General features: G+C 33.5%; 1 protein-coding gene and 1 non-coding gene across 3 annotated transcripts; one reads left to right on the top strand and one right to left on the bottom strand.

The window, feature by feature from the left end:
- Nucleotides 11,225-32,851, top strand: LOC105172200 (branched-chain-amino-acid aminotransferase-like protein 1). Of its 2 annotated transcripts, XM_011093562.2 has the most exons (20): nt 11,225-11,514; nt 13,022-13,120; nt 13,687-13,758; nt 15,689-15,781; nt 16,060-16,197; nt 18,452-18,510; nt 20,333-20,435; nt 21,232-21,408; nt 21,495-21,595; nt 22,995-23,049; nt 23,176-23,262; nt 23,987-24,038; nt 25,214-25,299; nt 25,890-25,943; nt 26,202-26,285; nt 26,906-26,977; nt 27,568-27,648; nt 27,976-28,011; nt 29,080-29,214; nt 32,484-32,851. In XM_011093562.2, exons 1-19 carry the CDS (start codon nt 11,425-11,427, stop codon nt 29,206-29,208), a joined length of 1,668 nt encoding a protein of 555 aa, XP_011091864.1. In that variant the 5' UTR covers nt 11,225-11,424; the 3' UTR covers nt 29,209-29,214; nt 32,484-32,851. The 2 variants fall into 2 exon arrangements, with proteins under 2 accessions (XP_011091864.1, XP_020553150.1); XM_020697491.1 differs by lacking the exon at nt 16,060-16,197.
- On the bottom strand, nt 63,111-63,194 carry TRNAL-CAA. The gene has a single exon. It is a non-coding gene; the product is annotated as a tRNA-Leu (tRNA).

Raw genomic sequence — 67,294 nt, 5'->3', positions numbered from 1 at the left:
TAGACAATATCCTTTCCACTTACACACACGTGACAATAAGTTCATTAATTGATTATTTATCCTTGTGTGTGTTGTAAGCGATCTTAAAAGGAGAATATTGAGGTGGCGAAGTATTCAAAATATAGTGCACACGAAAAGATTAAGACATATCAACTTCAAGAGACTTTAAGTGCACCACAATATCACTCATTTGCATAATATGCTCATGAAAACCATTTAAACTAGTGACTTTTTTAGAAGTAAATCTCAAATCAGGGTGTTGCCAAATACTTTATCTGAAGATACAAACTGTCATCTATAGCCTTCAGCAACTCACAGACATTATTATGTTGATCAACTGACCCCGAAATACTAGCCGATATTTTAGTCGTTATGACATCACACTGAGGCGATTAGATCACTCCCACTTTTCATAAAGATCAACCTCATCTGGATAGCAAGTTTTAGTAATGAGAGCTAGTTCATTTTTCCTTATAGCATAATCAATATCCATCCAGCCCAAGTGAAGAAGAATTTTCTCCGTCCATACTTTATAGTTATGATCTCTTAATTAGGGAATATCACACTTTATATCAGAGAAATTCATAGGTTTAAAGACTGCAACACAATATACATGCTTATATTACAAATAGAGACAACAAATTTGATCATGTCTTACCAATGTAAAACATGTGATAAGTGAATCAACAACAAGAATTGTCTGTGGGTGAAATTCCTAACTTAATGATTCATATGCATTTATGATGAAATTATCAAGTTACACTATCAAGAAACGTAACATAACACATCATCCTGATTAATAGTACAAGTGCAACAAAATTCCTCTACGATGATCTCATTGCACCGAAATAATCAATCACAATTAATGCCCTTTTACTATATATGTAATCTAGAATCCTCAAAGCATAAACATAAATTAAAGATGTTGTAGCTAGTCTTTAATCCATGAAAATGCAGATAAACTCCCTGAATCAATTTGATTGAAATATTCTTGACATTTATATGTACAACAAATTCCATCATACAAATATTTTGAAAGCACAATAAATACATGATAATTTCAATTGCAGAATTTATACATATAACTTTCAATTCCCAAGATACCAACATCAACTTAAAATTAAGACAGAGATAAACCATGCTCTAATACCAAATGTTAGCATAAACATATGTCCATTGAACAGAGAATGGTCATGTAATAAGCCATGACCATGGTTCATCTCATGTCCGCTCTGACTTCAAAACAACATGTCAGAACCATATGCCCAATACTTCCTACTCAAAGAACCCACATCCATCACCACTCATAAATTTTCACAATAATAGAATTTTCTATCTTAATTTTCTATTGTTCATGATGTTTTCAAACTAGCAACCTTTCCACAAAAGCAAGCAAATTTTAACCTTGTTGATGAAAACATTATTTTCACATTCTTAACACAATATAAGCAAAAAAAAAAAAAAAAAAATGGAAGAAGAATAGTGAAAATAGGTGGAAAAGTGCTTAGAGATAATTTTGGACCCTCCCATTTCCCACTGCAAACTACTGTTTTTTACAGCCCATGTTGCCCATTTGACAGCCGTGTGTGTTTTGTAATGGTGTGAACGCTGCAAATGGACCCCATCCCTATTTTTTAGGGCAATTTCAAGCTATTTGACAAAATATGATATTAATATTGTATTATATCATAAATTGTGGTACTAAGAATATAATTTTCTCTTTTGTTTTACTTGATGTAGTTTTATTTATTTATTTTTAGAGATATAAAGAAAATTAAACTTATGTGTGATTTTTAAAGTTTTGAATAGTAAATTACATCGAAACTTCTTAAAGTTAAATTTAAACATACAAATTATTTTATTTTTTTCTAAAATTATAAATATATACCTAAAAGAATGTGAATATTATTTAATTAGGGGATATACTTAAAATCAAATACGAGCACAAATAATTGAAAATGATGAACAACCCATCGTCAGAAAAAGGTGATGATCAGTGTGTGATAATGGATAGTAAAATAATCGTCGACAAGGAAGGGAACACGTTGCAAAAAATTGTCTAATATTCTTCTTTTTTAATCATAGTCAAATCTTTAGATAAAATGAAAATTTATTATGACACCAAAGCACAAAGTTCCATTTAAAAAAAAAAAAAGAAGAAGAAGAAGAAAGAGTTACGTGCACGTGTTACTCATCTACCAATTACTACAACATTTAATTCTGGATAAATTATCAATTAAAGTTGAAAATAAATTGATCACTACATATTTGATTAAAATTACTAGGGTTAAATACACGTTGCACCCTGAATTATACATTTTGTCTCATTTACACTCCTAATGTATGGAGATAACAAATACATCCCTGACAAAATAATTTGACATTGATAAGACAAAATGCCCTTCTCATTTACCCCTATACTTTTTTATTCTACTTCGTAAAATTGTTTTATTAAAATATCTCCCCCAAACTATTTTTAGTGATTTAAAATTTTACTCGTATTTTCTTTTAAAAATAAAATTTATAATCTATATTTTTTTATAAATTATGGAATAGAAAAAATATTTATAGGCTTTTAATATATGCAAATATATTTTACAAAGTAAATAAATTATGTTAAAAAGTACATGTAAATATGTGTCAATACATAATGCATATAATATTATAGAAAAAGTATATATTATATAACTTATAAATTTTTATTATTATATGTCCAAATAATAAAAATATATCATATCATTATTTAAAAAATATAGAATATTATATATTAATTATATTATAGATTAGCATATTTTACAGTATATATATGTTCGATGTAATATTTTAAATTTGTATTAATAATTTATTTTTAAAAAAATTCAATATATATAACATCACAGCAAAAAATTATGTAAATTTGTTAGCAGTTGTGTAAAAAATATAAGAATTGTAAATTTATGGAGTTTATATAGTTCTATACTTAGTATAAAAATTATAAATTTTTGGGTAGTGTTTATTTTAAATAAAAAATTTATAATAATTGAGATTATATTTAGGAGAACGATTGTAATAGAGATATTTAAGAGGTGTAAATAATAAGGGTATTTTCATCATAAAAAATTAGTGTATATCATGAGGGACCATTTTGTTACGTTTTATAGTTCAAAGGTATAAATGCACTTTATGCATAGTGCATGGGTACAAAGTGTATTGACCTAAATTAAAATGCACAGTAGGTCGGGTTAGACCTGTTGAAATAGGTGATCAAGAGCCAATTAGATTGGTTGTTTTCTATTCTCCAATCTTTATCGAATAATATTAGATTGATGAATACGGTAAGAATTCATCAAGTTGGCATTGTTTTTGTTGTGCTTACCACTAATGTTGAATAGGGTTTTAATATCACATCAAAATGCCCACAGACCAAAAGGTTACACCCATAGAGTTGGGTTGCACATAGATATGGCAGCTATGAAACCAACTCTTGAGAGTCGGTTTGAAATATTCTAAGTCGAGGATCTCAAGATAGGGCACCGAGAGTCCATAGAGACTTGCACTAAATATTGTAGTTGTGTTTTGTATGTTGGAGACATAGGTCGTCTGTGTAGTTTTAGTAAGTTAGTTGGCAAAGTAATCGACTGACTGAACTGACTGGCGAAAATCGTCATATGGAAGCCTTGAGGGTTTGGTCAGTATGGATTCCTAGTTTCAATAGTACAAGATAAGTCCTTGAACTTAACGAATCATGGTAGTCGCATGCATACGAACATTGTATACTGGATATGGGGAGAGGTGGTTGTGTCGTGAAGCATGGTCATCATAACCCTTATTCGGTGTAGTTGGAGTAACGGTGGATTCCTGAATCTATCCCTTATCAGTATGTAACAGCAGTCCCCTATCAGTATATGACAGCAATGTCTCCTATACACTCCAAGACCCTTTTACACCCTCAAATTCTATGGCCACAGTGACTGAATGAATGGATAGTATATATGCCTAGTCAAGGATGAAACTGGTACCCAATTTCATGCCCTAGACTAAATCCAGGAGACTATTGACTGTAGGACCGTACTCATATGAATTTGGAGCCTAAATGTTTACGCCACAAATCACCTAGTCACTAGTGCCGTTGACTATTGCTAGATGGCCACCCATGGTAACGGGCTATTTTCTATTGGAATGGGTGAAGAAAAGCCAATTGGATTGGTGGTTTTGAGAACCATTCAAGCAATCTTTATTTAAGCAATGTTGTCCTGATGCATGTGGTAAGAATTCATCGTCGGCACACGTATTTGTTGTTTTTACCAAATTACGTCAAGCACTGTTTAGACGTCACAACTGATGCCCACATACCACGTTAATAGCTATGCAACAATTGGATTGCGCATTGGATGACGGTCATGAAACCAACTATTTAAGGTTGGGTTTGAAATGTTCTAAGTCGAGGACCTCGAGACTAGGCATCAAGAGTCCTACTCAGACTTGCATTACTGCATTCATTTGATGAGTGTCGTGTTTCATCGGCGACAAACATGGGACATCTATGCAATCTTAATGGGTAGATTAGCTAGGTGTCGAATCGACTGAATTGACTCTCGAGGATCGTCATATGTAAGCCTTGGAGGTTTGGTCGGTATGACTTGAGTCTTCGGCCCAATAGTACGGGAATAGTCCTCGACTTGAGAAATCACGGCAGTCACGTACATGTGATGATTGTATCTTAGATTTGTGCGAGAGGTCATCGTGTCTCAGACATGGTCATCATAAGCCTTCTCTAGTGCAGTCAAAGTATGTAGCAAGGACAGTGAGTTCCAAGAAGAGGATCTGTTCCCTGTCAAAACGTGGCCGAGGTATCTCCTATGCACTTGGAGATGCATCTACGCTCTATAAAGTTGTGGCCACAGTCATTGGTCAAATAGGAAGAAGAGGTTCCTATGTCCAACAATTTGGCGTAACGCGATCTCAAGTGTTAAGCAAAGAAGCTTAGTCCAAGATGAGCCGACGCCCAATTCCATGCCCTAAATTAAGACTCGGAGATGGTAGACAGAAGGACCGTACCTATATGGACTCGGGAGCCTAAAAGTTCACATGAATTTTCGCCTACTCTCTAGTGCCATGGACCGTTGCTAGACGGCTACCAATAATGACGGGCTCTCTTGATCAAGGGGTTGATTAAGAATTATTAATTAAATTAGATTTAATTAATAATATTGTTAGACATTGGCCCAGTTCTAGCTGAAAGGTGAACCTAAAGAGTCACACAAAAATCACCGAAAAGGGACAAAGAATTAATTGAAATTAATTCCATAAGTAATTGAATTACTTATATATGAGAGGGATCCATTGGATGGATAAGCCCAAGGATAAACAAATTAGATTAATTTATATTGGGCTTGCTCTTGTTATTTAATAAGTTGGACTTATTATTTAATAAAGCGTTATTGAGCTCATATATTTAATTAAATTACATATATGATGGACTTAATAAGTGAGCTTTAATTAAATTAGATTTAATTAATTGGGCCTTGTATCTTAATTAATTAAAATCAGCCCAAGCCCATTAATTAAGTTGGTGAAAATTATTAGAAAAGAAAATTATTGACTAACAAATTCACTTTTAGAAAGTGCCATATTAGTCATCATTTATTTAGATTAAATAATTTTATTACCTTAGGGATGGTTAAATGAACTTAAACATATTTTCCTGCATCCATTCAAGGTATATATGTGTATTGGTTATTTAAAATAACTAATAAATGAATACACAATACACAAAGAAAATGATTTCGTCTCTACTAATTCCACCATTCGGCCACCCCCATCCTCTCATACACACTTGGTATGATTTCTCCCTAATTTTCTTCTAGCAAAGAGAATTGAGGGATCCCAATTCCGGTATGCTGTGAACGCAACTTTAGAGGGCTTCTACATTGAAGCCTTGCGTGAACGGATAAAAAACGAATGTGATCCGAAGTAAATCAAAGAAAGAGATAATTCTTGATTTACGTTTTAGTACCTCTCGTATTTCATTCAACCAACAGCCCCGTTAATTTTATTGTCGTTTATTATTGTTAACTACATCGAATGCCCGGGAACTCCAAGGGTGCACCCCCTGGAACTATGATTTTATTGCGATCTCATTTTGATTTATGGATTTTATATTATCGTCGCTTTCGCTTTCACGTTCCCAGGCCGGTCCATTTGCACCTCCCGGTGCCTTTCATTTTTTATTATCAATTAAATAAAAATAAATTGATTAATTAGATTAATTAATTATGCTGATCACACGAGTCCAAGTCTAGCTAAGGGTGAACATAAATAATCACACACTTATCACTGGGATGTGATGGAATTAATTTAGAATTACTTTTAGAAGAAATGGATTGAATTAATTGGGCTAAATTAATTTCTTGGGGAGTATAAATGATTGGATCATTTTTATAAAAAATCTATGGGTTGGATTTTTTCAAAAATTAATTAATTGGATTAATTAATTTTGATTTGGCCTTTTAAGTTAATTGTATTAATTTAATTGAGCTCAATTTAATTTATAAATTAAGATAGAGAGTGTGCTTGGGTCTTTTAATTGGACTAAGAGACATGGATTTATTAAATAGACTTAGAATTAAATTGAATTTAATTTAAGTCTATTGAACCTTAGATTGATTCATTTAAATTAAGGCCTAGTCTATTTAAACCAAGCCCACGACCTGGTTTGACCTAGTCTAGGTCAGAAGAAAAGATGACTTACTTTTGGGGGTGGCTTGGACAAATTTTGACTTAAAATAAATCTAAAAGTTTAGCCATGTGGTTGTAGGTTGAGGATAGGATGAAAAAAAGTGTATATACAAGAGACTAGATCTTTGATATACATGGATCTATCCTAACAGCCATGACACACATGTTTTTTCTCTTTGGTACAGATATTTTTCTGCCATCTTTCTCTCCTCTCGCAATCAAAAACCACTCCAAGAACCCTAGTTCTATTCTTGATCTTGAATCAAAGATTCAACAAGAAAGATTAATCCGTTAATTCAATAACGTGCTATTGATCTTTTGCTCTTCCTGTTTCCTTTCTTGTTAGCATGAGGAGGAGACGATCTCCAGGGGTGGTGTGGATGGTTTAGAGGGTCTCTTCATTGAGTCTAACCGTTGGAGCAGAGAATTGGAACAACACAAGAAGTTGATTAAAGAAAACTATGAGAGTGAGATTTTTATTTAAGTACATGTTCCTCTCAAGTTTCCTTGTGTTCTTGGCCTAATCTATTATTAGTGCGCCAAACGCCGGGAACAAAAATCAAGGGTACACCCCTTGTTCGGGTATAAGGGTGTAAACGAGTTGAGCTTGACCAAAAAAAGTCGAGTTCTCGAGGTTCAGTTGATTTTTTTATTATTATAATTATTATTAGATTAAATCATGGGAATCACCAAATTTTTACATAATTTTATAAGTAATAAAATAGATTGCATAATGTATACTATATTATAAATATACCAAAATATAGCATGAAATTTTAATTTATTGTTATAATATAAACTACTTATTAGTTTAGTAGTAATATAATTAGTAAAGTATACAAAAAAAAGTCATAGTGAACAATTTAAAATTATAGAAAAGTATCCATTTTCGAAAATAATGTAATTGAAATACATAAAAATATTTTATAGTTGAGATAAATATATGTTCACAATCTGTAATAAATTTATATATTTCTAAATGTTAGTATTACATTGATGTAATTATCATCGTATATTGTTGAACAACATGAGTTAATCGTACTCGGAACATATGAATAATCAAAATTCAAATCAAACTTACAGAAAAATAAATTTAGTAAAGTTTTAGACTTATTGAATATATGAATGTCAAAATATCGTACTTGGAACATAAGAATAATCATTCAAGTCGATGTATCGTTGAATCAGGCCATGTGATTTTAAATCAGACCATCTGATATGATCTAATAGACACAACCTTATATATATATATAAATTTGGTATAATTCGGGAGCCCGAATTTTAAGATATTGTAATTGTTGATTAAACTTTTTGATCACATTATATATAATAAAATTATTTAACCATCACTGTTATTATCATTATCATTATTTTTTGATTGATTCATAGGAATCACTAAATTTTGACATAAATTTATAAGTAATACAATAGATTGTATAATACATAGTATGTATCTTGATATAAATAAAAAATTCAGAAATAGATAAAAAAAATCATAAGTGAATTATTTATAAATTTAAAAAAAGTATAACACAATAGAAATATATATTAAAATATAACATAGAGTTTATATGTGTTATATTAAATAATAATTTTAATTATAAAAAAATATTATAACTTACTAAGTTGTTGAATAAATTTATTTTTGTACAAAGATTAAATGTATAAATAAAAGTACCACTAAGAACAAGGGAGAAAAACACACCAAGTGTGCTTAGAAAGGGGGCAACCGATTTGTAGCGTTCTAGGGTAGGAATAATTTTTGTGTTGTGTAATGTTTTTATTAGTTCTTCCAAATAACTAATATATATACCTTGTATGGATGTACTAGAATGTGTCTAGGTTCATTCCAATCAATAAGGTAATATATTCTTTATTCCAAATAAAGAATGACCAACATAGCACTTTCCAAAAGTGAGAATTGCTAGTCAATTATTTCCTTTCCTAAAATTATCCAATGAGTTGGTGCTTGGTCGATTTTATTGAGACAAAATACAAGGCCCAACTAATTTTAATTAAATTCAATTTAATTAAAATTCGCATAATTAAGTCCATTATACATTTAATCCAATTAAATACATGAGCCAAAAAAGCCTTTATTAATTAATAAGTCCACCTTATTAAATAATAAGGGCAAGCTCAATATCAATTAATCCTATTAATTTATCCTTGGGCTCCTCCATACAATGGATCTCTCATTTGTAAGTAATCCAATTACTTATGAAATTAATCCCCAATTAATTCTCCATCCCTTCTTGATGATTTGTGTGTGACTTTTTAGCTTCACCTTTCAGCTAGATTGGGGCTAGTGTCAAGCACTATTATTAATTAGATCTAATTTAATTAATAATTCTCGATCAACCCTTCATCAAGAAAGCCAGTCACCATGGGTGGCCGTCTAACAACGGTCCATGGCACTAGAGACTAAGCAAATATCCATGTGAACTTTTAAGCTCTCGAGTCCATATAGGTATGGTCCTTCCAATACTGTTTCCCAGCCTTAGTCTAGGACATGGAATTAGGTGTTGGCTCCCATCATGGACTAGGCGTCTATGCTTAATACTTGAGATCGTGTTACGTCAAATTGCTCGACGTAGGAACCTCTTTTTCTTATTTGACCAATGACTATGAGCACAGGTTTATATAGCGTGAACACATCTCCAAGCACATAGGAGATACTCTATTACGTATTGACATGGGACAGATCCTCTTCTTGAAACTCACCGTCCTCGCTACATGCTTTGACTGCACTGGACAAGGCTTATGATGACCATGTCTAAGGCACGATCACCTCCCACACAAATCTAAGATACATTCATTGCACGCACATGACTGTCGTGATTTCTCAAGTTTGAGGACTACTCCTATAATATCGGAGCCGGGAATTTGAGTCATACCGACCAAACCTCCAAGGTTTCCATATGACGATCCCCGCGAATTAGTTCAGTCGATTCGATACCTAGCCAATCGACCCACTAAGATCGTATAGACGTCTCATGTCTGTTGCCAATAAAATGTGGCACTCAACAGATGAATGAAACTCTTAATACAAGTCTCTATAGGACCCTCGATGCCCATTCTCGAGATCCTAGACTTGGAATATTTTAGACCCAATCCTTGGCAGTTGGTTTTATGACCGTCATTTAATGCGCAGTTCAACTGTTGCACGGTTGTTAAAGTGGTCTGTGGGCTTTGTTGTGATGTTTAAGGAATGCAAACATATATATAATGGGCACAACAAAGGAAATGCCAATAACGAATACTCATTTTATTCACTAAACATTATGCATAAAAGTGAGTTATTGTCAGAATGGATTACAAATATGCCAATCTAATTGGCTTTCAGGTCACCTATTCTAACATCATGAATAGTATTGGTTGGTCCTAGCCCAGGCTTTTTTGAGCTGGACCGAGTTGATCCTAAGCCAACCTAGCCCACTGTGAACTTTGATACATTTGTTTAACATAACAAACTAACTTGAACAAAATTTTTTATATTATAAACTATCAAGCTTGACTCGAGTTTGATTTGATTAGTTAAAAAAATAAAATATAGTTAAAAGTATCTAACTATTCGAGTTCGTCTCATGTTTGATCCAATTAAAGCTCGTCTAAACTTGATCAGATTAATAATCAAATCAAATTCAAATATAGTTTTGAAGCTCGATAATAATTCAAATAAATTTAAATAATGATGTGTTCGGCTCCACTTTAAGTATTTACAACCATACTTTTAAAATTAGTCAGATTATTCAAACACCTATTATTCTTTGTAAAATTATGATTATGCTTCTTAAATTATAGTTATAATTACAAGTACACTTCTTATGCTTATACTACATCCTCTATATACGGGCAAAATGTGCAAATACGCCATTTGACTTAAATTCATTATAAGGATACACTTATAATTTTGCAAAGAATAGACGTATTTGTGTAACTAGCCTTAATCTATGGAAGTATCGAACTATCGATGTAATTCATTTTTTAAGTTTTTATGCGGATCCATTTAATTTGATAACTATATAATTAATTGTAATAAAATTAATTTTAAAATAAGGAATAATTATATTTACACTCTTTACCTATTGTTCTTTTACATAGATCACCCCTACATTTTCAAAATCTATAGAAACCACCCCTAACAACCTTTAAAACCTGAAAATGCCTCTATTGACTTGGTCAAACTTTAATTTAATTTTTCAATGATAGAAATACCTTCAAGAGTGTTTTGTATATTATCAAAAGATAGAAATGGTGTCAATGTAATGTTTATGAGAATTAATAATATGACCCAATGTATTTTTTTATTATTTATACTAATTTTTAATTTAAATTTAAGTTATTTTATTAAAATTTTTTTATTGAATCTGTATATAAGATTACACCTCTTAATAATTTTTTTATAATAATTAAATAATTAACTCAAAAATAACTACTAACGAAGTACAAAATATTATTTTATTTAGACTGAGTCACTGACACTGTTACGAAGACACAGCTTAGCCAAACGTCATGTTACATGAAGAATCGAAACACAGTTTTTGCCTGCTCACGAGCACTTAATAGTTATTGTCATTGCCAGTTGCACCTCTTTTCAATATTAAGGTAGTTTGATTTGATTCCCATTTTTTAATCGTCATAACGAGTTGATTGCCATTTAGTTGTTAGGAGGGTGAGGTTGTTTGATAGCTGGAGAGATTGGCAATGGGGGAGAATGGAGGAGAAGTCGAAGTGATACACTTGTGGTCTTCGCCGAGGTCTGCGAGTACAAGTCTCATGTATTCTTTTGCTCAGGTACAACCTCGAGCAGCGCTGATCATTTGACTGCCAGTTTGTGTGTGGGAATATGATCATCTATTTGTATGATTTTTGACGTGGGTTTATCTTTGTTTTTACTGTTCTTTGTGGATTTTGCAGTAATATGTGTTTATGGAATGATAAAGCATGGTGTAAGATGGCTTTTTATGTGTAATCGGTCATGGTTTTCTTAGCATTGTGTGAATACGAAGTTCAAATGGCAGGTCAGTTGGGGAAGATGGGTGTTTTGGTTAAAGGTTTATGGATCATGTCCATAAGAAATAATAAGATTAAGGGTTTTTCGTTTTTGTGCTTTGGGGGGTGGAATTGCCCTAATTTGAGTGGGGGGTGGGGGGTGTCCAACTTACCCACTCTACTTGGTTGGTCCTTATCTCGCACTTGGTACTGCTGGAATTGGCCAAGGCACATGTTGCTGAGTTTATTGATTCTTGTTTAATTACTAACTAAGCTGGGTTCTCTATGTTTGAATTGGATGAAGGAATGGATCTTGTAAGTAAAAATTGGGCTATGACTTGTAAATTAATGGATATGTTGGTGATGGCAAGTGTTATCATTGTGATTCAACTAAGAGATACAAATCAGAGAGCGGAATGAGCAGGGGGCTAAATGTTGCAGTGGCTAAGATCAGTCATTTCTCAATAATATCAAGTTTTATTTGTAAACTAAACCTTCAAATGTTTCTCTTCTCATGTCAGACAAAGGATCTATTTTACCTCTGAAACTAAAAAGTTCAGGCTTGGTCCCTGATATGAACTGCTCTCAGCTATAGGTTCTGAGAGTTTATTGCATACTGTTCCTTGGTTTGTAAATTGATAATAGTATTGTTCGCTCAATTTTCCCACAACTGCCTTGTTCAGTCAGTTTACGCGCCTAAACTTCGTTCGGTTTTAAGCATATGAGTCACTAAATTTGGTTCTTCCTCGACTAAAATGTAATTCGTTACCCATGCATTTGATTGCTGGAAATGGACACGGTGTATGGCATACTATATGTTGTATGGTGTGGAATTTCATCATTGCTGATAGCCTGATATTATCTTAAGGAATAATAATGATGGTTGAAATACTATACCTGAAGCTCATATTAGTATCTTGAGATGGCTGTAGGTACCATGAAATGTTCAGAAAAAATTACAGGATTTTGATTATGGGAGGGAAGGATGGTAGTTGTGTCCAGAGAGGGATGCGGCAGTTATAAGTTAGGAAATATTGTAAAGCATTTTTGTTCAACTATTACACTTAAAAATATACTTTCAAGGTTTACTATACTGTTTTTAATTTATGCTCTTGTGAGAATTTATTTTGATACCATATCAAATTCTTTTGCTAGCATTTCTAATTTTCTACAAGTTGGCCATTCATAAATGTCATGAGCATAAAATTTCCATTGAATGAAAATATAAATGAAGAGCTATATGCGAGATAAAAAATTATATTAATCTCCCTGTTTGTGATGCAAAAACTCATCTCTTTGACTTACCCAGAGAGATGATACAGAAGTGCTCGATGAACCTCTCTATGCAAATTTTTTACGTGTAACAGGAGCTGAAAGGCCTTACAGAGAAGATTTGCTGTCTAAACTGGTGAGTTTAATGAAATACCTACCAATTCAATTTTACATTCTCTGCCAAAATATTGTCTGCTCTCCTGATGAGGTACTCTAATTTTCAGTGTCAGATATCTAGACATTGAGGCTTATGCTGCATGTGCTAATCTAGGTAGATATGACCAAAAACATCAGAACTTATTCAATCTCATGTGCTGTTCACTGCTATTCCTGTTTAATTTATTCTCCCAACATTCGCTCGCTGTGGGTTGCCATCCAATGTTTACCATAACTGGGGGTCCCCAAGTGAACCTTTAGTGTAGAAATTTACAATTTTTTGTCTGGATAGCAAGATATAGCTAACTGTTGGGATTGCAAAATAGAAGTGCTAAAGTTGGTGCTTCTTTATAGTTCAAGCCCCTTTTAAACCTTTTTAATGGAAGGAGGAAAATCAAATGTTACATTTTTTCAAGGGATCTTGTGTTTGCCACATTTAAAATATTGGTAAAACAGTCATTCTTCATTTTATGGCAGGAAACAAAAAAAAGAGATGACTTGCATATCAGTTTGCCTTCTTTTGATGTTGCTTTCTGGAATGAATAGGAATCAGATGGAAATAAAGTTGTGAAAGAGATCATTTTTGGCCCTGGACAGAAGAAGTACAGATTCTGCAAGGTAATTCCACTGTAGTTACAGATTTAGTGTTGCAAGGCTAAGTTGTATTACTATGTTTGTCTTTCATATTGCTTGTGTATTTGACATCACAACTAGTCTGCGTTTTTTACCGTAACAGTGTACTTCATTATCAATAATGATCTCCTCCATACAGTGTTTCTATTCATCTCTCTCAACTTTGTGGTCTAGTCATTCGATAACACTTAAAAGTCACCTAGACAATGCTATTTATATCAATAGACCAATACTTTATATGTATTTACACTAAACCTCATTTGATTCGAAGTCTTTGTTTGGTTTCACCAGAGGAAAGGGAAGTGAAAATGGGAGAACAAGTGAATTTCACTTGACATTAGAGAAGTCTAATACTTTCTTTTATTTTTAAGTTGTTTGGCATGATTCACAAGGAAGTAAATCTCAAATCTGGGCCTGGGCCTGGGCCTGGGCCCTGGATATATTTTCTTCTTTATTAATTAGCCCCTTTCTCTTTATTATGTGCTAAAAATGAACAAGTTATTATTACAACAATTTCAAATTACTCCGAATGAATTTATGCTTAAATTTTTGACAAAATATTCACTACAATAAATAAATTAATGAATGAGGGATTTTTATTTATGAATAATATGCTAAATAAAAATTCTTCTATCAAAAACAAGAATTAAAATACAATATCTTTTAGTGGGAAGATAAAAAGAATCAATATAATTGAAGAAATATTGTGTTTATGAATATTGTGTATGAAATTGGACTCTGAGGAGCATCATATACAGTCTGTTTCACTCTCTTAGATTTATTTCTTCTAATTAACCACAAAAATTTTATATTACATTTCCTTTTATTTTCATTTTTCTTATACTTTTACTTCCTCGTCCGACCAATCGAGCTCTTAGAAACTTGAAATGTTAATTTTATGTTTAAATATCTTAAGATATCTCAAAATATTATAGCTAAGGATTTTCATTTAAAATCTTCATCCATGATTAATCATCTGAGACCTGTTTCTGTCAATTTATGGATATATTTATGACGTTGCACATGTGATTTATATGGGAAAGCACCAGTTTTCTCTTTCTTCTTGTCTCTATTGGGTGCCAAGTTTGCTGGAGAAAATCATTTCAAATTTTAGTGTTATCTTTCAAAAGAAGTGGAGATTTCCTTTAAGGCCATCCCAAGAGCCTTCTTATGCTTGTTTCATTGAAAATCTTGAAGTTAGAAATACTTAGTGCAGTTCTTATTCAGGAATCCCCCTCTTTTAGGAAAATGAACTGTTTAAATAAACTTATAAAGGCTGGTAGTTTATTATTTCTTTAACATATAGCAGCATAGGTATGTAAAAGAATGAAAGAGGTCCACATATGATGTTATCTATTGATCAAGAGCTGTGATTTTCATAAGCATAGATGCTATGCCAGGTAATTGTTGCAACTGATAGCAAAAGAGACAAGTTCTAACTTGTAGGTGTCAAGATGATAATTTGATTATACATTGTAATGGAAAATTGATATATCTAAATAAAGTTCATGGATTTGTTTTGAGAAATATTACCTTTGGATGGTATTTACTATCCGCTAATTCCATTCCATCTTAAGAATTTTTTTTTTTTTTTTTTTTTTTTTTTTTTTTAGTTTTAGTATAACAGAAATTCTTTAATGAACCAATTCAAAATTTTTTCCTAGATGGACTGTTGTGTTTGCAATCAAATCTCTAAGAACTCTGGTTGATCAACTTTTGACCACAAAATATGCTTGAACTATACAATTAAACTATTGATTTTAATGGGTGTTGTTAATTAGCTTTAACTTGTAAACGATGTTTAGGCAAGCACAGCAAATATTTTTCCAAGGACCCGCTATTATTTTTATTTTCTGTTAAAAGATTGTTAACCAATAATAATGGCTTATACATTTTTTGCTGTCTTCATCTACAGCATATGGCTAGTCATCGTCTGCCTGGCCTAACGGATGAGTTAATGAAGAAAGGAAAGCACTGCATACTGATAAGAAATCCCCTTGATGTGTTGGTAAATGAGCTCATTAATTCATTCACACGCTTATTTAAATGTACTACGCCATGTAGCATCTGTAGACTATGTAATATGAATTTCCCCATTTAACAGTTGGCTCTCTTAGATAAAACACTTAGGCTAGTTTGATATTTAACAGGTCAAAGAATTTATGAATAGACATGACTCCAGCAAGGCGCGAGAAAATTTATTGGGAACTGATGAAATGTGTTGATTTCTGTATTAATCATATACATCTTACTTTTACTGATTTTGCCTTTCATATATTGTCTCAGACGTCCTATAACAAGGTCATTCCCCCATCACTAACTGATCTGGGGTATTGTAGCATGGTCTCCATTTACAGTGATCTGTGTGGTGGAGGAAAACCCCCTCCTGTTATTGATTCAGATTTACTGCAAGAAGATCCAGAGGTTTTGAGCAGTTCTTAAAATTTTCAATTGCAATTTCAGCCATTTCTTTATCCTTGTTTTGTTTTTCACATAGGTGCAATTTTCGGCTTAATTATTTTATTATTATAAAATAAAATAAATTATATAAATATAATTTATTTATAATATATAGTAAAATTATTTTTTTAAAAAAAATATGCATGTCGTGGATTGTCCGCGACTCGACATTAAAATTATTTTTTTCTAAAAAAATGTGCATGTCGTGGATTGGATCCACGACTTGCTATCGTGGATCCCATCCATGACATGGATTCAATTGAATTCAACATTTTTATTTTTTTATTTTTAATTTTATTTTTTATAAAATAATTATATTCAATTAATTTTTAACAATATTAAAATTCAAAAAATCAGAATGTTAAAATTGTATTAATTTAAAAAACACAATGAACTATACAAATATAATAGTGTATACTTTTTTATACAATTCAAAAACAAAAAAAATACACTATTGCTTATTAACAATATAAATTGCATTAAGACCCAGAATTTAAGTCACATCAACCTTCACCGTCACTCTTTAAAAGCTCCTCCTCCTGTTCTCTTCCCAAAGCGTGGCTCAATCGTTCTGTTAATTTTTAACAACATATTAAAATCTAAAAAATTGTGTTAAAATTGTATTTATTGTATAAAAATAAAATGAACTATACAATTTAATACAAAAAATATACACTATTATATTTGTATAGTTCATTGTATTTTTAAAAACAATAAAATTATAATATTATGATTTTTTGGATTTTAATATGTTGTTAAAAATTAATTGAATATAATTAATGAATTGAATTCATGTCGTGGATTGGATCCACGACATGCACATTTTTTTTTAAAAAATAAATTTTTTAATGTCGAAATCCGCAACTCGACATATTTTTATTATATATTATAAATAAATTATATTTATATAATTTATTTTTTATAATAATAAAATAATTAAGCCTGCAATTTTCGTTGGTTATTATTCTTATCTTAAGAAAGAAAAGAAGTATCTGCAATTTTTTGTTTGTCCATGGAATGAATACAATTTAATTGGATTTCATTAATATTCTTTTGTATACAACTATATCCAGAATCAATTAATGTTTGCTTGTTTTCTGTTTTTACTTGGATTCCCAGCTCTTTCTGTCATACAAATTTGTGTTAAGAATAATACTTTAACTATCTAACAGGAAGACCAGTGAATTAGTAAAAGTATGTAGAACCTCAGCTCCAGATCTCTGTGTGACAGGCTGCAGTTATTTATTCGTATTCTGATCATGACGACGGACTCCTCGGAGGTCCATAGTTTTTCGAATTTCAGTATAATTCTCAAATCACCATGTAATTTCTATTTTTAATCCTTGCTTGAACATGCCTCTTTTGTTATAATTACATTTTTCCAATTACGTTTGGGTAAAAAACATTCTGCTGTACGAACTATGGCCGTTTTTGCACTTTGCCACCCTTTTTTTTATTTTTATTTGTACTTTTCCATACAAATTGCATGATTTTGGTATGTTACCATCTCAAACCACCAGCAGTCACTTGCACAGTACATGGTATTTTTAAGGGAAAAATCGTCATTTTTTGGCTTTCTTGCTCGAAACACACTTGAGGTGCACGTGTGGAAATGCCTTGTGCTGTGCATGTGACCACTTGCATGTGGAATTTTCAGCTAAAAAGTGGTAAAGATGCCAAAATCGTGTAGTTTGTATGGCAAAGTGCAACAAAAGAAAAAGGAATTGGCAACCATAGTTCGGAGGGCAAAAATACTTTTTAGCCATTAGGTATTTACATATAAGTTTGTATTTGAAGCCCCCAAAAGTCAGATCAAGACTGAAGCAGATTCTCTTCATGTGTGATTTGTATTATTAGTCCAATAACATCTTTTGCAAACTTTTCAGAGCTATGTCTTCAGTTTTCTGCTTTTCTGGTTCTTGCATCTGGCCTTGTTTATTTCAGATACTCTGTGTAGGAAAACCCATATTTATTCTGGGTTTGTATGGGCTTGTGAAAGCCCCAAATTGTTATCGCTCTTTGAGAGAAATTCTTTTGGACTTTAATGGACCTTGAGGTCTTAAGAATAACTTACAGTATTTATCCAGTGGTTGGAGTTTGAATTAGTTTGTATAATGTCAAGAATAATAGTTGTTAGTTTTGTTGTCTCAAAAGATGTTACGCAGAATTGGTTTTCTGTTATTAAAATATTATTGGACATTTTATTTTCTGCATGCAGGCTACTTTACGTGGTCTATGTGATGATCTAGGTATACCATTCCAGGCTGCAATGCTCAGGTAAGAAAAAAATAGTAAAGAAAGTAATATTAGTTATTCAGCCCACATTAGACTTCTTCTTTATAAGCTTTGTTAGAGACTACCTATCATGGTTTTATGGAAGACTATGGTCTTTGTGATTTCAGCAGAACTTCTAGGTCGGAAGAAAAGACTAGTGACGAGAATAGAAAGGCAGAGAGAGGTGAGGGAGCTAAATAGACTTATATTATGTCACAACACAAACACGTTAAGAAACAGAAAGTTCATAAAGGAGGAAAGAAGTTATTAGCTGTATCTGAGAATATGTCTTTGATATATGTTGCAAGTATATATTTTGACCGGTTTTAACTTTTAGGCCAGATTTTTGGTTGTTTTAGGTAGTACAAAGTAGGTTCCGAAATAACAAATACACTGATCTTCTTATATTGCATCTTTTTGAAGCATATGGATAGACCTTGTATTTACAAAATGAATCACAGTTTGAAAGAACTTGGAAAAGTTTCAATTCAGCTAAAATAAAATATAGATAAGAAAATGTTATTTGTATAGACAATTATAGTGGCTCATATGCTGCGTTTAAAATCTTCTTAGACTATCAAGTTTCTGAAAGTACTACTATATTATAAGTAGCTCTTTGATATCATGGTTTATATGCTTCTTCTAGATTATGAACTTGACAGGCATATATGTCTCCATTTAGATTTACAATGCTGCACCTTTTGTTCCAAAATCAGTTTTTATGTTCCTTTGTTATATAATGAGGAATTGTCATAGACTACTGCCTCCATCGGACTTTTGAAAATTATATCCATTTATTCCTGTTTCCTGATAGTGAAGTGAACTTGAGGAATTGATAATGATTACCCTTTGATATATGTGGAAAACAAGCTTTCTCAGACCTGTAAATTTGCTACAAAAACTAATGCATACCAATGAAGAGTATAGCTTCTGGAATTCTAAGATATATTGAACTAGTGTTTCATAGTGTACTGTAACATACATGGGAAAGGCACCTACTGTTTCTTTACTCATATTTGTGCAATATGATTCTCTAGTGCATGCTAGGGGCAAATAGAGGAAGAAAAATTGATATAATTTACTAGATGTAGGATGTTCAAGGAAAGAACTTAGCTATCTCTATGACTTTCACAATTGTGTCACTGGCAGTTGTGCCTTGTATGTATTTTCTTTTAGAGGAAATCTAATGATGGTTGGAGGGAATAGGAGTTGAAAATGATGCATGTAAGAAAAGGGGGTGAGTTTGTTGCATGCTTTCTTATCCTTATTAGAGCATTGAACTACACTCTTCCAAGAGGTTATCGACATCTACGGTATCTGGGGTAATAAAGAATTTCGTGTGAGGAAGTGAGACCAGAATTCCTGAACCTTTATCCTCTAGATCTTTTTCTAAATTTTCATTTAGCTGCTTGTATTTGAAGGATCGCGTGGTACGGTCTAGGAACGTGCAAGCGGAAGCGATAAACTAGAACGCATAATAATTAAAATTAAAGCATAAAATAACGAATCCAAGGGGTGTACCCTTCGAGTTCCCGGGCATTTGATGTATAAAGAAACAAAAAAAAAAAAATACACGGGGCTGAGGTGTCAGAATAGGATACATCCATAGGCCAATCTAATTGGCTTTTTGGTCATGTGTCCTAACAGTATTTTCCACAAATATCTTAGATTAGCTTAACTCACAGACCGGAATAAAGTGATCTAAACTCGAACTTATATGGGTAAAAAAAATTCGATTTGCGTTTGGTAGCTAGGACTCTAGAATTTGATTTCATCTAGATATATGAATTTCCTAAAACTGCAATTTTTTGCAATTTATTTTCAGATGGGAATCTGGACCAAAACCATTTGATGGCATGTGGGCTCCCTATTGGTATAAAAATACACATAAGTCGACAGGTTTTGAGCCACCAAGAAAGTATCCTTCTGTAAGTAAATGATGCTTTGCATGTTCTCCATTTTCTTGAGTAGTTGTTAAACCAAATTAAGTTACACATGCTCCCTAATCTGTTTATCTGTATATACATAGAGGCTTTCTGCTCTTCCATTTTGGCCATCGAGCAATGAAGAACATGATTGTAATAAAATAGGAGCTAAAACCAATAAATATACTCTTGAAGCAAAAAATTTGAAGCCCAATAGTAGTCTAATGCATTCCTTTGCAACTCCACAATTATGTTCCATGCCAAAATTTTTGTATAACTTTAATGTTGAAGCTTACGCCTTGCATGCAAACTGGGTGGGGTTGGGGTCAGGCAATTTCTTAGGAAGCTACTGAAATATGGGCGCAAAGGATGCAGTTCATGAATAAGCATTGAATGGAGAAACCCACCCGATGTAGTCATTGCTTAAGCAGTATATGGCTACTCAATCTGTTTAACGTAGATTTCTTTATCTTTCATGCTGCTTCCTATTGCTCAGCCAACCCGATTCCTAACTTCTTCAGTGCAATGTTTTATCCACTATTTTATGTTTATTGTTTGTTAAGTATCATTTTTCTGCATTATGTTGATTGAAGTCTGTATATATTTTACCTTGTGCACCCAAGAGTGGAGGATGGTACTTTGTAAGATGATAATCACTTCTGTTGGAACTCCAAGTGACATCATATGTATCAATATTGGAAGCCTGAGAGGATGTACCAGTTACACCCCCACACGAGAAAGTTATGATGGACACTGATGATGTTCTGTCGCCTTGATGTTTACTCTTTCATATTTTCAGCCATTTCCATCATCTTTGTACAACTTGCTGGAGCAAAGTTCAGCTTTCTACAACTTGCTTAAGCGTTATGTGAGGCAGACCACTACAAGATCCTTCAATCCCAAGCTTCCGGTTCCTGACAATGAGAAGTTGCTTTCTTGGGTTGGTGATGAGATTGTTCCTCGAGAAAGTGCAAAGGTAGAATTTCTAATAACAAAAAAGAGATACAAATTTCTCTCATCTTTTGATGTGAATACAAGGTTTATGATACTCATGCAACACAGGTTTCAGTATTTGACTCGGTTGTCCAAGGTGGTGATGCAGTTTGGGAGGGTCTTCGCATTTATAACGGGAAGATATTTAAACTGGAGGAGCATTTAGACAGGTAACTGAAATAAAAAAAGAGAAACAATAATCTGATGATTTAGGTTATTAGTTCTCTCTGATCCCACTTTAGGACAAGATACTCTGGATATAATAATAGGTTATTTCTGCAAGTATTTGGTCCCGGGTATAAAACCTGGCTCTGGGTTATTAAGTTTATTTTTATAAGGACTTGTTTCTTTTAGTGAATATAAACAGGAATCTCATATTCTAATGGATCTAAGTGATTGTTAATGAGATACTGTTAGATGTTGTATTTGGCGTAGGATCTCATCTATCTAGCAGTTGGGTGCTATTTACTTGGCTTAATCCACATTGACAAGTGGAGAGTAGCCTTTCCCTTTTCTTTTCTAATTCTTAAACTTATTTGTTTGGTGAGACGTGTGGGCTATAATGCAGCTTACGTGATAAAATTTGGCTGGGCAATCCCAGGCGGATGCATTCGACATTTGATATTGAAATACTTCTTTAACGGTGCTGATGAGAACATCATGTTTACATAAATCTATCTCATATCCTGGATTGTTAGTTGTTTGAGTACATTACTGAGGGCCTACTTGATATTATGGGCCGGTCTACTGGAAAAGATCTTGGATTCAAATAATGAAAATTTATGAGCTAAATATGCAACTTCTTATGATAATCCCATGGAACTAGAAAATTACTGAAAGTTATTTCGTCAGCTAATTACTGCTGTATCTTGACCTTATTACATATTTTTGAATCCGGAATAAGTATCTCTATGAAAGATAGGGATCTGTCTTAATTTACCTCTCTATATGCCTCTGTTGGCGTTCAGGGTGTTAGACCCTACTCATAGTTTTTATTGTGTTATGGAATGATCCTCATGACCTAAGAATTCATCTAAATGCTTCTAGGACACCTTATTTAATGCTGGCTAATCTATAATAGAGTGCAGTTCTTGTTTCATTCATTGTTTACAAAGAAGAGATTAATCAGATAAGAATATTTCATCACTTCTTCAAAACATTTCTCCTTCTGTACAGATCACCTAAAATGAGATGTAAAACATGATATTTATTCTTTGACTCCAGTTCTTGGTATGGAAGGGTGGAAAGAACGACAGGATACTTCTTTCTGGAATTGATTTGAGCATAACTCGTGAACATTTATCTTACAATGTCGAGTCAATTTTTGAAAGATGGTGACCTAGAACTCGTAATATGATCTTTTAAGCACTTCTGGTGTAATGTTTTTGTGATGGTTTATTTAAACCCTCTTTAAATTTCTGCCCTTAGCTCAATAAGCTTTCTTCGTGAAAGAAGCCAAAAAGCCAGATATCTCAATCTCTCGTTACATACATGTGTATCAATTCACATTTATGTTTGCATTTCGTGTTGTACATACAATGTATATGACAGTTCCTTTCTGGTTTCCAGGTTGTTCGATTCTGCAAAAGCTCTAGCTTTCAGTAATGTGCCAACTCGTGAATATGTAATCTTTTACCTAGATCCTTTTCTAATTAGATTCAAGTAGTGTTTGTTCTGCCTATAGGCTCATGGGCATGTATTCTATTAACTCTACTATTAATGCCTGATTAAGACGTTCAAAATGTTGCAGGTGAAGGAAGCAATTTTCAAAACTCTAATAAGGAATGGAATGTTTAATAATGCACACATTAGATTAACTCTGACCCGTGGAAAGAAGGTATGTCCAGTTTGCTTTTGCTTTGGTTCTGTGGCTGCTACTGAGGAGGTTTATGAAATCCAAATGAATTGTCAGGATCTAGACCATTTAGGTTTCATGCAAATATAAAACTCTTCAAATGAATTTATGCCAATCCAAAATTGATATAAGAGGAAAACTCTTGCTGCATGTTATATGTTGTTTCTTGCTTTATGATTTCATTTTTGTGATTTTTAAACTTCAAATTAAAGAATGCGAACAGACATTTTCCTTTCATAAGAGTGAGCCCTGCATCACAAGTAGCATGGGTGAATGCTTTACTGAAGGATGTGGGTGTTCTAGTTCACAAAGCTAAAAAGTGATCATTCTGATTTACAACATAATATTATCAAGCAGCAAAATTGCCAAGCCCTTGAGTTTATCTTGTATTGGAGAGATGGGGAAATAGGAAGAAGAAAATTGTCCCATTGCCAGGTCTGACTCATCTGAGTAGTTAATGTTTATTGGGTGATCTATTAAGGATTTGGAGTTGGTCATATATGTGCCAGTGGGAGATTAGCGTGTGTGTGAAATTCGTCACAGAAGATACCTTTGGTTCCCCTGCCTATAAAGTTTGCCTCATAACCTGGGGCCTTATTTTTTTTTCCACAATTATATCCGTAGAGGTGCTCTCTCATTGCTATTTAACTTCTCATATAAATCCATTCTATCCATGCTTTTAGTCATTCCAATGTCTGTTTCATAGGTGACTTCAGGAATGAGTCCAGCGTTCAATCTGTACGGCTGTACTTTGATTGGTAAGATGCACTTTGCATTCTGTAGTCATTAGATGTGCATAAATGTATAGCATTTGTCATGGAGTGTCAGTATTTGCAATTCCTGTTACACTTCAGTTGCCAGTTCTTGGATCTTGGTATGGATTGGAGCCCCTCGGCCATCTCATCTATACAGAAGTCATTCTCTAATGCCCCTTTCAGTTGCGAAAATTAAATAAATTAACACTTCAAATAATAAAATAGGAAGTATCATGCTACGTATGTTATATCAGTGGCTGCACCTGCTGAATTACTTCTGAATGACACATTACGTTTTTTGAGGAAGTTTAACCCAGAAAAGACTCCTGGACATATTGTTAAACTGAATGAAATAAAAAACACTGAGAGTTCTCATGACCTTTCTGCAGCATTTTTTTGAGACCTTGTTTTTCATAATTTTTGGAAATGCTGTATGAGATTAGTAATCTGTTGAAGCCTTCAAACTTCGTGGAAACTGTACAACGGGATTTTTTATCTGTTGAAGTCTTTCTCAAGGTACCGCTGTATTAATCAGAGTTTCTGCCCCCCTGACAGGAAATGCAATTGTTTCTGAGGGTTATAGATAGTTCAGTTAACTGTTAGAAAATACAGGAGAAATCACCTGCACCATCGGATGAAATAAACGACAACATCCTTCTAATTTACTGAGTAAGTTTTACTCTCACTCTCTTAATTCAAAAACAGATAACACACGAGGTATTTATAGCATCACTGAAATCTCACCTAATCTATGTGATTAATTGGAAGTGCATAAAGATAGACACCACTAACGAAGTATCCTATAGATTATTCACATCCTAATTCAAACTTATCTAAAACCATATAGAAACAAACTCCTAACTACTTGATAGTCCATATCCTGAATCTTGTGGACACTGCAATTATTTTTTATGTTTCTTCGGATCGTGCACTTGCTCAGCTGATCTGTTATTATACTAAAACTTCCTAGACTGTGGTCAATCATATTCTTTCTAGTATAAATGTCTTATATATATTGCTGGTGCAAGAACAAAATGTGGATTTTATACTTTGCACCAGAAGATGTAGATTTGTTTGCTCAAGTTTATATGTAAATTCCAGTTTGTAGAATATCATGTTTATGTGAACTATGTCAAAAACTTCAATATGTTATCAGACTTCATTTTATATTTCAATAGTGCTAGCTGAATGGAAGCCACCAGTCTATGACAATGAAAGGGGCATAAATCTGGTGACAGCAACAACACGCCGTAATTCACCTAATGTAAGGTCTTACATTACTTGTTTCAGCAGCTAATCTTTCATTTTATATGCTTAGCCTCTCTTATTTCCCTCTTTTCACTCTTCCTCTTTCAATAGTTTCTTCTTCTGGGTTTCCAGTACTTAAGGGTGTCATCCAAGTGTTGTAGTGGTAAACTGGTGCTGCTGAAAATTATGTAATCATCTTTTTGCATATTATGTCTCATTGGCCCCATAAATGATCCAATTGCTGGGTTATTTGAATCTCATCCAAAATGATCCTAAAATTCACACAGTAAAAGTCTATGTCTTAGCTCAGAAATGATTTAATCAGCAATCAAATAAGCAAAGGTGTGATTTCTATCTGATTTATGGACAAACCTGGAATTCTGATATAGCCTGTCGATATAGAGAATAGATTATCACATGGTCGGCCATTCTTCTATGTCTTTTTATCTTGTCTTATTGATGTTGGTTTTTATTTCTTCAACTGAGTATTGCACAGTTGCATTTGAAGTCCATTCTTTATGTTATGGCTCATATCTATATATAGCAAGTATGCATGCAGCGATGCATTTTCAACAACTGATGAGCAAGACTATTTGGCTTTTGCAGAATTTGGATTCGAAAATTCACCACAACAACCTTCTTAACAATATCCTTGCGAAGGTAGGATCATCTTAATTAGTTTGTTGTACAAAAAAGAGTTATGGTCTGTATTTTCTGGAATTAAAATTAGATTTCTTTCCTGGTTTAGTGGTTTGACATTGCAAGTAACTGCCTCTTTTGGGTGACCTTGGAAAATCTTAAATGCGCAACACTATTGCGCTCCTTCTGTAGTAGTGCTGATAAAATTACCTGGTCTCAGTGAGTTGTCATGGTTGGCAGTTCTGTTGGTTTAACTGAGATGTTTTCAATTTGATGCAGATAGAAGGGAATAACTCAGATGCGGATGATGCAATCATGCTTGACAAGGATGGCTACGTATCAGAAACTAATGCAACCAATATAGTAAGTTCATGTAATATGCGCGAAATGTGGAGTCTGTTGCATTTGCACTTTGCTACATCCCCCAGGGGACAAGCTGGGGCCATGATGGCATTGCATTAACCATTGCCTGATGGGGAATGCTGATGTTGCACAATAGGAACTTGTATCCTTGTTCTTTTATATTATTTGAAACTTCAGTGACCATCTATGAAATGAGTTAATTTTCTTCTTCCTTTTTTTCATCTGCCTCATTTGTTTGGGAATTTGATAATCATGCCCCAGTGACCATCTATGAAATGAGTTATTCTCTTCTTCCTTTTTTTCATCTACCTCATTTGTTCAGGAATGTAATAATCCTGGCCCTGAGAGTTCTTTCTTGCTTGAAATCAATAGAGTAGGTGAGAGGGTGGGATGAGGAAGTTGGTGAGTTTGGGGATTTGTCATGCTAAGAACTATACACTTCTTTTTGTTGACATGTACGATTGTCTTTTATCTACTTGCAATTGTATTTTGTGAGAGGGATTATTGCTGCATCAGTTAACCATTCTGTATGTATTAGTGAGCTCCATATTGTAGTATTCCTCCATGCTCTCATAGATGCACATTTTAAATATTAAATTTTTTACCCATTTGTAATGCAGTTTCTGGTGAAGAAGGGCCGTGTTGCTACACCCTCTGCTGATTATTGTCTTCCAGGAATAACACGGGCGACTGTAAGATTCATAATATAATTTTAATGCACAAGTCTTTTCTATTTTGTTCTTGACCTCCTTATAACCAATATGAGACTCCTACATTCTTGTAAAATTTTACACGTTATCATTTAAGCAACTCCTAAATTCTCTAAAGTAAGCTGCTATGATGATTTTAGTTCTCATTACCGTATGAAGTAAAATCAGACTGGTATATTATATATTAGCACTCTATGTAGTTTGTGGTTAGCACTTTCCTCTGTTTATATTTTCTTGTACTGGTACACTCAATTCAGTGCAGAACATAATTATTTTGACAAATGGATCATTCTACTGCTGTAATTTGATGGGCAATGGAGACAGCAAGAACCATTATACTCTTTTCAGTAGTGGCTGGATAATATATCAATATAATACATTACATTTTAATTCGTTTCACTGTTTTAGCTCTGCTCTGGATTCAATCTCATTTGTGAACTGTTTCATGATACTTAATCATTCTTTTGCTATTTGAAATATCAGTGTATGCTGAATCTATGTGACGTCAACTTGCAGATGGAGTAATTTACCTATAATATGCTTTATGAGCTAATGACACCCATGTTTTGTAGGTCATGGAACTTGTGGTGAAGGAAAATTTGGTTTTAGTGGAGCGGCATATTAGTCTATCAGAGTTCCACACTGCAGATGAGGTATTTTCTTATTTTCGATAGTTTCATCCTGGATAGGAAACCACATTTGTTAGCATCATGGGTTAAGGTCTTGCGTCTTCTGCCTTTCCTGTGCCTCCCGTCTTGCTTACAGTTTCACTTGTTTGTACGATTCACATGCCTTTCGTGACTTATCTTCCGAAGACGCTTCATAGTTTATTATACATTGATTGCGTTACTTGCTAGTTTCTCACCCATCCTTTTGCTCGTTGGAATATGAAATATATGATTCATCTAGATATTTGAGATTATACTTCTTACACCTCCTTGTTTATTGCATATTTCATTTCATTGACTGTGTTGCTGCAGGTATTCACAACAGGAACCATGGGTGAACTCAGTCCGGTAAGCATTTCAAATCAAAGTATTACTTTATTGGTGATACTTATTCTTGTCTGACTATTTTGGTTAGATGTTTGATCTACTTTTATCATGCTATTACCAAGTTTTCTTCCCTTTCTCTATTGTTGATTATTTAAGATACTTGACAAGAGGTGTTGCGTGTGACCAACTGTGTTCATGTCAAAATTGGTTTTATCACTAGATACTTTAGCATACAACTGTAAAAACATCAAATTTAATATTTCAATTATTTTTCTCATGTTAGTCGTTTTCATTCTCATCATTAGCTTCAGTAGTAGGTTTATGTCAATGATGTTGGTGATTGTACAATGATATAAGTATTGAGGATAAAAAACCAAATCTTATACTTAAATAAATATTTAGGGGCTTAATCCTGTACAAATTTGACAGTTAGTACATCCAACAATCTATATCAGTGAGATTAACTACAGACTTCAAAGATATTGTTCTTGAATTGTTAGATTTTGTCCTCTGGTTCCTCAAAGCCCTCTTATATTCCTCTAATCAATCCACATTAGACAGGAACTAGACACCATTTCCATTTCAAAATTATAAGGACTCCTCTCTAGTGCTCAAATGGCCTGTAATATGTTTTCTGTTGACTGACTTACCAAAGCAGCTTCTTTACACACTATAGAGGCATAGAAAGTTTGGCTTCAGAATCTGTGATTGCACTCATGGTTATCAATTTCCAAATTATTCTGCATTTTTAGTGAATCCTGCAATTGTTTGCTAAGCAAAGTTTCCTTAAATGTACTACTTCCATGGCACCTCGTGAGGCTGCCAGATCCGACCATAGGAATGTGTTACGAACTAAGCATTTTTCCATTAAGTCAGTTCGGTTGAAAACAGAGAGCTTTGTGGCCTGCTTGGTCTTAGGGACATAACATCTCTTGTCAATAACATGACCATGCTTTCTCTGCCTGGGACCTCTTAAAGTGCTTCCTGTAGAGGAATTCGAGATAAATTGAGTTTCTATCCCATGTTGTTTCAACTTAGTAATAACTATCTCATGCATGGTGACTAACCATGTTTCGCTGAACTGCTTAGGTTATTAAAATTGATGGACGCATAGTTGGTAATGGTAGAGTGGGACCTGTGACACAAAGATTGCAGAAGGCTTATGCAAATCTGACAGCAGAATCAGGGGTGCCTATACCCACTTATCAGCAAACCTGAGCAGAGGTCTTTTCTTCCCTTGCTTAATTTGCTCTTTATTTGTTAATTCTACTGCACTTTTAAAGTAACTTACGCTCTACAATAGCACGCTCTAGCTCTATGCCAGGTCAGATCTTTTCAGTCTTGAGGGAGAAAGAAAGTACGCTTATAAATCAGCTTTCGGTTTCCCTGTTTTGGTCTTGCAGCTATTTTTATATTCAAATATTATAAAATATATATAAGAATCTTTTAGAAAATCATTATGCATCTGCAACACTTGAATCAGCACGCTCTTATATGAGATAATTTCCCATGTTTGAGAATGAAATAACTACCTTTAAGCCTTTGCTTGATAGAATTCTATCCAGCCAGGGTATATTCTTTTGGACTTCTTGGAAGGATTTGAAGAATATCCTGCTCATTCATCATTTTCTTCAATGAAACAATTAGTTTATTGCCAAAATCAATCTTGCATAAATCCCAAGGCTATGTTTGGTTCCATTTTTTGTCCATTCGAAAGACACCCCAAGATTGATTTGATTTTGGTGTAATTGTGTAAACCACGCAGTATATGGTGAAGGTTTCGCACGGAGAAATTCACTTTGATTGTTTTAGTAGCTGCAACTAAACTCTCCGTTTCAAATTTTTTTCCCCTTGATAAAAGCTAAGGCCTAAAGGTGCCAATCACGGTTTTAATGAATGCCTGCATTTGCATTTTCCATTTGACTGCCAAATCCATTCCTTTACAAAAACCATCTCTGACATCAATGGTTTTTTCAATTGACAATGCATTTGGATTTTTTAATTGAAACCATCTATACTTTTTGAATTGCTTGGAATTTTTTATTTGAGAAATATATTTGGTTACAACAATTATTTTTAATTTCTTATTTTAAATTATGTCTATATTTCGTTCTGTATTTTTAATTTGTAAAAGTATTGTATATAGTATAGGATGAGTTCCTCATTTTGTTAACGAGTTTTAGTTTACTGTAAATTGTATTTTTTTTTGTCATGTATTGTCCATGTGGCTTGTGTATATCTGTGTATCTTGAATTTTTATAAATTTTATATATACGATTGTTGATGACATTGATGGGAACACAATTTATAACAAAATTTGACTTCCTTGGCATTTTACTTTTTTATTTGAAGAAAAGTGGTTGATGACTATCCTTTTTGAGTTGTATCTATAAATATGGATCTTTCACTTTATATTTTATGTTTAAGTGTACCATTTTACCACGAATTATCCATATATTATGTGTATACGTGTTTGATAAAAATGTGGAAAGATTTGCATTGTTTTCTTAGTTGAAACACGTGTTTGATGAAAATGATATTAATTTTCTTTTTCTTCTATATTAACAATGGAGCACACTCGATCCGTGTGCGGAATAATTTAAAAAGAACTGGATTATAATTATATATGTGTTATGAGAAACATATTAATTAAAATTTCTATATTTTTGAACTTTTAGTTGTAAAACAAAGCCAGACATACAAAAATTACTCATACATACTCATACCTCTATCTTACAAAAGCAAACAAAATCAAATAAAAACATAGCCTAGGTTTTGCATTTTTATGACACAAACTTAACATAGATATAAAGTGTGAAGAGTTGGAGCTTGCGATTCACTTGTTTAATTATGATCATCATGTCCTCTTTAGCTTTAGCAAACATCATGTGTATAGAGGGACAAATTGTTTAAGCATTTAGAACTCAATAAATTGGAAAAATTCCAGTTTCCTGCTAACTTCTTGATAAACTATCAATGTAATCCAGAAGTATTGGGCAAGAGATAATGCAAAGATCGTAGTAAGGCTTTATTTTCCCTCCTATTTCTATTAGATGGAGACTAGCTCAAAAGGGTTGCCGAATTATTGCTATGGAAATGAAAACTAATTTCAGTCATTTTTCAGTAGGTTATGGGTAATATTCACAGTGCTGTCAAATTCCTGGGAGAATCTAAGCGTCATACTTTCAACAATTATTGCTTTTTTAGACTTCTTATAGGCTGTACTTAGATGAAATAGTGTGAAGTAATTGTACATGAAACTTGAGATTGTGAACTATAGTGATGCCTTCATTTTGTAATTTCACCCTCCTGTCATGAACATGTGCTTAGTTTTTCAATTTATAACACTTTTCCGGCACTGGGTCCTCCTTTTACTGTTTGTAGTGAGTATAAGGTGAATATGTTACATTGAATGCTTGGGGATGGTGAGAATAGATGTATTTTACATTCCAGAGGGGTTGTCTTGTCTATATGGTTGGATTAGAACGATAGGGCTGGACTCTACACAGTCAATCTTTTTCACATCATCCTATTTCGTGATGGGAGTCAGACCCATCATGATTTTGTGTGATGGTGTGCTGAGCAAGTATGCTTTGGTTTTCTCTTCACTGGCTATGCCTTGTTAGAGTGCTGTTTCTGTGTCCTTCAAACATGAGACCTTCCCTTCGCACTGATTCACCAACCGATGGGTTTGGAGTGAGACTTGAGACCAGCGCCAGTATCCAGAAATCCTTAGGAAAGTGGTTCAGGTAGCTCAGCTGATTTGAGTGAAGGACAAAAGTTCCTTCTGTTGGTTGTCCAAATCCACTTCTAATCTCCTGTGTGCTTACTAGTAAAGGTGGCTCTCCAATCAAGAAGGCAGCAGGAGTGAAGTACTTGCCCGATCCTTCATAAGAAACTCCCAAGTCATATCTCCTTGGGAACGCAAGTTTGATCAAGGATTGAAGTGGTGGAAGAAAAGGGTCGGGATGGATTTAGGAGTCTGTGAGAGCCGTATATGGTGAGTGTTGCGCGTAATGTAACAAGAGGGTTCACGTCTATGTGTGAATGTTGTCAAATAATCTCTTCACGGGCCTTCTACAATAAAGACATGACACCAAATAGGGATAATCACGAAAACCCCCTATATTACTTCTCTTGCATCTCCTGTTGTCATATTTTACATTACAAATCTTCCTTAAAAACCAATCATATTTCATTTGACAAATTCCTCACCGGATCGTCGAAGGGAACGCCAAACATGTAATGTAAAACATGAGTGAGGGTACCAGAGTAATTTCCAAGATGAAGGATCTTGTTGTAATATGGCTGAATATAAAGGAGTGCCATGCAACAACAGTGGTAATAGATGTCTTTATGGTGAAATAGTCAAATTGAGACTGTTTGTGTCTATTGCAGAGAAAGCTTGTATATGCATATTTATGGTGGTATAAAACAAATTCATTCATTTGTTCATCTCCCTTGTCCAACTAATCTCATCTTTTTGTTACCAGGAAGCCATCATTACCGATAGATCAAGATGAACATCAGGTGACTGCTCGGTTTCAGTTAGTAGAACACAGTTCCGAGTCCGTCGACCTGTTGCTGGAAACCGGAGATAAGTCTTGCTGTTGAAACAGATAATCTGTGCCCTGGAAATTGGTATTTAGATCGTTAAAAGAAAGTGGATCTTTTCATTTTCATCATGCATTAAGAACTTTTGGGTATTTGTTGTATGTCTTGACTTCTGATGACAAGTATGGATATAATGATTGTGTTGTTCTCTGTTTTGGTTGTCTCTCTAAATTCATTACCCCCAGGACAATGAGCTGTCTACACTAACATGTTTTTACTATGAATAAAGATGTCTACCTTAATTATCTGTTCTGTTCTCTTATGAGATTTGATATAATTACAAGTAGATTCTATGTGGTTTGGAAAATTACACCTAGTATTTCTAACGTTTGTTTTCGTCCAACAAATAGATTTATGTGGTAGTAAAATTCACGGAATTACGTCAGCAAATTAGTTCAATGAAAATCCATATTTATCAAAGATTGACTTAAATTAAAATTCTAGCTAACATGCTTAGATGTGTTTAGACATTGAAAATTATCTGGACATTTTTTGCATATTTAGTTCTTGGATGCAGAAAGTTGCTACAATACATTCAGACCATAACTGTAACTGATGTTGCTTTCAATATATCTGGTTTATGAACTATTCTGTTCATCATTCCAGGGAGTCCATTAGGTGCAAATATTTTGTTCACAAGATTGCTGTCTCCACTCAATTTTTGGCTGTCTATGTCCAAGAAAGGTGGTTTTATGTTTGATTTGGTATTTACATGCTTGTTTGATATTGTCATTCACTCATTAAATGATTTATTTACTATTTTGATCAATTTCTTCTTATTTCTTTAGAACCTTCCCAATATATTTTAATTATAAGATATTCCTTTGAATATTGGGAATTACATCTAAATTTCCTTAGAAATGCTCTCTTTTTAAATGGAAGCAGTATAATTTTGTGTTACTTTTAATTTAAAAAACAATTGGCTAAAATACATTTTAGCCATTGTATTTTGTTGAAATAGCTATAAATTTTTGTGTTTTGTTGAAATAGATATAAATCCGCTTTGTTTTCGAAATAGACTGAAATTCCACCTGTGTTTTGTAAAACTCAGGAAAAACACCTTCTTTCATTAGTAATTAACGGAAGCTGCATTACACGCGCTTCTTGTGCGTTTGAGGGTGTTTTTTAGTTACTTTTGACCTTATTTTTGGATATTTTTATTAAAATATCCTCATGGTATTTATATATTTCACATTACATCTTTTACTTGTTTTGAGTGACTTTCTTTTAGCATTTTTATCTATCTAAAAAATAAAATATATTTACTTAAAAATAATAAAATATATAATTTTTTGAAGTTTTATAATTAAAATTGAAATATTAAATTAAAATCAGAGTATAAAAATTAATAAATTCATTTTATAAAATTAAAATTTCTTAACAAATATTATGTTAATAATTATAAAATTACATATTGTTAATAATTTAAATTATTGTTTAGTTAAAAATATTTAATAAATTATCTTTAAATTTAATTACTTTTATAATGATTGAAATTGAAATTTAAAACTTGACTTTAATAATGTTTAAAAATATTTCAATAAATTATTTTAAACTTAATTGATGTAATATTTTACTCACTTTAAAATTCAAAATGTAAAAACTAAAAGTAATGGGCGACTGCAACGTCCGTCGTCGTCGTCGTCGCCCAAAGGGCGATAGCCCCCAAAACTGCGCTATTTTGAATGACCGTCGATTGGAGGTGACATTGCCGTTGCCCAATATATCTGGGTGTTGTTACCGTCGCCATAGCCTCCAATCTAGGTGATGATGCAGGCATCACCAAGATTTGGGGACAACGATGACCTTCTACAGGAGGCAACCCATGAGGAGGGTGGCAGGGTTGCGGAGAGGGCAGTGGGGGAAGGGGATGGGGGTGGGTTAATTTTGTTTAATTTATTTTTTAAATAATAATTTTTTATAATATATGTTTAAAATTAGTAAAATATGAATTTTTGATTTTTTTTTATAAATATAAGATTCAATGATTAAAATTAATTGATTAGATCTGACAGTTCTGATATAATCAATACAGATCCAACGTTTATTAAAATAAGAAATAATATATATTAAGTAAGGGTATAACGATCATTTTGTATTAAAATTAACGTCGTTAGTTATATTTAATAAAGAAAGACGATTGAGCTATATTTAATAAATTAAAAAGAGTCTTTTAGCTTACTTTTAAAACAAAAAGATTTTTTTTAATGAATTTTTAAAAACAGAGAACTATACGCATTTAAGCCCAACAAACAAGGAAGATATTCAAATTGTAAGTACTAAATGATCATTTTGCTTTTAGATATCTTGCTACTATTTATAACTTTATATTTTGGGAGCAAAAAGATTCGCTTGGTCCATTAAGTTTGCCCTCTTATAATTTCAGTTCATTAAGTTTGCGTATTTTAAATTTAGTCCAATAACTTTCAAAATTATTTAAATTGAGTCTAGAAACAGAATTTTAGATAATTTTACCCCTACACACGAAAGAGCAATTTAGTCCATTTGTACTCAATTTGTGTTTTCTCTCACCCATGTTGGCCAAAAATGATATCAAAGCCTAGGTTTATTGAAGTATTATTTGTTTATATTGCATTTAGATATTTATTCCACTGATCGAAAAGACTCTTTAAGAGAATGGAATCGAACGAAAGTTCAAGTTACAGTAGGGAATATTTTCAAATTCTGAAAGATCGAAGATGGAATTTCTTTATGAGAATTCTTAGAAATGGAGAAGATTATCTCCAAACAACGAATGATGGTTCGAGTGACAATTTGGAGTATTTTTAGATCTTGAAAATACAGATAAAGAATTTCATCTTAGAAATTCCAAATAAAGCCACAACAAAGTGGGATTCTGAACCTCTTACCACCGAGGAATAAGAAGAATAGTGAAAATTCACCAGATCCAGAAGGTGCTACTAGGGAATGCAGTAAAAAGCCTACAAGTAACCAAAATTCATGGTAGAATACCAGCAAGAAGAACTAGACTGGGTAAATTCCTTTATCAATACAACTCTTAAAATTATGATTAAATGAATTGATTGGAAAGAACTCGAGCCGGACACCTCGAAGATCTGACAAGATCTAAGAGAAATTCAAAGACAATTCAATACTATGGACATAGGTTAATCCATATACCTATGAAAATAGAGACTTGAACCAAAAGATGGACAAAATCCTTAAGATCCTTCCAGATCTACACAAGGATCTTACAAATCTAAAAAGAAACCAAAGAGAAAACCCTAGGACATCCAGATCCAAACAAGAATGGATTAGGGACGCCCTTGGAACAATATCTCTTTTACATCAGAAGGGAAAGGCAACGGAGATTCCAAAGTTGAAGACAAGAGATGATCATTGAAGCCATCAAAATCCATAAAATAATGGGGCTAGCGGGGGTTGATCTATCAGATTTACAGGAATTGGTTGAATCCTTTTCTCAACTTTGGATTGTGGACTTAATGAACGTTCAAACTAATGAAATTACTTCAGCACTACCACCGCTTGAGGGAAGCACAAGTTCCTATGATCGTCCATAGGATCATCCAATAAGAGAAAGTACAGATTTTCTCTAAGGAACCAAATTTAGAGAAAATCCAGGAAGAAATCCGAGGAGAGCGCTTGAAAATAAACCTGAGTCAAGGACCATGCTCTAGCCCTTGCATCCATACGACGCCATGCTCAACCTTGATGTTATGGACTTTCGAAACATCGAGAAGCTAATAGATGAATGGGTTGCAGCCATAAAGATCGCAACAACCACCCTAGAACTCGACAAAAAAATCTTCATAAAATTAGTGGAGTTAAACTTGGAGGGTTTGGGAAGATCGGATAGGATAATACCTCAGAAGACACCAAAACTAGTATCCTCGTCGGAGATTCAAAAAGCAAATAATAAATAGGCCAGGAAGGCTTATCAAGATACACTTCATCGGAGATGGATACTTCAAAGGAATTAGAACGGAAAAGGCTAGAGAGTATGCACAATCTCTTTTCGGCCTTGAACTAAAGACTATTTGCAAAGTACATGAATATATCTATTGGTTTCACAAGTATTTTTTTCAGAGTGGAGTAGCAACTCCAATGTTCTTTGCGAAGATCTGCAGTCCATGGTAGGAAATGTTGATCTAGTCATACAAAGTATCCGAAGGATAGGTGGATTCAATTGCAAGGAGGATGTCTTTCCTTAAAAACAAGTTTAAGGATTGGTGTTATCAAGCATCCATCCAAAAGAACATGAAGAAGCTGAGAGGTAAGATCAAAAGAACTTCTCTTGTTGTGATAACAATGATTTTCCTACAATCATAGGAGAATTAAGCGAACCAGGAAAGAAGAAGAAGCAGAACAATGACTCCTACCTTAGGAACTCCAGGAGAACCTCTTTCAAGCGGAGATCATGCTAGTCTAAATCAAAGGCCAGATCATATAAATATGGACAAAAGGCCGGACCAATAAGGGCTTTATCCCAAGGATCTAGACGAACAGATACAAGATCCACAAGAATAACCCCTACAAAGAGAACTTTCAAACGAGCTCATACCCGAGCCGATATAAGTTTCAAAGACTGCAACTGTTGGACATGCAGAGCAAAAGGACATATATCTCCAGATTGCCTGGAAAAATATGGTGAATTAAGAAATTTTGAAGGTAAGGATGACATCCTAGACGCAGTCTACTATGGCGATTTGGCACCAATATAACAAACCGAAGATCTTCCTTCAGATGAGAGTGTATATTACGAAGAAATAGAGCCTGATTCAGATGGATCTTTAACTGAGTTGGAATAATTATAACTAAGGTGATAGGCTTCAAACCTCTAAAAGCGTGTCATTATTCTTTTCAAGGATGATGGTGTCTAACACAAATATGGAAAGAATCATGTGCTAAGATTCCAACCTCAGCTTATGCGATGGTTTTAGAATTGGATGAATCGGGAGAGTCCTCAGCCAGATAGAACTGAACCCGAGGAAACATCACATAATCTATAAAGTAAGTTCAGGTGATTTTGTTGTTCCCATGGAACCTATGGGTAATATAAATGAAATGCAACTTATTCCTAAAGAAGAAATTCTTGAAACATTAAGTAAGTTTAGAGAGAAAGTAGTTGCTACTATGAAATTGAATCCACATAGAAACTATTGAAGTAGTAATAAAATCAACTTTCAAAGAATGAATTGATTCAAAAATATATTTATCTATAATGGATAGAACAATCAATAACTTAACAGATGGTTGCCTTGGGACTATGATAGGTAATCTGTATGTAGAAAAATTAATGTTTGACATTCATCCTAGGATTGCGTACAATCTAGTAGATCAAGATTTTAGCAGAGTCGTAACCCTTCACTAGGATTTTAAAAAAAAAGATTTAATGAAAGAAGGTAATAGACCATATTTTATAACTTATAGAATAGCTTATGCCCTTTTCAACACACATCATTCTGATTTATTTCTTATGAAATAGTATATTGAGATTTCTAGAATTTTCAAGGAATTTGCCAAGGTGATGACACCATACCCTATTAGGATACCTAGAATAAGTGGTGTCGATATTATAATTAAAGATCACCCAGTTTTAGACACAATACTTAGTTCTAGAATTGAGTTTAGTAGTAAGATGTCCTTTGCGAAATATAGGATTATAGGCTACAAAGGAAAGAAGAAAGAGTTGTTAAAAGCTTTAACTCCTGAAGAAATTAGGGTAGATAATGTAAAACTTAAATGCCCTAAAGGATGGAAAAAAATACAAGTTTTATTTGACATCACTAAGAAAGAAAACTCTTTGCAGCAACCTGTTATTGGTAGATATGAAGGCATATTAGAAATAACAGGCAATTAAATTCTAGTTGTAGGAAAGAAAATGGGAGTATAACTCTGGGGTCCAGTTTCCTCGAAATCATAAACCAGAATGGAATTCAGTCTTGATGGTGTTACTATAAGGATTGAATGACTAGTACCTTTTCTATATACATATATGTTAGTATGTTATATGATCAATATATGACAGAGTATTTTGTAGCTTATATTGATTCAGGATTAGGGATTTGCACAACAAAATCTGGAGTTTCTCTAAAGAAGCAAGGAAAATCTTACCCGTTGTTGCAGGAAGAGAGTTTTTGCAGAAAATCCTAATACTTAATGAGGGAATATGAGAAGTCAAGATCATGATTGGAGGAGCTTTCAGAACACCATAGGTCACGGTAAAAACACCTCCTCTTTATTTCATGATACAGGTGCTGATATCTTTCTTGGTAAAAATTTTATTCACACATTCGCAAGATATATTTAGAATAATAAGAGGAATTTGTTAATTTTTACTATTAACTATGGTAGTGAGATACAGATTTTGGGAAGAGAAAAGGCATTTAATAGGACATTGCCCATAAATTTTCGCAGCAAGCATGGTGATTTTGATGCCAAATTAACCCATCTAAAAATGCAGGATATGAGGAAATTTGATAAAGTTATTTTGCTTTTCAAGTAACAAAGACTCATTGATAGTGATAGTTTCTATGAGGAATCTGAAAAAGAGATTAAAAACCTCAAGGAAGCATTGCAGGAGATAAAGTCATTGGACACAAGCGAGGAAAGCAGGCTTTCTCTAAAAAATGTCTAGAGGCTTATCTAGAGGAACTTCAGTGAAAATTCTCTGGCCTGATTCGATAGGAACAAGATCGAAGGTACTATAAGGTCAAGGAGTAGTGTAAATATGCCTATCTAGATGAACATGGAGAATATGAAGGATATGCAGGTGATTATCAAATAGCATATCAATCTTAAATTCATTGAGCCTGGAGTCTCAGCTTACAGTAGCCCTAGTTTTTTTGGTAAGAAACCATGGTAAAATAAAAAGAGGTAAGATCAGGTTGGTAATTAACTATCAAGGTATTAATAAACTATTAGAATTTGATGGTTATCATATTCCTAGTAGAGAGCACTTAATTGATTGCATCAAAGGTGTAAAGATTATTTTCTAAATTCGATTGCAACTCTGTTTTTTTATCAAATCAAGATGGAGAGTGAATCAAAAAAATTTACTGCATTCTCCACGGCACATGGACAATATATCTGGAATGTGCTACCGATGGGATTAGTTAATGCATCCCAGATATTTCAAAGAAAAATTGATGATCTTCTTAAAGATTATTTTGGTTTCATGTTTGTTACATTGACAATATATTGATTGCATCTAAGAATGTGAAAGATCATATTAAACATCTTGAGATATCTTTTAATGCATGCCATAAAGAAGGATTAATGCTTTTTGAAAAGAAAGCTAATATAGTTGTCAGTAAAATTGAATTTTTAAGAATTCTTATTGCTGAGACAGGTATTGAGTTGCATGATTATATTATGGAGAAAATTTGCAATTTTTTAAACATACTCAGGGATAAGAAACATTTGCTGAGCTTCTTGGGAGTTGTTAATTTTGCAGATATCTTTATTAAGAATTTTGCAAAATACAAAAAGGATTTCCAACCACTTTTGAAGGAAACAGAATATTCAAAGTGAAAACGGGAGGGAATTCATGCTCAAAGGGTTCATGAGCTAAAACAGGTTTGCAATAACTTGCCAAAGCTTGCCATACCACAAGATGAGGATGAATTGGCGGTCTACACAAACGTCAATGACTACAGATGGGTAGCAGTGCACATGAAAAACACTACTACAGGGAAAGAACATTGTAGATATACAGGAGGATTGTTCTTTGAACAACAAGTCCAAGTCTAGCACATTAATGACAAAGAGTTCTTTGCAGTTCGGAAGGCTTTTAAAAAATGACATTTATTTTTACTTGCTAAAGAATTTACGTTAAAAGTTGATAATATTAATGTTAAAGCTTTCTTGAAAAATAAATTAGAATCTAAAATTGAGAAAGTTCGTATTATTAGATGGCAAGCTGAATGCCAATATAATAATATCGTTATAAAATCTCATGAGAATGTTCTTGCAGATTTCCTGACAAGAGATGGAGGCATCTGAAGCAAACTCTATCATGTTGAGGCTCAGGCACCTCAGAGAAAATCTTAAGGGGTTGGACAAGAAATTTGGATGGCTAGCGGTAAATGCCCAGGTAAACGGACAAATTCAAAGAGCTAATTTTGACACTGTCCAGATCGCAATAAGAAGTACCATGGTGGCTTCAACCTCGCTATGGAACGACCTACAAGAACCAATTCGGAAGACATCACCCTTGGGGATGACTCACGAGTTGAGGGAGCATGACCCTAAACATGCCCTAAGAGTGCAGGGCTCTAGACTTATAGCATCGGATTCAAGTACCGATTGCATGAGACTATCGCCAGACTCTGGTGAAACGACGACAATTGGGTCACGAAAAATAAAAACTCCTGATGATTCAAGTCGACCCTGCACCTTTGGGGTAAAAAGGGAGAGATTAGTCTTAGGCCGATAAACCTCTAGGACTAATACTAATTAGTTGAAATCTTCTTTTTCTGCTTCGCAGGTTTACCAACGAATGTGGGAAATATTAACTTCTTGCAAAGGAGTGAATTCAAGCAAAACTATAATCGAAATATCCAAAAAATATAACAGGGTCTGGATGTTAGAGAGGTCAAAACTAAAAGATTTTGGAGCTCTTGCTTCAATTCATACTATGTCACCAAGTTTTTCGAAAATTCCAAAGCTTCAGGAATGGATTAGTGGGGCGGTCCTTGATTCATGGAAAAATAATCCCCACTAAAATGAGGAGATATTCTGAAGCTAAAATTCATTTGAGCTGTTCTAGAAACTGCAGAGAAAAGGTCTCATCCAACATTTTATTTTATCAAGCTGCAGAGATCGGACATGGTAGCTTTCAACAAAATTAAAGTTGCCTTAAGAGAAGCTCCGCAGGTGTCAGCCATAAGTGAGGATGATATTTCCACCAGAAGAGCTTGGGGGTTATGGGTTTGTTTCACTAAGATGGACAAAGTCAAGTATCCATTTAAAATATTTTCAAACAAATTAAATGGATCATTTCGATTAAACTCCATGACAGAAAAAAACACTGAGTTTGCAAAAAGCATGTTCGAGAAAAAATCAATTATATGGGAGAACAAGGTGCCTGCAGCCGAGGCCACAAGAATGAAGACATGCAACATGCTGCATGTTGGGCAATGGGATAACTATGTATGCCTTTGTTGTAAAAACAAGAAGAGCCCTGTTCGGGACTAAAACTCAGGTCACCCAAAAAAAATGCAAACCAAAATAGGACAAGGGTAAAAGAAAGGATTTTTACAAGGCAAAGTAAAAAATTGCAGAATGTCAAGAATTCAGAAGTGAGACTGTCGGCAGAAGAAGACAAAAACCAACAGTCAACAAAGCAAGAAAACCAACTAGCAACCACATGGCTGACAAACCAACCAACAATTGAAAAGGACGCGATGATCACGAATGCAATGACATCATCCGAAAAGTTCAAGAAGATGACGAGCATAGTGAAGTGATAAAAAAATAAGTTTGAAGTCAGCAGACGACTATAAATAAAGAGGCAATGAAGCAGATTTGGATCATCATAAATGTTTTCCAACTCTTCAAAGCATAATAATTTAAGCCTTCAAGTCTTTGTAATTTTTAATTCTCAATTTTGTGGTGGTTTCCTCAACGAGTCAAGTTCTCTTTCATATGAGAGGCTAAACAGTTGTCTCCTGCAATGGAGGTTATATTATCTATGTAATATTTCATATATTTGTTCAATAAAAGTAAGGTTTTTTTTTCAATTTGTTGCCCAAAATTCTATTAAATCCCTATACTGGAGTGTTTTCTATGCACTAAGGTAGGAAACGAAATAGGGATGTGCTATTTGTTGCTGAAGGAGTCAAGTACCTACAAACCATCTACTGCGGTAGTGTGGTTGGAGGAAGTCCGTGAAATTGAGAACTTGGAATATCTGGGAACAAAGCGGTCGGAAAAATGTATGGATTTATAAGGGCTTGATTTTATTTCGAAAGCATGTTGAGCCATTTTAGAGCATGAAGATGGGCTATTAAGCTATTTCCATTAGAAGGACAAAATGGTCATAAATTAGCCTGAACGACCAGATTTACGCAAAATTGGAAGATAATAGACTAAAACTAATATCCCCAAAATTAGTGGACCATAATTAAACGGAGACAAAGATAGCGGATTAAAGGTTTCTTTTACCCTATTTTGGGAGCACTAAATTATTTATGTTTTGTATGGTTGAAGCGAATTTTTTTCCTGTTCTCTCTCCCTCCCAACCCCACCCCCCAATGTTTTTAGAGGATGCTTGAAAGATTTACTTACAACAATCTTAACATTTTTAAGATGGATAAGTGAATTATGTTAACACATCCTGAAATTAGATTTAATTATGCAAATATGTTATAATTTTTTTAAAATTACAATTACACCTTCGAAATTATAATTATAATACTAAGGACATCCCAATTCACTGACAAAATTTACATAAATATTCTAAAGTATATTACACTAACACCCCTTGGAGAACGTTTTTATACTTTTACAAATGATATAAAATTTTTGTATAATTATATCTAACCTTATGGGGGCGTCCATATAATTTACCATAAGCAAGATGAGTATTTCTTCCATTATGTTCTTTATGGGTAATTGATTTCTTTCATTATACTCATCCTTATCGAGTGTGCACACATTTAATTTGGACGTTCTAGTGAGTACATAATTAATTATGACATGATTTGTCTATATAATCCTCAGGGGTGATTTTATACGGTTTTATAGTTTAGGAGTGCTAATGTCTTTTTGTTTGAATAAGGATGTGTTATGATATTTGTGAACTATGGGGGATGTAATATATGTAATGTTTATAATTTTTAAAATGTACTTCTATAAGATAACTGAAAGGGAGCAGATCAATTTCGGAACGCAGTGGGAGCGTGAAAAACGATAAATTAAAACCAAACGGGATAAAAATCGGATCAAAGAGGTGTAACCTTTGATCATTCTCGAATGTTCGGTGCAAATAAAACGCAGAGATGCATAAACAAAATATACTTTTATTAGTGGCAAAGGATGAAGAAAAGATGAATAGAAAAGTAACCACGAAAAATACTTTTTCTTCATTTTCTATTCGGCTACTCGTGTTATCTCCCCCTCTTTTTTTTGGATCCGTCCACTTAGAGGGTTTAAGTGTAGAGCCTCTCCAAAGCTAATCCACAACCCACGGCTAGAAGATAGATCTAATCCTCTTGCTAGAAAGGATCAGATCCAGTGGCAGAAATCAAAATTACTTTGCGCTATCGATTAGTGTGAACGATTTTTTCTCATTCTCAACTTGAATATGCTTCAAGGAGAACTAAAAAAACATTAAAAAGAGAGGAAATTTCGTGGCTTATGGTGCTGCACAAGGGAGAGAGAGTTGTGACAATAAACAGTAATTTTTGTAGTATGTTTAAAAGACCTACCCAATTTTTATTTTTGTGTTTTTACACCTTATCTGTGTGTTTTCTTGTTTTTCAACTTTCTATATATAACATATATATATATGTATATATATAATATAAAAGAGACGTGATTTGACAATAAACAGTAATTTTTGTCTCCAAAAAATACAATATTAAACATACAATATTTATATATAAAAGAAATATGATTTGACAATGAACAGTGATTTTTATCTCCCAAATCTCAACATCAAACCTACACCACTTATTTTAAAATATTTTAAATTACCTCAAAACACAAATCCAAACATACCATCTATCTTCAACACACACTTACTTATCTCTATTTTTCTCTCTCTATCTTCAAAATACAAAACAAAACACTCAAAACATAAATCTAAATATAAGCCTAGTCTTTTAAACTTCCAAACCCCTAATATTTGAACTGGACATCTTTTAATTTATCCAACAAATTAAATCAAGCCCAATAATAATTTATTGGGTTTATTATTATCCAATTAAATAAAATACCCAAAAAATCTATATGGATATTTAATTCAATTAAATATACACAGGCCCAAATATATTCAATTAATAAAATTAATTTATTAATCAAGTCCAAAAAATAAATTAGTCCAACTAATTAAATTAAGCCCATCTCCACTAATTAATAAATCCAATCCATTAATTAGACAAGTCCATCTACTAATCAAATAATGAATCCAGTCCACAATTAATCAGCTCAAGCTTATTTTAAATTAATTCAATTAATATAAAAGGCTAAATTCAAAAATTAATTAATCCAATCAATTAAATTATTGGGCTATCCATCCAATTAATTATCCTAAATAAATGATCCAATTAATTATTTTTCTCAATGAATTAAATTAATTTATTTCTTTCATATTTAATTCCATCACTTCCACAATGATTTGTGTGTGACCTTAGGTTCACCCTCAACTAGGCTTGGGCTTGTGACCAACAAAATTAACTAAATTAAATGTAATTAATTATTTTTTATTATACTATAACCGAAAATGCTCTTTACGATGAGTGGACGGCTAACAACGGTCCATAACACTAGAGACTAGGTGAACGTTGGCGTGAACATTTAAACTACGAGTTCCATATGGATACAGGCCTACTATCAACCATCTCCTGAGCTTCGTCTAGGGCATGGAATCGGGTTTCGGCTCCCTTTCTTGACCAAACAACTAAGCTTCATATTCGAGACATGTTTACTCTACCGAATTGATCTAGAAAACCTATCTGTAATCGATCAATTGCTTTAGCCAAAGTCTTTGAGAGTCTTAAACATAGAGATAGGGGATTGAAATCCACCATCCTCGCTACATACTGCATCTACACTGGACAAGGCTTATGATGATCATGCTTATGACACAGCCACCGCTCGCCAGATCTAATATACAGTCTTCGTATGTGCGTGATTGCCATGATTTCTCAAGTCCGAGGACTAATCCTGAACTATCAAAATCGAGAATTCCTGTCATACTAACGAGCTCTCAAGGCTTCCATATGATGATCCTCATGAGTCAATCCTGCCAGTCGATAACCTTGCCAACCAACCCACTAAAATTGCATAGACGACCTACGTCTTCCTAGATAAAACACGACACTGCAATACTTATTGCAAGTCTCTATAAGTTTTTTGATGCCCTGTCTCGAGGTCCTCGACTTGCAACATTTTGAGCAGATCTTTAGAAGTTGGTTTCATAGCTTGCCAACCTATGCACAACCCAACTCTACAAGTGTAGCCTTTCGGTCTGTGGGCATTTGTTGTGACATTAAAACACCGCATGAGGCAATGATAAATACTTGTTCTATGCATCTGATTAATATTAGGTTGATAAAGATTGATGAATAAGAAAACAACCAATCTAATTGGCTTTCTTATAAGTTGTTCTAACAATCTCACTTGACTATTAAGTTAATTACCCATGTCGTTCAGAACCTTTTGAGTATTAACAATTTACAATACCGGCTCGGTCCCATGGGTCTACTGTATTTTTTTGGTCAGGTAACACGGTCTAACTATGTGTCACCTCTTACTACTATCGCTACCTGGCAGATGGTAGTTATCTAAGAATTTTTCGTGGATTATGTAATGAGATCTCGGGCTTAAAAGATTTTGTCTTAGCCTAGTTGTCTGCTTCAATTGCAACTACTGGCTTGGCTATGCTAGGCACCACATCCACCTCAATTTTTCCCGGCAGAATATGCATACATCATTTAGAATCCTTGACTATCGAACCCTTTTCCTCTTTCCTTTACCCTTGCCTTGTGGTGTAACAAGAGCAACACTCAAAGTGCTAGCAGCGGTTGACAATGTCTTAACCTTCTCCCTCTTCCAGTATCCGGCAGCCTTCTCTTTTGGTTTAGAGTTTGAAGTTTTTTCCACTAGTACCAACAACGTAGATTTTTCAACGTAGACTCCAATCAAGCCCATTTACATCATAAAGCATATTCACGTTATAGTTGACAATAAATGAGTTAAATGAAGGAAAGATGAGATTGAATAATCACGTCAATGTACGTCTCTTTTTCAAAGTCAACCTGGAGATCTTTGAGCTTCTCCAGAAGGGACAACATCATCACTCCATGCTTTTGTACATACAACCTTTTGTCATTTTGGCACCAAAGAATGCCTTCGTCATAGCCTATCTAATATATCGTCCGATATCGCATAAAATTTCTTTCTTGATAAGCCAGTGTGATGTTGTAGACTTTTCAATTATCCTCATGCCACTTCTCGAACGTTAAACATTCTTCAGGCGTGGACCCTTCCGGTAGAATCCAAGAAAGAGACCTATCCAGAACATAGATCTAGTTCTTGAAATGGAGGACTATCCTCAGATTTTTCAACCAATTAATAGCTAGTTCCATTAAATTAATTTGCCTAAAGTATTATGGTTAGTGAATTCTTAGACATTTCACAAAAAATATGTTAAGTTGATTATAGTAATAGAGTTCAAGTTAAAACTTGGTTTTTAGTCCTCAACCCCTCCCACTATTTCTGCAGAAGCTGATCACTCTCAACTGGGTTTCAGAAAAATTCATTTTCTAGTAGACTTGGAGTCCACAAGTGAAATTCTTCATGCTCCGCTTTTACGATTCACATGAAAAAAGGCCATGTGGGAGGTAACCTATACCATTTTCATCTAATGAGATCTCTAAGTTATTTTACCTCGCCTCTTCATATGATCTTGAGGACTCCAAGCAAATAATATTTGATGGCTTTACACCCGACCCATCAACCAAATCATAGCACAATTTTCGCCACGCACGCTTTGTAAGATAGGAAAATAGAAGTGTATTGACTTCGTTTACAACAATAGTGCAACTTTATTTCATTTCAAATGTGCCATGACTCGTGAGGCCAAGTTAGGGTGAAATTAGCTTCCTCACTTCATTTTCGTGGATGTAATGCTTGAATTAATTATTAGATTTATGTCCATTATGGACCTAATATTGACCTGAAAAATCCAGGTGAGAGTTTGTTTTTGGTTTTGAGACCAAGACCTCATCACATTATGTATATCCACGTGATTAAATAACAAGTGTTTAATAAAGCATTCATAATAAATAAATGTATCATACAAGAATATAAAAGCCTACCACGCCTTTGTTGGATGACCACAAGCCCAATCCTTTGTGACTCAATGAGCACATAGTGGATTTATGGTCAATCTAGGGTGGGCCTATGCTATTATAAGAATTTGGGCCTATGCTATTACAAGAATTTAGCCCATTATCAATCTAATGGGCTTTGTACCTCCTCTTTATTCTCTTGGGCTTTCCACGTGAGCTCCACCAAGCCTCTTTACCATGAATTCTCCTTAGGCCATCCAATAGCCTCCACCATGGGCTTCCATCGCCTTGTGCTTATCTTCCTTACATTTTATTTACCAAAATAAGAAGTCCTTACCTCCTATCTACTCTCATTACATCATAAAAAATGAAAACGACAATCATAAGTTGGGAGTAGTACAAAAAGAGGGAGAAAGCAAGCTTATTATTTTAAGACTAAAAATGAGAGAGATAATAAGAGAGCACGCAGGCCCCACCCAACATAAATTGAAACCATACATACAGGCCATATAGGCTTTGTGATCATCCCCACTATCAATCTAATTAACAATATAACACATCTTTTTTCTAAAATACACATGCACCACATATAACACAAATCATGCATTATAATAAATGATATCTAATATCATAACTATTAATTGTCACAATTATATGCAGAAAAATACATATGTAATAATACAATTAGAAAATGGATATCTCCTCGTACATCCAATGTACATATTTTTTTTATTTGAAAACCATTTTCAAATTGATTTTAGGAAAATTTAATTTTGAAAAAATCTAATTTAATCAAAATAAAAATGAACCAAAATCATATATTTCAGAAAATATAGAAAAAATACAAAATTCATTTTTTCGGGAAAAATAGTGCAAAACAATCACCCGGCCAGTCACGCAGGTGCCCTGCGTGCATCTACTGCCGGTAGCGGCTGCTACTACTGCCCTGTTCAGAAAAAATCCTATATTTTCTTTTTTCTTAAAAAAAAAAACTGAAATCATAAATTTTCAGAAAATCTAATTTTTCAAAAAAAAAAAATCCAAATTTTAGTATACAAAACTAAATTATGCATTTAAAAACACATAATCATGCAATTAACAAATCAACTTTCCAAAAGCAATGAAAGACGTAAAATATATTTCAAACATATAAATCCAATGCCACAAGCACCAAACTAGGCTCTAATACCATTAGGGAGCGGATCGATCCGGGAACGCAGTTGAAGCATAAAAGATGGTAAATTAAAATCAAACTGAATAAAATCGGATCACAGGGGTGTACACTTTGATCATTCTCGGGTGTTTTGTGCAGATAAAATGCAGAGATGCATAAAATAAAATATGTGTTTATTAGTGGCAAAGGAAGAATAGACGAATAGAAAAGTAACCACAAAAAATACCTTTTCATCGTTAATAGTTCGGCTACTCGTTGACTCCTTTCCTCTTTCTAGATCTGTTCACTTAAAGAGTTCAAGTGTAGAACCTCTCTAAAGCTACTCCATACCACACCGTGGAAAGATGGATCTAACCTTTTTACTAGAAAGACTTAGATTTGATGGAAGAAATTGAAACCGTTTTGCATTATCAATTACTGTAAATAATTTGTTTTCATTCTCAACTTGAATATGCTTCAAGGATGACTCAAAAACATGGAGAAAGAGAGAAAATTTCGTGGCTTATGGTGCTGCACAAAGGAGAATGACCTGTGACATAGTGTTGTAGTGTGTTTAAAAAACCAAGTCTTTTAAACTTTCACCACCTAATATTTGGATCGGGCTTGTTTTAATACATCCAATAAATTAAATCAAGTCCAATAATAATCTATTGAATTTATTATTTAATCTAATTAAATAAAATAACCAATAGAAAATTGATGTGCATATTTAATCCAATTAAATATACACAGGCCAAATATATCAATTAATAATCCAATTTATTAATCAAGTCCAAACAATTAATTAGTCCAACTAATTAATTGAAGCACATCTCCACTAATTTATGAACCCAATCCATTAATTAGACACGTCCATCTACTAATTAATTAACGAATTTAATCCACAAATTAATCAGTTCAAGCTATTTTAAATTAATCCTATTAATTTAAAGGCTAAGACCAAAATTTAATTGATTCAAGCAATTAATTTCTTGGGCTTTTCATCCAACGAATTATTCCACAATAAATGATTTTCAAGAATTAATTTAATCCACATAAAATTAATTTATTCATTCAAAATTAATTTTAAATTAATTCCATTACTTCCACAATAATTTGTGTCTGACCCTTTAGGTTCACCCTCAACTAGAGTTGATCATGTGATCAATAGAATTAATTAAATATAATTTAATTAATTATTTTTTATTATTGCATAACCAATATCCCTATAAAAAAATGCAGGATTTTGGGTGATTTTAGGAACGGTCTTTTCTGCATTTGGCACGGTTAGAAATTAAAGAAATCATTTTAAACCGGAGTTTAGAACGGTTTATGATCCTTCGTTGTAGACGATTATCCTAATATATAGGAACAGTTGCTGAATGTTTCAATTTGGGCTGGTTATTGTAAAACGTCGATGGTGACCGTTCTTAATAGTTTATTTGAATATATATATTTTTTTTATTGGAACGCATCGGATAACATTTGGAACGGTTATGTAATTTAATTCAGGTTATTTTTGGAAAAGTCTTTCTATACTGATACTTGAATTTTGGAACTACATTTATTTGTATTGATGATATATTTAGGAACGGTCATTGAAATTTTATAGTGGTCAATTTTTGAAATAGTATTAGGCATGGTCTATTTTTTGTATGGAACAGTCTCTTATAACTGTTTTAAAAACGGTTAGACTATTTAAGATTAATTTTTTTTAATTGTTTTAGAAATTATTTTCAGAACAAAACTTTTTAGACTTGTAACATTTTCTTTACAATTATTAAAATTGTTCCTAATTTTTTATTTAATAATAAAATTTTAATAAATAATTTAATTTATATAGTTAATAAATTTTAATAAATAATCTAATTAATTTAATTCATTAAATTTATAAATTCAATTAATTGAATAAATATGAAATAATGAAATGTAATAAATGTTATTAATATAAAATATTATCTAATTACAAAATTAAAAAGAATAATATCTAATCTAAACGCTCCTCATCAGCGTCGTTCATATCCCCCTCTTTTGAAGTTGGGGGTCTGTCGGAGACTGTGTTGGGACGCTAGTGGAGGCGGTCGGCTGTGATGGTCCTGTAGTCGACGAGCTGGCCGGCATTTCCCTCATCATGGCCATCACGTCGACAATTATCTTCTCCAGCCAGCTGAAGCGATCCTCCATAGCCGAGTTTGGTTGTGGCTGTATCGGTGGGGTTGGCGATGGTGATGTGTAGGTTCCGTGGAGACGTGGGCCTTAGAACCAAGGCAGAATGCACGACCTTTGTTCTGGCCCTCGACTACAGCTAGCCACAGCTGCTGCTCAGTTGGCTACTGAAGCCTTCGGTTCGGCCATGGACTGAGGCTAATGATCCTCCATCAGCTTCTGGAACATCTCCTGCAAAATAAATAAATATTAAAACTTTACCACAAGGTACTTACCTCTACCTCAGCTGTCCTCGGGCCGCTCCAGCTGCCATTGGCCTTATTCTTGTAATATCTGGCGAACAGTTCCACCTGCTTGGGCGGCCGATCGAGTTCTGCCTCCTATAGAAAAATAAAACAGTTAGCATAATATTTATAAAATAATGATAAAATTTAAAAAATAATATGATGTAATTACCATCTTCCTCTTGTGCATGCCGACAGGGAAGATCCTCCGCGGTACACAATAGAGGACGCTGCCGGGTTCGCATCCCTGTTTGCCTTATTCTTCCCAGGCTCCTCCTAGAAATCCACGCTAGCCTAATATGCCTGGAGATAGAACCATACATCGCTGGCCAGCCAAAGTGTCTTGACCAGCTCCCTGCAAGCGACGGCGAACTTATTGCGAATGTATTTATCGGTCTACATGTGGAAGACCCGGAGCATAGACTCATCGTCACAGTTCCATCAGTAGGTCATCTACAAAATATCAACTTAAAAAAGCACTACTAAATTCATGTAACAATTTAGGTTATAAGATAATATAAAATTATTTCATGCTCTCGAACTAGAACTATTGGTGCTCTGGCGGCACCTGCCTTAAACATCCCCAAGGATGGAGAAAGTGTCCTCACACCACCGCATTTATGCACTCGTGGAATTTATGGTGCGACCTAAAATGACATGTTAATTAGTTATTTTCAAGATAAAATAAAACTAAATATTAATCATAAACAAAATTACCTAGCGTCATCGAGGTTGATATACTGGCATGTAGATGGTGAGGGGGACTGCTGGTAGTGCTGATGCTGGTGGGGGTGGAACATCCCACGGACTGGCAGGATCAGCCGTTGGTGTGGTGAACAGTTGTCCGACCTCCTCAGCTGCCAGTGTCGCAGCAAATGGTCCAGCATCATTTAGAGTATGCGCGGCGGCTGAAGGTCCGACCTGTCAGGTGGTGGGGGTGGTCGAAAGACTGGTTTCTCAACGTGGGAAGCATCTGACAGCATCGGTAGAACTAATGGGCCACATCCACGGCCACATGGTAGAAGAGGCATACCACTAGACATAATCTGTACAAATTACATTAAGTATCAATTTTTGTAATTATTGAAAAAATTAAAAGAATTACCCTAATTTTATCATTATTAGAAAAAAAATGTACTAATTTTTAATTATTGAAAATAGGGAAAAGTATTATTTTAGTCCGCTAAGTATGCCTAATTTTAATTTTAGTCCGATAACTATGTCCATTTTTGTTTAGGTCCAGTAACTTACGAAGTTGCTTACTTTTAGTCCTCTGACAGATTTTCGGACAGTTTTACCCCTATGCAACTTTTGAAAAGTAGTTTTAGTCCATATGCACTCATAGGTGTAAAATTGTCCGAAAATCTGCCAAAGGACTAAAAGTAAGCAATTTCATAAGTTACTGGACCTAAATAAAAATGAACATAGTTATCGGACTAAAATTAAAATTAGACATACTTAGCGGACTAAAATAATACTTTTCTCTTGAAAATATTATCATGAATTTATGATTATTGTACTCATTAATTATTTAAAAATGTATAGTTCCTTTGTGCACATATACAAACGGGTCAAGCATTGCTTTAAGATATTTCAGCATATCACCTGAACTTTTTGTTATTGCAATATTAGCTAGTTTTGTGATTGTTGACATTATGATGTAAATAATAATATTATTGAAAATATTAGCCTAATTTGTGATTGTTGACATTATTATGTAAATTATAATATTATTTGAAATAATAGCCTAATTTTGTGATTGTTTTGACATTATGATGAAAATAATAATATTAATGAAAATATTAGCCTAATTTTGTGATTGTTGATATTATTGTGTAAATTATAATATTATTGGAAATCGTAGCCTCACTTTGTGATTTTTGACATTATTATGTAAATTATAATATTGTTGAAAATAATAGCCTAATTTTGTGATTGTTGACATAATTATGATGTAAATAATAATATTATTGAAAATATTAGCCTCATTTTGTGATTCTTGATATTATTATGTAAATTATAATATTATTGGAAATAGTAGCCTAATTTTGTGATTGTTGACAAAAATTACACAAGAATTACATAAATTACACAATTACACTATAAATTTGACAAAAGTTACCCAAATCTTGTAAATTACACAAGAATTGAGTAAATGACACAATTATACATTATATTTGACAAAAATTACACAAATAATCTAAATTACACAAGAATTGCATAAATAACACAATTTTACAATAAATTTGAAAAAAATTAAACAAATAATCTAAATACACAATAAATGGAAAATTTTAGTTTCTGAAAAAGTTTCAAAAAAATATTTTAATTTCTAAAAACGTTTTAGAAAAGTGTTTTATTGCAAGAAAAATATTTTAATTCTTGAAAAAGTTTAAGAAAAATATTGTAGCACCCTTTATCGCTACTAGGGCTATATCTTCCCTAAACGTTATACTTAAAGTAACCCCTGTATCTATATATAAATATGCACATCATCATTTAATCAATATGGACATGTAATCCCAACGTCATAACAGGCATAATCAACCCAAAACATTATGTATATGTATATATATATATCAAACACCACAAGTAATCCGTAATAAGTAATCCCCATGCTTTTACGTTCTCCCTATACAAATAAAATATGATTTGTATTTTAACTGACAATGGGGAGAAAACTACGTACTCGCCCGACTTGCCTGAATATAGCGTTTAGACCTAGCCTTCGACAGGCAAACACATCTAGATCTATTCCTGAAAAAAAAGTTGTCAGCAGGGGAATGAGCCTGTTACTCAATAAGTAAATAAACAACCCTATATATATATATATATATCAAATATAGTCCAAACAAGATAAATAGGCGACATGAATAGAATATAGTCAATTTAATTCCAACATAATCAACTTTTTTGCACCACATAGCTAACTCGCAATAACACAATCAATTAAACTCCCATTTTTTCTAGTTTGCTTACCAAAAGGTGATATCGCGTTTTTTCGTTAACTCAATCTCACCATTATATAAGTTCAAGTGAATCTCCTTGACAACAGGCTCATCAATCTCATTTCGCACCATAGCTCTTTTATTTGGCATCATAGCTCTTTTATATCGCATCATAGCTCTTTTCATATCACGTCTTTTTCATATCCCATGAAAGCTCTTTTCATTTTATTTCTATCTCATATCGCATCATAGCTATTTTCATATCATTTCACCTTACAGACTTTTATCAACATCAATGGGTATTTACATCACAATTATATTCAATTTCCACCATTCCCTCGTTTTCACATATCACCATTCTTATAAACAACTAGTAACGTAAAACCATATAGCGATATATTCTCATTTTCAGACACCCACAACACATCATACAATAAATATGATATTGTAATTTTTTTTTTTCTGATTTCACGTAAACCATATCGTCAATCAAATTAAATTATCCATCACTCATATATTTGCAGATAAACAACTTCAGCATGAATCATAAATTTATATAACAGTAATACCATAAATAAAGGAAATATATATAGATTATACTAATTTTTTACTTACTTCGACCGTACAACGATTTTATCTACTCAATCGATAATTGTCAGTCTTTTCACCTTATCCCCGTTTTCTATAATAACTTATACCACATATAATTAATATATCGAGAATATCGTAATTCTTTTTAAATATAATATTAGATATTATTCGCACAATTTCTAATGATCCTTTCATATTTCATTTCTATCGAAATATAAATCTTTGTTTTAGTTCTTCTTAATAACTGGACACTATAGGCTTCATAAAAATACTTATCATTTATTATTTAATTCGTAGGATTAACCAAACCTTTTATATATTTATAACTATTATTTTTAATAACATACCTAAAATAGATTATCATTAAAAACTCATTTTTTTTCTGTTTAATAACATAATATTTCTTAAATATAATTTTCAAAATATTTCTATGAATTTCCTGTCAATTCCTTGCTACTATATAATTTAATTAAATAACAATACATAGAATTGCGCATTTGGTTAATAATTGCGATGGAATTGTATAAATAGCTATAGTAATATTCAAATCCAACAAATTTAATAATTTAATTAACCAACTATATCATTTTTATATTTGATGTGATTCAATTCGACACTAATAGCCAAACTTGTAAAATATTTCGATTAAATAGTACATTTCTCAATATAAACAATATTTAATAAATGGACTAATTAAATAATATTGTTACATAAATTAATATAAGTTATACATTTTATATAAATATTTCCAACACTATTTTAAGAAAATTTATTCTGGAAATATTTCATAAACTATTTCAGAATTTAATTTCTGAAAATATTTTCAAAAACTCTTTTTGAAAATATTTTTAGAAATAGTGACTAAGAAAAAATGGTGGGACAGAAATAAAAAAAGAAAAGAGAACCTTAAATGAGAGAGTGACGACGAATAGCGGCTTCAGGCGAATGGCAGTAATGAGAGAGAGAGAGAGTGTGTGACGGATGGAGGAAAAAATCAACTAAGTTTTCAATATATATAAAATTTTGGCACGGTCTACGAACGGTTTTTTGGCAACTGACCGTTCCTAGACCGCTCTTAATTACGTAAAATGATGCCGTCTCATGTGCTATGATTAATTAGATTTTGGGTTCAATTTGGAACAGTAATTAAATAATATAAATGTTCCTAGAACCATGCTAAGCAACTTAAACGATGTCGCTTTATTTTATAGACGATTTCGTTTTAGTGGTCTTTTCAATAGACGATTCCTATATATTACTGAACCATTCCACTTTCAAGTACCAAAAATAATTTTTTCTTTATTGAAAAAATTTAAAAACGAAGAAAAAACAGTTCCAGACATATTAATGATCAAAGAAAAGTAGACCATTGGACACATATAATTCTTTTCGATAAATTGATACATGTTCAACAGATCAAGTGTATTTGTATATCCAAGATTGTTAGTCTTATGTAGATGTTAGTAGCATCTTATACTATTATATTTCATCGTCTAATTAGACCGTGGGGGAGGAACTGTTTGTGGCAGTCAAAATAGCACACCTTCTTACTGTTTTGAAAATAGAATCCACATGTATCTTTCATACAAACAAGACATCCCATAATACCAACGGTACACCATCCAGATGATGGATGTCAAGACCACAAAAAATAATTCCTACTAGGACTTTGTAGGAGTGGGAGTAGGGTCGATTCCATCGGGACCGGTGTTAAGTTGATTGTAAAAATAAAAGAATATAGTTGGGGGGATTCCAATTGTAGAGAAGAACAAAAAGAACTAAATTAAACAAAAGCTAATAAAACAAGGGATGAAGATATGAGAAAGAGCTTTCCCGGTTAAAGTCAAGTTTATGCTTGATTCTGTGAGTTCATCATCGAAGCAAATATAACACTTGTTTAAATAAATAAATCAGTTATTTTTATTGGTATGGCCTCACCTTTCATTACCTTTTCGTCAGCCAAGGTACGACCATTAGCTAGATCCCTAATTAATAGACTACCCTGGGAACATGCACAAGATTTAATCTATTAACAACATTAAGAGTTAGAAAGACTTAATTCTAATTAACAAATTCCTACGAGGATAATTCGTTTAAATTAGATCATGCATTCCTCATATCATAACTAACTACTTTGACATAATTAATTATGCTACGTTGCTACTGAGTATTGAAATAAATAAATAATTACACGGATTTATAAAGTTCAATTAGCTAAGCAATTTTTTTTTAAAATGAACAATTGGCCGCATTATTCATAAATCAGATGTTTGTAATAAGGGCACAGAGAACAACATGAATGCTCATTTAACAAGCATGAAAAGCGCAGATTATATCGCACAACAATTTATGAATCAAGCAATCACCTTAACCTTAACCAGAAAATAATGAAATTAGTGGACATTTTGATGGAATAACACACTAGGAAGTGAAATTCCATTAATTCTAGGCAATGAATTAAAACTAAAGAGAGAATATGAAAATGAAGTCATCAATTGAATTAAAGTTTCTCCACAAATCGAGAGACCCTCCTATTTATAATAAAAGCCTCCTACGAATCTAGACATAGGGGAGCGTTAAATACATGATTGGTTCTTAAAAGATCAACAAAGCATCGGATTATATCAATCACATATGAAATGGGATCCTTTCCAAAACTCAGCAAATCACTCCTTCTCTTGTGATAATTGCATCTTTCCTTTTCTTCATCATTGTTGACTGAAGCACTGAGCGTGGGCACGCTTAGTCAGTCCTACGAAACTGTCTTGAAAATTTTTTGTTTCCTTTTTGGTGCTTTCAATTTTCGTTTTTAGCTTGATTTTTTCATCTTTATCCCATATCAAACCTTTTTAGCTGAAATTTAATAAATCCAAATGATTAGGAATATTTTGGCCCAAAAGGAAGGGTGAAATCACCATAAAATCATGATAATTGGTGTAGTTTATCACCACACGCCGTCCCATAGGTGCGTAGGTCGTTCATAATCCACATCAATGCGGCGCGCATCGTGAATATCTTGTTCTTTGTATTGTCATGCATTAGTACACCCACATACCACAAATTCTGCAACTCCTGAATCAGCGGCTCTAGGTAAATATCGATGAGACATTTTGGATTGGAAGGGCGGATCACAATCATCATGAACATATATTCAGAACTCATGCACAATCCCGGTGGGAGATTTTACAGTGTAAGTGTAATGGACCAACATAAATATGTACGACCGTACTGTCCGTGTGGTGTGAACACGTCCCTGCACAAATCCAATCTAACATTACGGGACTCTGCTGCAAAATCGGGATATGTCCTATCAAAATGCCTCCATGCTTCTAATTAGACGGATGGCGCATGGATCCATCTTTCGTCTGATGGTCGCCATGCCACGTCATTTGCTCAGCAGTCGCTTTTGAAGCATACAACCTCTGCAGGTGAGGGGTAAGCGGCAGGTACCTAATAATAGCATAAGGGGTCTTCTTGCTGTTAGGATATTGCTCCCTGGTAGGCTTGTACCTAGCTTTTTTACAAAACTTGTAATAGTTAAGATCAATATCGTCCTTCCAGTACGACATGCAATTATTCTTACACACATCAATCTTCTCAACAGGTAAACCCAAGTCTCTTATCAGTTTCTTTGTACTATAGTAATCCAAAGGCAAGGTGTGTGGTCGCGGGGCAATATCTTATCAGCCCATGGCGATATTCGATCATATGTTTGCTCAACAACTCAACAATAAATTCCAATTTAGATTGGCTGCAACTGTTCCATAATGGTTGCTCGGCAGCATGCATTACATCGTTAAATCAATCTGCCAACCCAAACACATAATCATAAGAGCCCCTTCATAATATGAACTAGGCCCGACAATCAACAGGACAGGACCTCGTATCATCATCTAGCGCACCATCCTGGTTATAATTAGACCAGAAACCCAGCCCAGTGACATAAAAAACCATCTTCTGCGCCCAATCCATCTGCTCGGCATCACCCTAGTCCATACTCGTTCCCTCCACCTCATGAGCAGCGGGAGTTTGGTCCTCGTGCGAAGGGGATGTGATGACGGCCTCAAAATTTTCTTGCACCCTCTTCTCGTCATGAGAAGTCCAATTATAATACTCCGACATAAAACCTTTCATATACAAGTCAAAATTTACCTCATCCGAGATTTTGAAAACTTCATTTTTGTACTTCCGACAACGACACTTAATTTTCTCACCCTCTATATATGCATGTTGAGACTTGGCCCATTCTATAAATGCAGTAACACCATCCTCAAACTTCACAATAAGACTCTCCCTCCTCGGCAGGTTCTTCTTATAAATTCTATCTTCCCAACTATCTAAACATGTGAGTCCTACATACACATGCACACATATATTATTATAATATTAAATTTAATTGACAAAAGTACAACAAATATAATCGATTAACAAATAAAGGGTTAAATTTGCTACCTAATCAAAATAACTTCAAATATCAATAAAAATTCGAGACAAATTTACAAACTAGAGTATAAAAATATTAGTGGGATAGTGAGAGATCAAGAAAATTCAAGAGAGATTGAGAAAATAGAGAGAATATAAGAAGAATAGAAAAAAATAGTGAGATTAAATGAAAATAGAGGAACATATATATATATATAATGGAAATTTGGAACGGTCTTTGAAACGGTTATTAGACTATGTAAATAGCTGTTAAAAAATAGTTGTTGATTTACAATCTATAACAGTCTTAGACTACATATAGGAACGATTTTGTATCTATTAAATTATAGTCGTTGTACTATCTTCGGAATGGGTTAGTAATATAATATTAATAATACACTGAAACTGTTACAACTTGTACCTTATTTAGTCATGGTCATTGTAACACATCTCGTTTTAAGTAAAACTCATACTTAGGAATGATTTTTGTAATATTTGACCAGCTGTGTACTCAAACCGTTATGAATTGTACTTTATTTTGGAATAGATTTACCAACTGTTATTTTTTTTTTTACACCAATTATCTCATATGTAGAAATGGTCAACTCAAGATTGTCCCTGATTTTGATAATGTGTTCCAAAAAGAATTGCAATTATTTACCGCTATAAGTTTGGATCGATTTTAGGAACAGAAACTATAACTATTATTTTGGAACATCTTTGATAACGGTTTTGTCATCCCAAAACCACAAAACATAAGAAATGAGGATCATGACGTCATCGACCAGTAAGGAGAGGGCTTTGGAACGGTCGTCCCATCCGTGCCAAATCTCACTTTTTTTTATAGTGAAATGCTCATTACAATGGGTGGCTATCTAGCAACGGTCATGACACAAGAGACTAGGTGAGTATTGGCGTTAGCATTCAGGTTTTGATATCCATATGAGTACAATCCTACTGTCAACCATATCTCGGCATTAGTCTAGGGTATGGAATCGGGCGTCGGTCCCCATCCTTAACTAAATGACTGAGCTTCATACTCAAAATATGTTTACTCTATTGATCCGATATAGGAAACCTATTCCCAATTGATCAATTGTTTTGGCCAAAAATTTTGAGAGTCTAAACCATCTCATAGGGCATAGGGAATCTCACTGTTACATACAGACAGGGGACAAATCCTTTCTTGGAATCCACCATCCTGACTACATACTTCAACTGCACTGGATAAAGTTTATGATGACCATGTCTTGTGATACAGTCACAGCTCGCCAATCCAAGATACAGTCTTCGTGTGCAGGTGACTGCCATGATTTCTCAAATTCTATGAGTAATCTCAAACTATTGGAACTAGGATTTTCAGTCATACAAAGCAAGCCTCAAGGCTTACACTGTAATATTTAGTACAAGCCTCTATAGAACATTTCATGCCCTATCTCGAGATCCTTAACTTGAAACGTTTCAAATCAATCCTTAGAAGTTGGTTTCATAACTGTCAACATATGCGCAGTTCAACTCCACGGGTTTAATCTTTCGATTTGTGGGCATTAGTTATGACATTGAAACGCCATTTAATGTAAGTAATAAGCACTACAAACACATATGTCAATGATGAATACTTACTCTATTCATCTAATTAATATTACTTTGATAAAAATTGACGAATAAAAAAATAATCAATCTAAATGACTTTCCGATCACCTATTATAACAATAATAATACTATATAATTTTTTCTTATAATAGCAAAAGATACGTGCACTACACGTAGAAAACTATAATAATTAAAATAGAAATAAATATATTATTTATATTATAATAATTACAGAATATATCATACTTCTTTAATGATATAATTAATAAATTATATGAGTTTTAGTTGGAGGCTATCACAGCTGGCCTAACGAGCACGAATTTAACCCAGTACCTATTTTAATGTTTGTTTGTAGCAGTTACAACCCGTTCTTACTTGACCCCACCCAATGTGGAGCACCAGAAATATTATATTAATTCCTAATATCTACATGGTGTTTGTTGCGCTTATAAGTTATTCAACACATTTTATAAGATGTTGTAAAGTGTTTGGAATTTTTTTTAAAAAAAGAGTTTATAAGTTCTAAAAATAAGATGTTGGGGGCTTTATAAGATGCTTTAAAAAAAGAAAACAGTTGCTAGCTTAAAATAAGATTTAACATCTTAAACTATAAAAATATTTTATAAAATGCATGAACTTACAATATTTTTTAAATAAATTTAGCCAAACACCTTCCTAATCGCAAATTAGAGTCCCTAATATTATATATACAGCAACAAGCTTAATGTTGAACAGTGCTTGAGTTGAAATTTTATTAAAGGATTTCTTGAAATTCAAAGATTAGAATGAGGGAGAGAAAGAAGTTTTGATTTACTGCAACATATTTGGATTGAACATTCTTTTCAAAATTCAAATGGTTTTCTTTAATCAAATCAAATTCCCATAGTTACTGTTTCAAGTTTTAATTTTGGATTGATTACCATTCTTCATTGCACAGCCGTTAGTGGATGTAGTGCTGAAAGTTTCAATTTGGACATTAAAGGCCTTAATGGCCGGTTTCAATTTCTGCATTAAACTGGGAAGGAATGACTCTCTATATAAAGTCTGCAATTCTTTTATTTGAGCACACACAATTCTCACTCTCTCCCTAATCACTCTCTCGGTGCTCTCTTTCGCTTGGCATTCATATTTCTTTCAAATTTTGGTATTTGAGTCTCTTGTTTCGATAATCTTTTGAGTGTTTGATCGAGGTATTCTTCGATATAGTGCTAAAATTGAAAGAATTGTAACCGTCTTATCTTGAGAGAAATTACATTGAACCCGGTGCACCACTGATATCGGGCGTATATTTACTTCAAGGCAAGCAGTAATTCTGCGATTCGGTTAAATTAACGACTTCAAATTGGACTGAGAATTGTTACGATATAATTTTCGTTATAAGTTTTCGATTTAAATTTCTTATCATGAACAGCGTTTCTAATTACTTTATATTATTTGTTCCAACGTGGCTTTAATTGCTTTTGATTTCTAAATCTGATTGTAATATTCAAAACATCGTTTTAATTACTTGAAACCAAAAATTTTTCCAACAGCATGTAATACTGAAGAGATTGTTCATGTCCCATGCATTTTGGAACAATTTTTTTGCGCTTTCACCGTATGAAAACTTAACGTCCAAAGAATCTTTGCCGGCCGATTTACACTTTGGTTCCTCAAACATAACCACTAATTTGACTTTGATTCTTAAACAATTAGTGATAACAATCTTAGTCTCAAACTATTGATTCTTTGACGAGTTGTCTTTTCGTGAAGTGTCCACTAAAATAGATAAAAGGAGAAAAATGCAAACAACCCCTTGTTATATCGCAAACGAGTAAGTTATCTGCTTATAAAAAAATAAATAATAATTTATCACTCTATATTTTTTAAATGTACAAGTCATGTCAAAAAATGTTTATTTTATGTTAATGTGTCTGAATATGAATGGGTAAATGTTCATGTTAAACATTGGGAGTGCAATTAGGAAACATGTTTGTCTTTGTTTTGTGGTTGGGAGACATTTTATCGAAAATATTATTTATTGGATTAGATATAATTTAGGTCTTCTAATTTAATTCATTTGATATTTTTATATTTTAATTTTTAAGGATAATATTTTGATTAGATACTTTTAAATTTAAATTTAGTTTTCATTTGAAAATAAGTTTCTATTTTTTATATATATTGATTACTTTAATTTAACTTTCAAACTATTTTCAGTTGCTCATTTTATATGTTTTGGACTTTGTATTTATTTATAGTTACTCAATTATTTATTTGTATAAAAACATAAAAATGTATGCATACGCACACGGGCATCTGTGAGAGAGAGAGTTACCAATAGGAAAAGAAAGAAAACAAAGCGCATTGTCAGAAATGGGATTTGAACCCACGCCCTCTCTCGAAGACCAGAACTTGAGTCTGGCGCCTTAGACCACTCGGCCATCCTGACATATGCTTTATTCAACATTTGAATTTTATTAATTTGCGCTTTGAAAAGAGCCTTTGGTGATTTTCATAGGAAGAGGGACTGAACCTTAGCTTAGGCGCCCGGCCCAAAAGGAGAGGAGGGCCGTTTTATGCATCCAATGGAACCAACCTAAAGCATCACCCCTATCCCGTAAGATACCAAGAAACACGCTGCAGTCGTTGGTCCTCTGGAGCCGAGTAATACTCGAAGAATTGAGTAGCCTAAAAAATCCAATCAAGGGGATTGGGAGGTTGCTAGATTTTTTGTGGCGAAGGTAAATTCGAGGTGAAGTAGTTGCAATAGTAGCACACACTATTTTTAAAACACCGGCCGGTTCGATTGGGAACCGGCCATGTATCCAGTTCGGCTCATGTGGTAAAACCAACTTGTCCAAATTCAGTGCGAAGTGGTCAGAAAGCAGTCAAATCGATTTTCACTTTAAAAAAAAAAGAACTGAAAATTCTGTAAGAGAGAGAGAGAGAGGGAGAAATAGAAAGAGATTGAGCAGTGACTATAAAGAGAAAGCGAAGGAGGACGAATGTTATAATTGTGAAAAAGTTAATTGTATTAATTATAGTTACTAATTGAATAACATAAATTATATATAATTTATAAATTATATAAATATGAAATCATAAAAATATTATAAATGTCTTGAATTTATATTGAGTTTGTGTATTTCTTGTTAAATTATTGTTGGAAAATTTATTGGGTTGTATATTTAATTTATTTGAAAATTTATATATAATGTAATAATATATGCTACATATGCTTAATCGAGTTTTTTAATCCAATTCGATCTATCGAACTAATGACCCAATAATCCATTAACCGACTCAATTCCCGATCCGACTCTAAAAACATTGATAGCAAAGGTGGACTCGTTCTGAACATCCATGGTGGACTTGAGTTCATGGATGGCATAAATGAGGGTTGAAACCGGGTCTTGCAGCTGTTGATACTCAGATTGCGATTGTTGGGAGCAAGTGTGCATGATGAGGAAGGAAGAGAACGCAATGAAAGTGCTAAAACTTGCGAACGAAATTGGAGATGAACAAGGAAGAAACACGAAGAGAATGCAGAGCAAGAAGAACAAATCTGCCACTGAAAAAATATCCAAGAAGTAATCAGTTTGGATTTGAACCCAGTTAAATACAAGACAACCGTTCCATACACATGGGCAATAAAATGCTGAATAAATAAGTCAGCAATTTATACAGCCAAAACTAAGAAAAATGTGACTCTAGAATGTGACTTTGTGTGTTACGTTTTCTATCCAACTTCAAAGGCAAAAGCTTCATCATCGTCTTCAACATCAACTTCCTCGACAGCTGATTGAAGGTCTGTAGCAATGGCAAGCTTCTTCTGCTATGCAATCTCAACAGCCCCCCCCCCCCACAAGTGGGAGGCGGGTGCAAGGCAACCAACCCAAACTTGTACATGAAAGAGACAAAGACCTTCAAACCAAGCACCTCGATGAACATATTCGCTAGTTGCAGAGAACTCCGAATATGCGAAGGAGCAATAAATCCATCCTTGTATGCATTTCTGACTATGTGACAGTCAATTTTGATATGTTTCGTGCATTTATGGAAGACAGGGTTCGCCATTATGTGCACAGCGGCCTGATTGTCACAAAAGAGAGAGACATAAATACAAAAGTTTGAAAGAAGAAACAATAACCAGTGCATCTCACACACAGTGGCAACTATGCTTCTGTACTCCGCCTCAGTGGTAGAGCAAGACACAGTCGACTGTTTCTTTATTTTCCAGAAAATCAAAGCACCACCAAGGAAGATATAGAAACCCATAAGTAAGTGCCCCAAATCTGTACAAGAGGCCTAGTCTGCATCGCAATAATCCACAAGTTCAAAGGAAGACATAGAGGGAAGAAGTAACCCCTTTGAAGGAGCACCCTTAAGGCAGCGCACAATGTGCATAGAAACCTTCCAATGCGTATCACAAGGACGATTAAGAAACTAGCAGAGTTTCTATACAGAGTGGGAGATGTCTGGAAGCGTGAAACCCAAATATAAAAGACGTCCAACCAGCTTCCTGAAGCGCTCAAGATCAGGGAGCAGAGCACCACAATCCCCACTATGTTAGAATTGGTGACCAAAAAGCCAATTGGATTGGCCTTTATATAATCTGTTCTGACAATTTCAGTGTAATTGTAACATTATATATGAATAAAGTGAGTATTCATTATCTGGCAATTGTATTTATTGTGCTCACTGACTATATTGATAGGCTTAACATCACAACAAAACTCACAAACCAAATTGTACGACCTATGTAGTTGGGCTGCGCATTGGATGGTGGCTATTAAAACCAACTTCTAAAGGTTAGGTTTAAAATGTTCCAAATCGAGGACCTCGAGACTGGGCACTAAGAGTCCTATTGAGACTTTCACTAAAATTGCATTCAGTGGATGAGTGTCGTATTTCATCAGCTACAGACGTTGGACGTCTGTGCAATGTTAGTGGGTGGTTGACAAGGTTGTCAAGCCGACTGAACTGACTCGCAGGAAGTAGTCATATGAAAGCTTTGAAAGATTGGTCGGTATGAGGTCTTCCTGGCTCCAACAGTACGGGATTAGTCCTTGGACTTGAGGAACCATGGCAGTTGCATGCATATGATGGTTGTATCTTGGATTTGACGATAGATGACCGTATCTTGGATATGGTCATTACAAGTCTTGTTCAGTGCAATAAGAATATGTAGTGAGGACGGTGGGTTCCAAGATAGAATCCGTCACCTGTCAGTATATGACAGTCGAGTCTCCTATGGGCTCTGAGATGGTTCGTGCTCTTAGAATTTGTGGCCACAATGATTGGTTGAGTAGGGAATGGTTTTCTAGGTCAATCAATAGAGCAAACGCATCTCGAGTTATTGAGCATAGTATCTATTCCAAGATGGGAACCGAAATCCAATTTCATGCCCTAAATATAGATCGAGAGATGGATGATGGAAGGACCGTACTCGAATGTTACTCGGGAGCCTAAATATTTACGCCAACATTCATCTAGTCTCTAGTGCCATAGACCGTTGTTAAACGGCCACCCATGGTGACATGAATTTCTGATTAATGGTTAATTAAAAATAACTTAATTAAATTGGATTTAATTAATCATTGTGTTGGACACAAGTCCAAGTCTAGCTGAGGGTGAACCTAAAGAGTCACACATAAATCACTATGGAATTGGCGGAATTAATTTGGCATTAATTCAAGAAGAAACGAATTAATTTAATTGGATTAAATTAATTTAAGGAGAATATATATAAATTATTGGATCATTTATTTAGCAATTCATTTGATGGATGGCTCAAGAATTAATTGAATTAATTAATTTTTTGGGCTTAACACCTTTAAATTAATTAGATTAATTTATTAGGTTTGGTTTAATTAATTGATTGGATCAATTAATTAGTATTTATGCTTAGATTTATTTAGTTGGATTAAATGAATCATTGGACTTAGTTGGGCTAAAATTAATTTAATTAATTATTGTCTAATGGACTTTGGTTTGGCTTTATTTAATTTGATTAAATCAAGCCCGGTGCATATTTGAAATCCAAGCCCATTTGAGGGTGATTGGAGCAAGTTAAGAAGGAGTTGAAAAACCTCACCATGATGAACATGATGAAGGAGTTATTTTATCATGGTTGGAGGTTATATGAATATGGTTGTATAGGTTGCCTTAAAGGCAAACTTAGTAGTTATTGAATTTTGAATTCAATTGTATGTGATATACAAAACTACACACTTATCCATGATAACCACCACAAAAGCCACGAATTTTCTATCCATTTTCTTTAAAAAATATTCTCTTTTTTATTCTATATTGAATTGGATTCAAATCAGAACACAAAACAATGCAAAAGCACTAAACAATAGTGTTGTGTTTGGAGTTATTTCTCTTCCCTTTTTTTTTTGTTCTATCTAGCAATAGAAAAAGAACTATATCTTTTTCATTTTGTGGTGTGGACAACTTAGAGGAATTCTAGTTTGAATTCTCAAGTGAATGGAACGGGAGAACATAAAGGGAACAACGCACATTGCAGTTTTTCTAAAGAAACAA

This window comes from Sesamum indicum, linkage group LG10, assembly GCF_000512975.1.
Source record: "Sesamum indicum cultivar Zhongzhi No. 13 linkage group LG10, S_indicum_v1.0, whole genome shotgun sequence".
NCBI classification, from domain to species: domain Eukaryota; kingdom Viridiplantae; phylum Streptophyta; class Magnoliopsida; order Lamiales; family Pedaliaceae; genus Sesamum; species Sesamum indicum.
This window is presented reverse-complemented; position numbering and strand designations above follow the sequence as displayed.

What these genes read in the sequence shown, in the direction of transcription:
- LOC105172200 (XM_011093562.2), top strand. Translation starts at nt 11,425, where the DNA reads ATGGGGGAGAATGGAGGAGAAGTCGAAGTGATACACTTGTGGTCTTCG. An exon ending in AGAAGTACAGATTCTGCAAG is followed by an intron (nt 13,759 to 15,688) that starts GTAATTCCACTG and finishes CTTCATCTACAG; the next exon opens with CATATGGCTAGTCATCGTCT. An exon ending in TTCCAGGCTGCAATGCTCAG is followed by an intron (nt 18,511 to 20,332) that starts GTAAGAAAAAAA and finishes ATTTATTTTCAG; the next exon opens with ATGGGAATCTGGACCAAAAC.